This window comes from Octopus sinensis, linkage group LG8 (assembly GCF_006345805.1).
Source record: "Octopus sinensis linkage group LG8, ASM634580v1, whole genome shotgun sequence".
Lineage (NCBI taxonomy): Eukaryota > Metazoa > Mollusca > Cephalopoda > Octopoda > Octopodidae > Octopus > Octopus sinensis.
The window spans coordinates 29,534,951-29,607,039 of record NC_043004.1 but is presented as its reverse complement, the minus strand read 5'-3'; the positions used below and the strand labels follow the sequence as shown (position 1 = coordinate 29,607,039).

Here is a 72,089-nt window from a genome sequence, read left to right as displayed (position 1 = left end):
TTTTTGTTATCAGAGCTGAAATCCTAAAGCAGTTAGTTATCAGGCCAAATAACATCCACAGGAACTCAGTTGTTTTACAGAAAGGTGAAAAAAACAGCAAAACTTTTTATATATGGATGCACTGATATGTTTTCTTCAAATGTACAATGATTAAGAAATATTAAATAAATTTTTAAAAAATATATTGTAGATTATTACATTTATACATATTCTATCTATCATTTTCCCCATGCTAGCATGTCTTGTGATTCTTCGAATTCAGTTATTTGTATTGTTTGCTAAAGCAAATGTTCTTTTCCACTGAATATTATTGCCAACAAATATCACCTAGTTATCTATTGAGATAAGTTTTCTTGTGCGTTTGTTAATATACACTAATATAATGTATACATGAGTATAGAAGGAATGGTTCTATGGTTAACATTTTGCAACCATTTAGATAAGTGCTTGATGTTGTCTTCCAAGCTGACCAATATCTTAGGAGTGAAATTTCAACAATGGAAACTGGAAATGTGTTAACACTGACCTAGGGCTAAACAACAGCACTAATTATGTACTCAATCCACTTGTTTCAGTAGGTGAGCAGAGGGTTTGTCATGGTTTTAAGCAGCATAAATGTAAATTCAAACGCTTTCCGTCTGTCTGTCTCTCTCACATACACACACACATGCATGCATAAAACACATACATGCGATGGGCTTCTATAGTGTTTCTTTCTACCAAAGTTCATTCCAAATATTAATAGACTTGAGGCTATAGTAGAAGTCACTTAACTAAGGTGCTATGCATTGGGACCAAATCCAGAACCACATGGTTGTGAAGCAACTTTTTAGTCATCCAGCCATGACTACACCTATATTACTGATGTGTTTATTTTAAAATCCGCAGCTCAGTGGAGCAACAACTATAAATCAATCATTGGAACTATGAGTTCAAGTGTAGCCATATGAGCTTGTATTTGATTAGAAAATAAGGACATTATAGAATAAATTAAGCTTTGTTAAAGCTTTACCAATGTAGCCATACAGTAGAATAATATTATAGATAGACTATGCCTTCAATTTTGATCCATATTAAGATTGCTTACATCTTAACTCAGAGTGAAAAGTAATAGATATCAACTTTCAAGGTAGAAGAGACAAGTGTATAACCAGCCCTGTAGCTTTCAGATATGTTGTCTCCTAAAACTGTGTATTCAATACTACTTACTTGAACTTTTACACAATCTAAAGAGTCAAATGTTCCAAACAAAATATCTCTTCAAAAGAAATTATTATCTTCATGTTTCTCTTTAAACTTTCAACCTTCTTTGAGTTTTCAAAATAACTGTGGAATTTTCACAGGTACTATTTGTTTTAATAGAACTAATATGCAAGAAGAAAAAAATATAATTGTTAGCACACCAGACAAAATGTTTAGCAGCATTTCATTTGTTGCTATGTCCAGAGTTCAAATTCTGCTGAGGTCGACTTTGCCTTTCATCCTTTCAGGTCGATAAAATAAGTACCAGTTGAGTACTGGGGTTAATGTAATTGATTTGCTCCCCCCTCTGAGCTTCCTGGCCTTATGCCAAAATATGAAACCCATATTATTTCAGAAAAACAATAGCAGACATGCTTTGGTCATATTAGATCTTCTCAGAACAGGATTAGAACATATTAGGTCTCCTCAGAATGGTATGAAGTAATTATAAGTGAATTATCAATCAATGTACAGTAAGTGTGAAAATTAGCATATCTAAGAAGAATGAATCACTGAAGATATTGAAAAATAACAGTCAAGTTAGGGTTTACATCTATTGTAGTGAACATAAAAAAAGCAAATTAGGTATGGTTGTATGGTAAGAAGTTTGCTTTCCAACATCATTCTGGGTTCTGTCTCACTGTATGGCACCTTGAGCAAGTATCTTCTTCCATAGCTTCAGGCTAACCAAAAATTGTTTTTACTTGTACATGATGAAGTCTGTTTCACCAACAAGGTCTAATGAGTTTAGAACTTATCCAAAGTTGTCTTCCTTCATGAAATGGACAGCATCTACCCACCACCACAACTCTTGTAAGACCAATAGCTGAACTATAATGGACACTTATGTGCATTATACAGCTCTCAAGTACCTCTACCAACTAATCAGTTTGGTTCTTTGTCAAAAGGTTCCCTACCAACTTTGAGGTATCTTCCTCTTCTCAATTTCTTAAACCATGATGGTTCTGACAGTAGTACTTCCACAGAGACAGACCCCACCTTTACTACCTACCCACTTACCATCCAACTCCATACTGCAAAACTAACCAAATCTATCATATTCTACTCATCTGACTCACCATCATCCATACATGCCAAGTACAAACGTACCTCTGGTTTTCTCAAACCATCAAAGTCAACTGGCCCCTACAATGATTCTTCTACTACAATCAAAGAATATTCATTGTGACTAACCCCTTTGCTCACCAAACTCTTTAATCCCTCCTCACACACACTCTCTCTCTCTCTCTCTCTCTCTCTCTCTCTACAGGATTATACCCTGATCTGACTCTGCTAACCATCATCCTATGAACTAATTTCCAGAATCTGAAGGGAACGGAAAGGAAACAGCAACTAATGACACTCTCCAACACCGAATTTCTCTCTCTCTTTATCTATCTCTTATTGATGAACACCAATATGGCTTTCATAAAGCTGGATTCTACTGGGAATCTAGTCTACAATACCCATCAGTAAACAATGTAAATGGTTATAGGAAATTTTGCTGTAAACATTTATGGTCGCAGGAAAATTTGTAGTAAGAAATTTCATTTTAAATGACCTCATCAAGTTTTTTTAATGTTTGATGGTGAATAAAGACTTGCCTATTCAACACTTTTACAAAACCTTTTATCATTTTTTTTTACATCATCATCATTGTTTAACGTCTGCTTTTCATGCTGGCATGGGTTGGACGGTTTGACTGAATACTGGCGAATCAGAAGGCTACACCAGGCTCCAATCTGATCTGGCAATGTTTCTACAGCTGGATGCCCTTCCTAATGCCAACCACTCTGAGAGTGTAGTTAGTGCTTTTATGTGCCACCAGCACGAGGGCCAGTTAGGCGATTCTGGCAATGACCACACTCAAAATGTATGTTTTACGGGCTACCTGCATGTCTGGTGGCACTGGCAACGACCACACTCGAATGCTGTTCTTCACGTGCCACCGGCACATATACCAGTAAGGTGACGCTGGCAATGATCACACTTGAATGGTGCTTTTTACATGCCACCAGCACAGGAGCCAAACAGTGGCTCTGGCAATGATCATGCTTGGATGGTGCTTTTAACGTTCCACTGGCACAAGTGCCAATCAGATGGTACCGTCATCAGCCACGTCAGCGATTTTGATTTCACTTGCCTCAACAGGTTTTCATGCTTTATCATTGTCCATATGGCATAGTGTCTGGACATGATTGTAGATGGCTTTAGAGTTAACTAAGTATAGTAACCATGTAATGTAACATATAATAAGATAGGTGCACCATAATTTCTTAGGCTCAAACTGATACCATAGGTGCTTGAATGAAAAATTTGTCAATTATCTAATTTTCTTTATGTGCTATCTGTATCTTTTTTTCTCCAATAAGATTTTAAACTTCAAACAAACAGAGCAAGCATAGGTAGGAAAACCATATATAATCATAGAAATAAGTCATTTTTAATCCTGGAATCTAGGAATAAGTCAAATGTCTTTTAACTACAATACCTATCAATTTGTGACTTGTGAGTGCTATTACAACATAACTAAATCACACACATGCTGGGCCTCTGATAAAAACATAGTGTTGGATTTAGACTAAACTAAGAAATGAATAAGTTCGTTACTTTGCATTTCAGTTGTGCATAGCAGGAGTTAGGACTCTCCTTGTCTATTTTGACATTTTTACTTTTTCCTTCTTATAATTTAAGTCTGAGATGTTTTAGTAAACAGAACAAATTTGCCAACCAGACAGGACACCAGAGCAGATAGATCCTTCAAACTGAGATGTATAGTATGCTACCAAGATACATCATGCAGAAACTTCAATACAGTTTCAAGAGCAGACTAAAGCCATTTCAGTTAAACTTTAATGGCTTGGTCTGGAGGAAGAGGTGCTGTACTTATGATCTCTGTAGTAACTTCTGAGATGGATGAGATCAACAAGACAGATGTTCTTGAATATTATGACACTTAATTGTTCTTTTATTTGGCAAACGAAAACAAAATTCATGGAAAATGAAAGTCACAGATGGTTTGGGAAAAAAAGTAGCATTTCATTTAAATTACTACAAACAATATCTTTTACCCTTTACTTGTTTTAGTCACTGGACTGCAGTCATGCTAGGACTCCACTTTGAGGGGTATAATAGAACAAATTGACCCCAATACTTGTAAGTCAGTCCTGCTGAACGGCTAAGTTACGAGGATGTAAACAAACCAACACTGGTTTCACGCGGTAGTGGAGGGCAAACAAAAGCCAAAGACACATAGGTATATCCACATACAAGGCTTTGGTTGCATCTCTCCAAGGTGTCACGCAGTGAGACTGACCCCAAGACTACATGGCTGGAGAGCCAGATTCATAACCACGAACCCACGCCTGCATATAGTTCAAAAGTGATTAAGTATTTTAAATCATTCGTTAAATGATAATACATGAAACTCGAGCAAATATGTAGCAGGGGAGAAATAAAAATCCTGTTATATATTTTTTTCTTTATTACCCACAAAGGGCTAAACATAGAGGGGACAAATAAGGACAGACAATGGGATTAAGTCGATTACATCGAACCCAGTGCGTAATTGGTACCCATTTAATCGACCCTGAAAGGATGAAAGCAAAGTCGACCTCGGCGGAATTTGAACTCAGAACGTAACGGCAGACGAAATACTGCTAAGCACTTCGCTCGGCGTACCAACGATTCTGCCAGCTGGTCGCCCTAATAAAATCCTGTTATATTCAAAATACAACAATGAAGCAAGAAGTTATTTATTGAAGTTTTCTTGTGATATTTTTCAGTGACTCGTTTTACCGAGTCCAGAACCATCACGGAAGAAACCATTTAAAGTATTACCAAAAATACATTTGTTATTAATATTTTTTAAAATCTGAAACAGAGGGTCGATCAGTGACTGGTAGTATTTAGATCTATATCCCAAGAGTTTTAAATTCAATCTCATTTCAACGCGGTCGATTTTCCTTTTATCTCTACCGAACGTTAGTGTTTCAAGTTAAATGAGCATTTGGATCTATATAATGTGTAAATTGTAACACAAACAAATGATTTTATTTTTTGTGATGAGCGCCGGAATGTGAGGGTAACATTTGTGAGAAAGTGCACGATATCGTTTCGACCGCCACTACAAAACAGATGCGGAGATGTATGAAACAGCCGGAATTCCACCACACTAAAAATGAGGCTATACGCTAATAAATAACTACATGATATATTCTGACAAAAGAATACATATGAAATAAATAATCTAACACTATATTCTGTTTTGTACCTTTTGTTGTGTGTGTGTGTATACAAGCACACACACACACATATATATCACGTAATGTGTGTGTGTGTGTATCACGTAATGTTAAGATTTGTTTAAAATTAAATTATACAAGACATCAACAAGTGTCACCTATCGAAGACAAAAAGGAAAAAAGAAACGAAGGAAGAAAGAAAGAGCAGGACAGATCCCCGTGAAGAGAACAAACACGCAGTAAGAAGTAGAGCAGAATACAGAATAATTAAATGTATCAGACACAACATTCCGAAGTTATGTAGGAGTATCTACGTTATTCTCACCAGGTTCTCACATTCAAACACGCACACATACGTATACATGTGTGTGTATATGTATATTAGACGTTATAAAACATACAGATACGTATGTGTATAACGTGAATTCTAGCGATTTCGTCTTACATTATCGTTTCCATTACGCTTCTGATTTTATTTTCCAGTAACATAAACCTAATATTTGTATATGTTAATATAATTAAACAAAACAAAGTTACCTATATAGAAATAAATACAAGAACAAAAATATAATTATATAAAATAGAATCCATTGAAAGAAGCACATGAGAGCTGAAGTGATGGAGAGGTGCATCGTTTCGAACCCTCACTCGTTGTCAAGGTAACCATGTCAAGGACGGTAAACTACCAAAAAAGATGGAAACCTCTCAGAGGGAAATTACGCTGTTGTTAAAGTATCAGATATTTTATAAATTCCAGAAAAATACATAAGTACTTACTGTCTATATCAGGTAGTTATATATATTGTTTACATCTATCTAAAATGACCTCCAATGGTTATCTATCAAAGTTCGAGGACATAAGAGAGAAAACCGGAAGTAGAAAATGATCAACTATTCTGAACTACAGAATGCTTTATAGGTTATAATTTTACTTGCTTGTGAATCCTGAAATGTTTCTGACCAACGAAATATCCAACTAAACACCCGTTTTCATTGGTTTAAAACACTTATTTTAATATAGAGTACTTTGGATTTCCTTTACGACTCGATCTCAACAGGTTGTGAATTTCATATTTCCATATCCGATGTTCTTGGGTAAAATGTAGACAAAACATTTATAATTGGAATATTTTATCTAAGTCATTGCGATTCATTTCCAAAAATGGGTTCACGCCATAAAATAAAGACCTTTGTTCTGTGAGATTTTCTTTTCATCCGAACAAGTTAACCTATTTTTTTCTTTAATTCTTGAAATAAGCCATAATGCTGACGTCATTTCTATAGAACAATTGCAACTGAAATTCGCTAACACAATCACGAAGCGTCTCTTATCAGTGCAAGTGTCTTTTCAGGCGTATGTAGGACTACATCAAATAACGAAAGGTGTGACCTTTCATTATTTAGAAGTATAGCGTATGATTGGTTGCCATTTCTAACAGATCGAGTAACTACCTAAATTCACGAGTAGACTCGGTCTTTTCAAATCAGATAAGTTTTCTTGTTTAGCTTCAATAATGACATATTCTGCCGCCCTCCAGAAAACACAGTGGGCGATCTAAGTTGAAATCTATTTATTTATCGGCTAAATTTTGCATTTGAGATACTTTTAATATTTTGGCCATTAATTAGCAATCTTAGTGTTAATAATATTTAGTTAGAAACAATAGAAAGTAATATTATTCAATGAAACACAGAATGTTCCCAAATAAATTACGCTTTATTACATATTTTTCCTATACTATTATCCCTTTTGTAATTAATTGGAGGACAGCAGCTGTAACCTTTGCATGGTTTTTGGAAACTGGGAGGAAGGTAACTTCACACTGGAGATCTGGCCTGACTTCTTACAACAGAATAAACTCTGCTAAAGGTACCCAAAGCCCAATGTGGTGATGTTAAATCACACAGCCGTTAACAAATTTTCTTCTCAACGACATGGTTTTCGGGTTCAGCCCCATTGCATGGCCACCTTGGCAAGGCAACTGTCATCTACTCTAGATGTGGATTAAGCAAAGCGTTGTGAGACGGTTTAGTGGAAGATAACAGATAGAACCACATCGTACATACATACATACATACATACACACTTGTACGTAATAAGAAAATAGGAATTCGCGAGACGTTTGTAATAAATCATAGCCTATTTATTATAGGAGGTAATGCGTTAACATATAAGGTTAATTGAAGGAAAGCTTGTAACATTACATGAACATATTCTTTTATGCAATCACGTTCCGAAGTTAGGTGAACGTATGCGCGTGCGTGTGTGTATGCGAGTGGACCGACTCAGTGCATGTCGAAGAATCAACAGGCAATGAATGATTTCTTTATTTGCCTATAATGACATATATAGATATAACAAGGAGGGGTCGAGGACAAACAATGGACAGTCTTACAGGGGAGAGGAGGCCATGTTGTTGTGATCACAATATGACGATCAGGATGATAAAAACGTTATGGTCTGAAAATTTTAATAAATGTATAATTAAAACAATTAAATTTTATAGGATCTTGTCTGTATCCAACAAAGTTTCCTAGCAAGGCTTTATTCTTAAATTAATCTGTCAGCCCATATTTGTTTGTGGTGAGCCACCAATTAGCACTACCAGTGATTGAACAATGATGGAAATACCATAAAAGAAAAAAATCTCTCTCATCAGCTTGCAGTCCCACAGTCTGGTTAAGTGATACTAAAAGTTAAATTGATGTATTAATACCCATTTATCTACAGTGAGAAGTTTTCTCCATGACAAAACACAGTGAATAGCCTTCTTATGAGTTCATGTATGCCTCAAGCATATTTGAACTGGTAATAACTTTGTATTTATTAATATCATTATATGCTAAACTATATATATAATACTACACATTGAGATAGGGGTTGTGAGTGCAACCCACCATGGGATAACATATATCCAATATACTGCCAGTAAAGCACCCAACAAAGTTAATACATAAATGTTAAGAATTGTGATGCAATAATTCATTTATTGTATTATATGGGCGAAGGTAAAATGTTTTACCACAAATTCATAATACAAAATAAGAAAATGGAGAAATACACCTTAATCAATAAATCAACTACCAGATAATACCCATTCACATAATTTATTAACCAACTACATATGAACATCAAGGTCAAACATAATAGTACAGAACAAAACTGCACATCAATGAGTAATATGATACAATATGTATAAATAAATATAAATATAAATTATATCTTACAGCTGTTTCCGCCATGTAAATATGAGTATCTCATTATGCTCATATTAGCCAGGTGTGATAAGTATATATAGATGCATGGGTATATACACTTATATGTATGTGTATATATTATGTATATGTACCCATTCTTGTATGGGTGTACCTTCTTTAGATTGTACTTTATAATCTCTGAAGAGGCCTTGGGATATATTTGTAAGTGTCTCATTTATAACAACATATTAACTTATCATACCTGGCTAATATGAGCATAATGAGATACCCATATCTACATGGCTGAAACAGCTGTAAGATATAGTTTATATTTATGTTTATTTATACATATTGTACTTATTGTATCATATTACTCATTGATGTGCACTGTTTTGTTCTGTACTATTATGTTCGACCTTGATGTTCATATGTAGTTGGTTAATAAATTATGTGAATGGGTATTATCTAGTAGTTGATTATTGATTAAGGTGTATTTCTCCATTTTCTTATTTTGTATTATATAATACTACACTATATTTTGATCAGCTTGACCTCTAGATATCATTTTTACATATATCTCCAATAAATCATGCCAGCATGGAAAACAGACATTAAAGGATGATGATGATGATGATGATGATGATGATGATGATATATACACTATGTTTTTTTATCAGTTTCATCTAGAGGGATCTTTATTTACCATATTTATATCTAAATTTAATTGTAACATCCATCACATTCTCCTACATGTAAACATGTAGCTGCTGTTAGTGTGTGTGTTTCTCTCTCTCTCTCCTTACCATGCAATTACATTACTTCACCTAACAGTGTCATTCCCATCTCTCCCTCTTCCACACAGTCCCATTAATTATCAACACAGATTAATGTGAACTCTTATTTTACTGCATACAAGACTACCTCCTTTGTGCTGGTGCCATGATGAAATGCAACTATTGCACTCTGTAAAGTGATTAGCATCTCAGTAGAAAGAAAAAACCCATAAGAAGATCTTTACCCTTCTCAAGGGCTTGACAACCTCTCTTGTGCTAGTGCAACTCCAAAATGCTTTCAGTATACTCTGTAAAGTGGTTTATGATAAGAAGGGCATTAAGCCAAAAATGAATTGAGTGAGACGTGATCCTCTGAATTGTGTAGGAAGGCAGTGATAATCCATCTAGCCACTGCAGGATGAAAAACAAATGTAAAATGATGATGATGATACTATATTTTGATAAGTTTAATGTCTAGAGATCTTGACAGAAAATGCATTATCTATGAATAACACACTTGGTGATGATCAAGAATCAAACTGATTGAAATAAAGTATAAATGCCTAAGAACTAACTCAATGAAGAACCCTTCTTCGCCTTGCTACCACTACCCAAATCCTCCTCCTTTTCCTCTAGCAGCAGCAGCATCATTTAATATCCCTTTTTTCATGCTATCATGGGTTGGACTTGCTATATTGTTATATATATATTTTTTATCACATAATCTAATGATATTTTCACTATACAATCATAAAAATTTCTCATTACTCTTTACAGTAGAATATTCAAATGCAGATATTTCATTGATTTCTAAACTGTAAAACTAGAGCCATACAAATAAAAGTCATTTGAGGTGATATGTTGAAATCCATTGAATTCCTCCAGCTAATAAAAGTGAGTTCTTTCTCTAAACAACTCTCCATGGTGATAGTAATTGACTTCTGCAGAAGTAAGCAGATGGGTGACAGAGGTCTTGTAGATTCAATGCTTGTCAAATTAAAGTGGGTTTTGTTAAAATGTTGTTAACAAAAACGGTAACTGTTGTCAGAGTGTATGGAGCTATTTTTCACCCCAGTAAATACAATTAAGTATGGTATTGTTTAGCTCCAAGTCCAGAACTGTCTTAACTTCATTATAAGCTCCATGACAAAGCAATACACTGGGGTCTCCCTCTCTCTCTTGCTGTATCTCCCCTACAGCAAGTCACCTGTTTCTATCACTCTGTCACACTCTAACCTCTCATCACCTGGCATAAGACCACCTCCTCCAATGCCCTCCTCTCAAATGATCTTTGCCTTGCAAGTTACTTGGTGACCCTCACCAGAGTTGGTGCATCCAGTCCACTCAATGAAGCGGTTGCTGTTTGGAAGGGCATCAAGTTGTAAAATCCATGCCAAAATAGGTGTTGCTGTTGTTGGTGCCACGTAAAAAACACTCAGTCCACTCTGCAGGGTGGTTGGTGTTAGGAAAGGCATCCAGCTGTAAAAACCCTGCCAAAACAGGAACAGAAGTCTTAGCCAGAGATATGCTAAGATGTGAACTCATGATTTAGAAACTAGTAATCTAATACCAGCACCTATTTGCTTGTATTTCATGAATTTATATAAGTACTTCTTAGTCATTCTTTCCTCATGCTTAAGTGAATATTAAGTAAATGTAGCATAACTGACTAAAACGTCAACATTGCATTTTGTCACCAGTGTTGAAGAAACACCATAATTTGAAGTGAAGAGTTCATTGTTGTTTAATGAATTATGATTAAGTTGCGTTTTCATGAAAGTGACATCAAAAAGAACGAGAGACCTACTTTTTTGAGGACAGTAGGGTCATAGTAAAAAACATTTTTCTTCTCAATTCTTATTACTTTTGGCCTGCTCCAAATTTTCACTTTGTTGCCCTATTTTTCACAATATGCACAATATAACTTGACAAAAGACTACTAGTACTACTACTGCTACTGCTGATACAACTGCTGCTGACACCACCACACAATTTTTCACTGCATAAACATTGTCACATATCTAATGTCTCTTATCTGTATTCATCAAGAATTATTTTATATGTTTTTATTCTCTTTCTTACGGGGATTTTTAGTCATTGGGCCATGCCAGAGCACTGCTCCAGGGGTCTTCTGTCAGTCATATTGTCTCAAGTTCTTATTTCACTCTGGTACTTAGATAATTTATCTCTGTTCAATCACTGATGAGAAATAAAGGGACATGTTACATACAACAACATCAGTTTTTAGACAATCATTGACATAACTACAAGGACACACACATGCATGCATGCCTGTGCACCTGCACACATGCGTGCACACACCATTCCATTTCACCTATTTAAAGAAAGTTTTACTACATGACTCTCTTTAGAGCTAACTTTTTTGATATGTCCTTTAAGAGCTTCCATAGTAAAAGTCTACCTGAAGTGGTAAATTTTCTTTCATATCAAATTTCTTGCCTTCACTGCCTCATGGCAGACATCTCTACATTATCGTTTCTCACATTCCTTATAACTTTCAATATGTTTATTTATTTGTTTATTCATTCCTCCATCACTGAATGTGTAAAAATGATTTCACTGTTATAATAACATTGGAGCTTTAGCTTTAATTTGTTTCATCTGACTGGCTCAGTTGATAGTTGCTGGCCAACCAGGTAAAAGGTTGCTGGGTCATATCCTTGCATTGGTGGTACAATGCAGGTCTGTAATAAATACACAACTACCTACTGCTCAGTTCATTTAGTTATCAACAGGTAATAAGCAATACTTGGGGGGCAAAGTGAAGATACTTTTGACATCCTACACCTTTATTAAAAAGCATTATAGTGCAGAAGAATTTTGCACCCTTTTATATCTGTGCAAGGGTTGACTACTCCCTTAGTTTAGCTCTTTCCCTGAACAAAGATATTCTAGTCATGACCATCCAGTCATTTGCAGACAATGCATCTGAGGTTACATTATCAAATGCATCTTCCTTTTTAAGTTGGATATTATAATGTCCATTTAGACAATTAGCTGCCATAAACATCAGAAAAACTGTAGTCCTCAGTGCTAAGTTCACCCCTTTAGTGGTTATTTGGAGAGGGACATGTTTTAACAGGCTGCTTTGTTCCAGGAAACACTGAAGAAAAATGCCTTAAAAAGAGTTGATTCCACCAAATTATGACTGCTAAATCTTTACATTCAATAGAAACTAACAAAATATATTTGAAGTGTAAATGTAACTACTCATCATCATTATTTAATGTCTCTTTTCCATGCTGGAATGGGTTGGATGGTTTGATAAGAGCTGCCCAGGCTCCATGTCTGTTTTGGCATGGTTTCTATAACTGGATACCCTTCTTAATGCCAATAAATTTACAGAGCGTACTGGGTACTTTAATGCAACACCAGCATGAGTGCATTTACGTGACACTAGTTTGGGTGCCTTTTTATGTGGCACCAGCAGCCATGAGCCCACAAGATTAAGGACACTCAGCTGGAGAGGGATGCAGGTGTCATGCCTGTATTCAAGAATATCCACAATTTTATTTAGCTTCACATGTCTTTTCAAGCACAGCAAACTACCAGGAGTCTCAGTCCCCTGTCATGCCCTCTGTGAGGCCCAACATCTGAAGATCTTTTCTCAGCACTTCGTCCCATGTCTTCCTGGATCTGCCCCTTCCACATGTTGCCTCCAAAATTAGAGATCAGCACCTCTTGATGCAACTGTCTTCATTCATACACATTACATGACTGTTCTTATGCAGTCTTCTCTCTTGCACACTACAACTGATGCCTTGTATACCCAGTTTTTCTCTCAAATCACTTACACTCTGTTGTATATGCACACTGACATTACCCATCCAGTGGAGCATTCTAGTTTCATTTCTTTCAAGCCTTCGCACATCCTCAGTAGTCACCATCCATGTTTCACTGCTATGTAGCATAGCTGTTCGTATACAAGACTCATACAAACTGCTTTTCTCTTTGAAGGAGAGGCCCTTGAAAATGAAATTACTCTTATAATGCTGCAAAGTATTTTTATTTATTTTTGCGTGTACAGTGAGAGGAAGTGTTACAGTAAATACCAAACTATATTTAGTCATCATTTTCTATTTCTTGAGTTCAAATCCAATGTAGAATTAACTTTTCTTGTCAATGCTAAATACACCAACATTTCAAAAGAAGAGTCATCATTTTAATTTTTATCAATTCCTAAGTCAACAATAATTAAGCTGGCTTATACCAAAGGCATTATAGCAATGACCAGCTCATCTTTTATTCATACAGTCACTCTAGGAATACATTATCTAACGTGTCTTACATTTCAAAAGACAGTAGGGTCCAATTTAAAAGAGATCTAGCAAGGTAAACAACTATAAAGAAGTTCTCATTTTTAAGAGGTGTTAGAAATTTCATGTGGATTTATATTCTATAGTTGTTGTGAGTCTCTTCCTCATATAATGAAGAGTATTACAGGGTACGAGACATGAGAGAGGAAATGTAGTAAACTTCTCCTTTCTTCCTTATATGGTTACCCAATAAATTGGAGTTTTAAACCAAGATATCTTGTTTTTGTTGTTTGTGGCTTAAATAGGTAGAACCCATAATCCTGTGCAGACTAGTGTCGGGAAAGAGGAAGAGAAACCAGAACTCTTGGGTTGTTGCTGCAGTAGAAGGATTCAGTGGTGGAAGATATTGAGTTATCCTCAAACTCAAGACTTGGTCTGAATGTCTGCAACAGAAATCAACTTTGGTTTTATCCCTCTAAGATCAATAAAATAAGTACTAGGATCAATTTAATCAGCTAGTTCCCTCTTCCTTCCAAATTTCTAGCATTGTGCCTAGTTAGTAACAAGCACTTTGTCAATATAATTAATTCCCTTCTGCTACAATTGATGGTCTTATTATTATCATAATGATGATGAAGGTAGTGAGCTGGAAGAATTGTAAAAGCACTGAATAAAATATAAAATAGTACTTTTTATGACTCTTTATGCCTTGAGTTCAAATTCTGCCATGGTTGACTTTGCCTTTCATCTTTTGGGCTTAATAAATTGAGTATCAGTTGAACAGTAAGGTTGATATAATCAACTTACTTACTCTCCCTAAAATTGATGGCCTTGAGCTGAGCCAAAATTTGAAACCATTTAAGATGGCAAGCTAGCAGAATTATTAGCACATTTGGATAAAATGCTTAGTGGTATTTCTTCTACCTGTTTACATTCTGAGCTCAAATCCCACCAATGCCAACTTTGGAATCAATAAAATTACACTGAGCCAGAAAAGTACTGTGGTCAGTGAAACTGACTTGCCTCTTTCTTTCAAAATTGCCAGCCTTATACCAATATTAGATAGAATTATTATTATGATGATGAATTGGCAGAATGGTTAGAGCATTGGACAAAAAGCATTGTGGCATTCGTTTCAGTTCTTTACATATTGAGATTAAATTTTGTTGAAGTTAACTTTGCCTTTTATCCTTTTAAGTTCAATAAATAAGGTACCAGTCAAATACTGGGGGTAATTTAATTAACTAACATCCCACCACAAATTTCTGGTCACAAGACCGGAAATTATATTCATTTTTTCATGCTTTATACTTGCTAACACTTCAAAACAAGCATTAAATAAAATTTCTTTCACTTCTACCTGTCATCAAGGTTTTCACAAATGGCAGTTGATAATTTTGGTAATTTTAAAATTTCGCTATTTCTTCTGCAGTCTTAAATCTAATTAGTTTTTTTGTAATTTTTTAAATGTTAGATCCTCCCATAATCTCCAGTGGAAACACATTTTCTTAAATGTTGGGACATTTGCTTTTAGGAATACCATAGTTTAGAATTATCTTTAATGTTACTGTGGACATTTATCACTGACAGTTGTTGTGTTTCATGTTTGATTGTTATACTGGCATGGGTTGGACAAGTTTATGCTGCTTTCATAGATGAGTTGTGGTTCACATTTCACTGGTCGGCTTGATTTGTATGGCTGGCTATCCTTCCTATCACCAATCATTTTAAAAAGTGCATTTTACCATGGTAAAAACAGTAGAGGTATGAGAGCATGATGGCTAGCTAGTGATCACCCTAGACATACTTTCACAGAGGATTAAAAACAAATGACACCATTTGAATGATCAATGACCTTTGCTCATAATCAGCATGCACATGTTAAGACAAGGAGAATAGACACTTAGTCACACAAATGTATTTGTGTGGCTAAGTGTCTATTCACACAGCTTGCTCCTTGTTCAGTTTCTTCCTCAAACCTTCACCACCCATCTCCCTTTCACTGACCTCTCAATTATCCTCATAACTGTCATATTCTTTTTCTGTGACACCAGTTATTTTTTCTAACTTCTTGGCACTACTTCACTTGTCACCCATCTTTAATTCTTAATATTATCTTTCTCCACTCACATTTTACACTGATCATACTTCTGTGCTATCATTCCCCTTCTCAACTTCCATACACGTCACTCTCCTCACATATTACATCTGCCTCTCCCTTCACAACCCCATACAGCTTGCCCACCCACACATCATGTCCCACTCTCTCATCTTTGCCAGTCTACTGTATTATCATTTCTATTCTGCTGCTCTTCACACACTTCTGTACTGACAGTCATCAACTCTTGCCTTCCCCCAATTCATATGCATCATTGATCACTCCTCCACCCTTGTCTACCATTCATTACATCAATCCCTCAACCTTACTCAATCACAAGTCATTACCTACTTTTCTTTACCTTCAATCGCTCTATCTATCATCAACCATCCTTCTGTCATTGTTCTTTATATTTGCCCCTTCACTCATTCCCCATCTCTCACTTTTTTTCACATACTTTTGCAACCCTACTCACTTCTTGTTCTGATCCTCAATCACATTTATTTACGTTGAAGGTCTACTTTGACACTGCATCTCTATTTAATTTCTCATTCTAGTTCCACCCTGTTTACTCAAACCAACACTTCTATATTATGAGCAGTTATGCAATTTTTCCATAGCAAGAAACCTATTCTGTTCTGGCCCTTTCTTCCATACTTTACCCTCTCACTTCCTGGCATAAAAATGCTTTCCTCTCAACTGCAGCCTCACTCAGTTGAAAGGTACCTTAGTCTTACAAGCAGTATAACGATCTCACTAGTGCTGGTGCCAGAAGGAAAGCACCTGGTACACACTGTAAAATGGTTGGTGTTAAGAAAGGTATCTAACCATAGGAACTATGTCAAAGCAAGCACTGGAGCATGATGCAGTTCTCAGACCTGTCAGATCCTGCCAAATCATTTAATCCACACCAACATGGAAGAAGATGGATGTTTAAAGATGATGATAATTCATCATCATCAGCAGCAGCAGCATTTAACGTCTGTTTTCCATGCTGTCATGGATTGGATTGTTTGACTCCAATTGTTTTGGCCTGGTTTTGGCTGCCGACCTTCTTAATGCCAACCACGTTACTGGCACAGGTGCTTTTATGTGACACTGGCATGAGTGGATTTAATGTGGCACCAGTACAAGTGCATATCATGTAGCACTGGTACTCGCAAAACAAAGACCTCTCAGCTGGGGGAAGTGAGGTCATGGCCATAAAGGACACACCTGTATGTATGGATGGCCACAGACCCATGCTAGCTTGGAAAGCGGACGTTAAACGATGATGATATATATATATATATATTTATATATGTATATAGTTAATCCAAACAAGAAAACACAGAAAAAAAACACAGCAACGCGAGGACGTGGAACAATTAAAGTATTATTTGACGCTCAGGAAAGAAGGGAAGGAGGGTTTAACGTTTCGAGCGGAGCTCTTCGTCGGAAACAAAGGAGAAGGAAAGATCCCGAGAAGGGAAGACAGAGGAAAAAAATTTTTTTGCTGGTGGTGCTCAAGAGATCACACACGCATATATATATATATATATATATATATATAATGTATGTATATACATATATATATTGTGGCCATCCATACGTCCATATATAAGTTAAAAAACATGTAATAAATGCACAAATAAACAGAAAATAGACACAGAAAGTCATCAAATTCTCATCAGTTATCAGCCAGCGGGTCAAATGTAAGTTCACACCTTTAGCGATATATATATATACACACATATACATATATAGTTCATAGATGAGAATCAGATATTCTCAGTATAGAATACACATAGTAGTGCTCAAGAAAATTAAACTTGAGCGTGTATAGAAATAAATGTTAGACAGATCAATATTTAAAGTTTTACTATATTAATACATGAAATGTGTTTACATACAAAAAGGTTTGACTTACACAGAATACTTGTATAGTAAATATATATATATTGGTCTCACTTGCTTATCCCTACATTTCTCTGTGTGTGTGTATGTATATATATATATATATATATATATACATACATACATACATACTCCTGTATATTATCTACTTTGCCATAATTTATAATCTCTTTGGATTAGTTTTAAACATTAAAGACTACGATGCTGCCTCCCCTCCAAAATTGTTTCAAAATTTGAATTTTTTGCCTACATTCTATGTATGTAAAAAATCCAGATGAAACTGTAAATCGAATCTCTGAAAATTCTATTTCAGCATAACTTAATTTTCGATGATTAAAAAAATTGAGGAATAGTCAAAATTGAAAAAAGGTACAGAAAGGAGCGTAATGGGGCAAAATTGGGGAAAGAAGAATTTGAAACTTCTTCGTTTTTTTTTTGTTTTTTTTTTCTGCAGGAAAAGATCCTGAAAAATTTCGGAGAGGCGATGGGAGTGAAAATTAGAAAAAATTAAAAATTCTAAATTTTAAAAATTTTTTGCAGAGTCGTAATCCCCGATGTTTAAAACATGCAAATCCAAAGAAATAGCAATTTTTAGCAAACTAGATAATTTCAATTCTGTTCAATAGGATAACTACGGGCGCTGGTGTAATGTGCGTATGTATGTGATTGTGTGCGTGCGCAAGCGTGTACGTGATGTAAGTATATTTATACACACACACACACACACACATACATACAATATGAAGTTAGCCTAGGCTGTTCCTACAGATTTCTCCAAGAGCTAAAAATAGACAAAACATATCTTTTGTACCAAACTTTCTGTCTCTCTATACATACATACATACAAATATGTACATGATATATACTATACATAAATACATACACATCTATCTATCTATAGGTATTCATACATACTCTAAAACTGAATGTAAGCATTCATTTCAAGTTTCCAGTTATTCGGAAAAAGGTCAGTGAAGCCCCGTTCATCAGAGAGAAAAAAAAACGGTGATGTTTCACGAGGTTGTGAAGATAATAACAAGCCAGACCGAACGCCTACGTGCCGCATTCCCACTAATAACAGCAGCAGTAGATACTGACTGGATAGGCATTGGTATACCACAGAACAATTGCAATATATCTGCTAGATTCTCATTTCACTTTCTATCTTGTGTTATTCACTCTTTTTGGTTCTCGTTCTTTGTGGAATTTGTTAAGTATCAGCCAAAGTTTTAAAGTCTGCAACAGAGAATATTTTCCATTTGAAATGGTCTTTTCATTTCAAATGTGAAAATTTTTATCCATAATTTTTAAATCAAATTATATTATCTTGCTTCTGGAATTCAAAGACCTCACCAATAGAAATTGTTGCCCCGTCGTTTAACTTTGGGTTGTCTTTACCATCAGGGTGTCACAGTTTCAAGTAGGTTCATGTAGAAAAATAATTGGAATATTATTGAGAAATGGAGTAAAATATCTTTTTTATTTGGAGAATGAAAGGACAAAAGACCAGATAAAAGTTTACTTTGTCATCAGCCATCATGATGGATCCGATGGATTAGCAGAATCGTTAGAGCATCACACAAAATGCCCTGCAGTATTCTTTCCAGCTCTTTACGATCTGAGATCAAATTCAGCCAGGGTCTACTTTACTTTTTATCCTTTCAAGGTCGACAAAATAAAGTACCCGTCAAGTACTGGAAATGTTTTAACCGAAAACATCATCTCACGAAATCCTTGGTCTATATTAGAAACATGTAAGTTAGTAAATAAGGCTGTACAAGCGTTTGTAGCTATCACCCACTGTTTTCCCTTTACTGTCATCAATTGGCTCTGATTTCCAACCATGACCACTCTATTGATATTGGACCTGGAAACTTATGCTCCTGATGTGCAGCAAATCCCAGACGAGTGTAGGTGGGTAACAATATGGTTGTTCAGTTTGCTAGATATAGCAGCCATATCCAGCCCCACTTTTTTTTTCTATAATGGAGCCCTGGACACACTATTAAAAAATGCGATCCTTCAGTATTGGTATACAGAATGCCGGTATGAGGAGGACTCGACGTCATTCGCGTCCTTTTTCAGTCTTGCCTCTTTATGTCATGAGAGAAGGTTGTGTGGCTGAATGATGTCATCTATAAATACCGAGGGCTTGCCAAAAAATATTAAAAAAAAAGATGAGATGGTCAGGTCTGGAATATATTTGATCAGCGTTGACCTGGTGCTAACCAACAAGTCGTTCAGGAATGTCACTTAAGAATTGTATGATGTTATCTTTTAATATTTTTCTCAATACTATGTTTTTTTTTTTAGATATTGAAGTTTGAATGAGCTGTAAATAAAGAAATAATTATTTGTAAATAAACAGAAGTCATACATAGTTCCGATTATGCCAGGAATTAACCATTTTCCAACCACTTCCATTATCGGAATCCATTCCAATGTCCATCAGTTGGAGTTTTTCTTGTGTTCCTCCTCTACGTCACCATTGACAAGCGTTTTACTGAACCACTTGGAGCGGCGCAGTTGTTGAACTGGTTTGAAATAGTTGGATATATAGAAAGATGGAACCACCACGGCGGGAATAGCTATAATTAGAAATCGATTTGATAACAGCTGACCCAGGGATAACCTATAACTATACGGAGATCATGCACACACGTATGTTTGCGTTTTTTTCTTCACAATGCTCAAATATATACCTACTTTTATATTTTAAGTAATTCCACTTTTAAACTTCATTCATTTCTGTTGCTCTTGCTATCTTTTTGATATTCTTATTTTCATTAATTTCATAATATAGAATCATCTTTTAGTCAAACGGTAGGTAAATCCTTTACGTTATGGTTCTAAACTCAAAAGAATAAGAGAATATACAATTTAAATCAGAACTAGTAAAAGAATAAAAGAATACTTAGCACAAATACGAACATCATTAAATTAAAAAAAAAACCAAACAAACAAACAAACAAAAAACAGCAAAGCAATTGATAATACTTCAACAATTAATTGTTTTTATACTATGAAATATATAATTGTATAAAATATTGTGTAACCCTATGTAAAAACTGTTCTTGCATCGGAATGAAACGAGAAATCGTACATGCGTGTATTCTTTTAATCGTTTAAGTTCGAACACGTTGCTCCAGTTCACTCAGCTGTAGAAATGAGTTGCGACGTCACTGGTGCCAAGCTGTATCGACCTTTGTCTTTCCCTTGGATAACACTGGTGGCGTGGAGAAGGGAGGCTGGTATGCATGGGCTACTGCTGGTCTTCCATAAACAACCTTGCCCGGACTTGTGTCTAGGAGGGTAACTTTCTAGGTGCAATCCCATGGTCATTCATGACCGAAGGGGGTCTTTACCCTTACTCATTAGTTAATATCGCCAGAAGAGTATCTTCTTTCCATTCTCATTTATATTAAAGACAAAGACAGTCGGGGAAATTAATTTGGTAAATATTCAGTCGGAACCTTTAAATGTTTGTGGTTGAAAGGGAATGTTGGCTGAAAAAGAATCTCAGTAAAATGTAGTTCCGAGAAACAAACATTGAGCAACAAGTCTTATTACGTGATTTAGCTGATGGTGATTACTCTGTCAACTCGAATAACCAAATTCTTTTATAAACCCTCCTCTCTACTAATCATAAGCGTCATCCACTTTCGGTCTTAATCACCCTTGGCCATTCTAGACATAACAGGTATTTAGACTAGTCAGAAAGAACTAGTGTTTGGACGACCATTATTATCAACATACAATAATCGTACCTCAGAAAATCTCACATAATGGTCCCGCCATTACATAGGAAGTATAAAGCAAAATATAGTTGATCTCCATGAAACAACTTACCGAAACAATAGAATTTTAAAAGAGAAAAGAAAACGATCAATGTAAGGAATTTAATAAAGGAATCGAAATCGAGTCATGGACTCTGGACACACTGGACAGAAGCCCTACGGTTCTAGGGGGCCTAACACTAATCCTTGTAATGTTGTGGTTGTCATGTGGGGGCCCCCAGTGCAATGATTTGTCCGATGACCTCAGACGGCTCAAATAAAAGCTAAATTTACATTTGAAAAGTCCAGCTTCTTTTGCGAAATCACACTACAGACTGCTTGAAAACAAGCATTCCGTTGTCTACTTTCTGAATTACACCTGGCTTTTGATATCATCGTTTAACGTCCGTTCTCCATGCTAGCATGGGTTGGACGGTTCGACCGGGGATCTGGGAAGCCAGAAGGCTGCACCAGGCTCCGGCCTTATCTGGCAATGTTTCTACAGCTGGATGCCCTTCCTAACGCCAACCACTCCGTGAGTGTAGTGGGTGCTTTTTACGTGCCACCTGCACTGGTGCCAGGCGAGGCTGGCATCGGCCACGGTCGGATTGGTGCATTTTACGTGCCATCTGCACGGAAGCCAGTCTAGGTTGCACTGGCTTCGACCACGATTCGGATGGTGCTTTTTACGTGCCACCGACACGGAAGCCAGTCGAGGCGGCGCTGGCATCGGCCACAATTCGGATAGTGCTTTTTACGTATGAAAAAAAAAAAAAATTTAGCAAGCTTTCATTGCAAACAGTAATTGGATTAATGATACTTCATCATGTTATGCCTCCAAGAAGATCTTATATGACAAGGGATCTATCCTTCATATGATTAACAAATAAAGATGTAGATAATATGACCTCAAATTCATAACAGATAGAAAAACGATGAACGGGCAGAACCCACGGTCTCTGTAGGTACTCCGAGACGGTTGAGCTCGATACCGTTTGCAGGTCAACACCTGTAAGTATGACATCGGCTGGAGATTTCAGACTGTTGATGTTCTCGTAAACCAGGACAAGGTACAGTGCTTAGCGCGATGCTAGTGGAGTGGATGCAAACAGAGTGACGAGAGGTGGCGAAATGAGTGGGCCAGAGGGGGGTACAAGCCCAACCAGTTCCATGGAAAAGATGCCATTATATTAGCAATAGAAAACAGAAACAGCACTTCTGTAGGCTTGGGAGCTGTAGAGTGTCTATTTGATTTAATGCCAATCAGTTGAGTGGCTTTTTCCTGGGTGCAGTCTCGGATCTCTGTGTGTGGATATGTTAGACACACGTTTCTTAAGAGCATTCGTGATATAAGCGGAAAAGTTCCGTTTGATAATCGAGGCTGGAAAGAAATTGTCAATGGAGTGAATGGATTAAAACAAATAACACACCAAAAGTCCTATTTTATTCAGATGTTATCAATAATATTGAGGGGAGTGGGAGAAGTCGTTACAACAATCCAGTACTTCACACATGCTGAAGTTTATCGATCCTAGAGGGATAACACAAGAGGTTGGTTCCGCCAGAACAAAGCTACAGTTTTCTGACTCCATCCACGAATACTTCACTATCAACAAACAACAGCTGGCAAAATCGATAGCACGCCGGGCAAAATGCTTATAGCGGCATTTCGTTCAGAGTTCAAATTCCGCCCAGGTCGACCTTGCCTTTCATCCTTTTAGGGTCGATAAAATAAATACCTGTTGAATGCTGGGTCGATGTAATTGACTTATTCTCTCCCGCGAAATTGCTAGCCTTTGACCGAAATTTGAAATCAGTATTGGTTAATTTTAGATATAAACCCACTTGGATAACAATAAAATAAAAGTAAAATATAATTTATTATATATTCTAAAGAAAAAGAAATTTATTTTAAAACGTTTTTTCTTTATGGTATTAGGCTTTCATAATTTAATGAATCATAGATTATAAGATCTAATCCCACCCCCCGAAAATCTATTTTTAAAGAATATCTGAATGTTTGCCAGCGACGTGGGTTTTAAAAATTGTATCTCTTTTTGTCTTCCGTAGTTTTCTCTTCGAACCGGTTTGTTACTTGTCTCATCACATGATCGGAAGTTACGTATTTCTACGTTCTTTGCCCTTCTGGTCAAGGTCGGGTGTTTACTGCTGCTGTTGTTGCCTTGTAGACTGAGCTGAACATGGCAGAAGAAGGTAGGTCTTTCTCAGCTCTCTCAATATTTCATTTCAAACAGCTTTACAACTTAAAACAAAATATCTTTCTCAATAATACAACTATACTCTTTCATTATACCATTTACTGAAATAAGTGATTCCATATTTCTTCTTGTCAGTCCCAACAACTTCTCCGGATCACCATTTTTCGCTGCTGTTGAACTTCTTCGTTTCATGTTTATTGATCAGACTTCTCACCACTCATTCGTAATTGTGTTTTCTCTTATTCTAAGCCCTCTCAATTACAAACCCTCTCAGTATGCTGTATTATAAGTGATGCTTCCATTGTTGTTACACGTCGTTAAATGAACTTCAAAAATTTAATCGATTCTAATGTTAAAAAATACATGTAAGGCGCAGACATGGCTGTGTGGTTAAGAATTTCACTTCCCAACCATAAAGTTCTGGGTTCGATCCTACTGCCTGGCATCTTGGGCACAGGTCTTTTCCTATAGCCTTGGGTTTACTAATACTTTGTGAATAGAATTTGTACAGAGAGTGCACAGAAGCCCACTGCGTGCACGCTCGTGCGCAGCTCTCTCTACTCATATCTGTTTATGTTTACACTGATTTAAAATTCGGTGTTACGTTCCTCTTCGTATCCCGTAAACTAGTGGTTCTCTATATATATATATATAGAGATCGATGAAATAAGTACTATGCTCTGTTAAACATATAAAGGTGGTGCCCCAGCATGGTTGCAGTCCAATGCTTGAAACCAATAAAAGAAAATAATGTATACCCATATATTCTTTACTGTAGATACTGTGTATTTTCTTCCAAAAGTGGGGTAGAAAGGTCCACCTTTCTGTTTTCACATCAATAAATCTACTGAGAACATGAAAAAAAAAACTGCAGCTCTTTGAAACTCGTATTTCTACTGAGTTAATAATGACTCCTAATTACTTTTTTGGAATAATTATTTTTCATTTGACAAATGTACGTCAAAGATCAAGTTTGTTCTCAAGTGACAGTGCGCCAGACATACCCTCGTCAGTTCACAATCACCTTTTTATAAAACCTTAATTTACAAGCTTATATTTTTAATTAAAGGTTCTAGTTCTACTCCAATTTTAATGCGCCAAAATACTTAATTCTTTAATTTAAATTTAACCAAGTCCGTGAATGTTTCTCCGTTCATTGCGTGGGATGTAGTAATGTCTGGTTTCTAAATGTGAAATCAATGTCATTTTGTGTATTTCGATTGCTTGCATAAATCGTTACGTGGTGTTTTTGGGTATTAATTGCGTTAGTTTTCTTTTTTTTTTTTTTGTAAGTTTTAATGGTAATTTCAAACCCGGGGGGTGGGGGTGGTTGGCACTTCACTCAGTAACAAAACTTTATTTCGCCTTTCGTGCCTCGAAGGTTGTTGATTCAGTTGACACTATTTCACCCCTTCGTAAATTTTTAGCTTTGTACATGAGAAACCTTTTATTTTTTAATCGGAGGATAAAACATGACTCTTTCTAAGCACATACAAATCTGAAAATAATTATTCGCTGGGTACTAAATTTTGATTCTAGCCATAAGTTTATAATATATAAATTCCTTGTTATATGGGTTATAATATCAAACTAGTATGACCTGGCAGGTACTACTGATAAACGGGAAAACTGTGTAACGTATATATGCGAACATGTATTTGCTATTTTAAGCAGCTGAGGTAGAAAATTATTGTTGGAAATGTTTCGTTCTCTTGCTAGCTGATATGTGTCTAGAATTTTTATATTTGTTAAAATGCATGGTTTTTGCTCTTGGTAAAATCTGAATATTTCAGTATTTCTATGCACGCAGTTCATAGAATAATGCTAAACCCATCCTCCATATGTAAGATTAATTAATCGAAATATTTGTAGTTAATGAATGAAACTGATGTTTTAAGTATATCTGTGAAACTTCCCGTTACTAACTGAAAATATCCTAACTTGCTGGCAACTTGTACAATTTTTAGAAACTGCCAGCAACTTTTTTTCTTTTTGCTGTTTCAATAATGGTTAGAATTTGGCATATTGTTTTCAACATGCTATTTCAATTACTTTGGAATGGTTAAAGGTGAATGGCTGAGATAGGACTCTACTGTGTTAGAATAATTTCATCACATAATTTCAAATCACATGGGGCTGTTTTCACCATTTTTCATTATCCAGGTATCTGTTGGAATCAATTCTGTTACAATATCCTTTCTTACAAAGTTGTGGCCAGATAGATACTAGTGTGAATTATAATTAATATGGCAGAAAACAAGGGTGCTTACATCCCATTATAACCTGACTTCAATTGCTACCTGGGTTAACATTGCTGCACATCTTTCTTGTGTATTGAAATACCAATAAGATGTTAGGCATCAGTTATTTACTGGCCAGTGTGAGAAAATAACTATGGTGTATTGTTACTGTAACTTACAAAGCTGTTATATGTTAAATATATTGTACTGTTTGATTTGTTGCACCGAAGATCCCTTAGACTTCGTCCCAAGTATTTTTTTCAGTCCTTTGTCCTGGAATATACTTATTGCACCTTTACCTTTTTAAAAAATTTTCATGTAAAATGCATCAAAATTTTGAGGCCTATATTGTCTCAAAAACTTTATAGTACTTTGTATTTTATGAATATACTGAGTGAAACTATCACATGCAGTGGAAGATAGAGGTGGGTGCAGTCATGCAAATCCAAGCAACCCACATTTGATGGTAAAGGCATGAATAACATGTGTTATATGTCACCTTAACTTTGAAAAATAACTTTTTTCTACTTAGAGTTTTATGGTACAACAGTTAACTTTGAACATTTCACTGTTATCCTAAAAATAAAGTATAATTGGTCTCCTTCCCTAATGGAAGAAAGTTGTACTCTACTCACATTGATCCTTAATTGTGTCTGCTTAACTGGAAAATAGTTTTTACTTCTTACATGGTTAGAGCATGTTATACCTTGTTATGCCATTATTCCTAGCACTAATGTAAAAAAATCTACATTTTCAGGAAAGCCCTACTGAAATAGAACATAGTAAATTGTAATATGCTAAATTGTAATAGTTGTGAAATAAAAGGCTTAAATCTACAATTGTTAACAGTTTGTTCATTTTTGAAGTTTAATACTTTAAAAGTGTGTTTGAATTTTAACTCAATGAAGACAATGAGCTTTAATCTTTACTGTCCTGACTTTTGGACTTATAACTATCTTATCAATTAGTCTAAAACATTTGTATTTTTGTTTGATTATACTCCTGATTATCTGTCAAAACTAGTCACATTGGTAAATTTAAGACAAGAAAAAAAATTGTATCATTTCTATTGAATTTACACATCCTCCCATTTTTGTTCTTTCTTTTTATTAGAACCTTTCAAAAAGAACAGGCCAGCATATTAATAAGGATATAAATTGGATATTTTAGAAAGTTCAGGTTTTTCTGTGATGATAGCCTTCCTGTTAGGTTGGCATAGTTAGTAGATTGCCTTTGACGCTTACGTTTTCCTGTTAACAGAATAGAATGCATGTTTCAATTGAGACAGCCACAACATTGTGTTTTAGTGATGCAACAATATCTTGTTTTTGTCGCTATTCATCATTATCATTTAACGTCCACTGTCATGGGTTGGACAGTTTGACCAGGGCTTGATGAGCTGAGGGACTGCACCAGACTCTAGTCTGAATTGGCATGGCTTCTATGGCTAGATGCCCTTCCTAATGCCAACCACTCTGAGTGTAATGGGTGTTTTTACATGCCATTGGCACAACACTAATATCTGCCATGACTATGATTTCACTTGGCTTGATGGGTCTTCTCAAGCATGGTAGGTTTTCAATTCTGTTTTGTCAATCAGTGAGGGACTTAAAACTTGAAGTTGGCTTTTTAAAAGTTGGATTTATTCTGCTTGTATTTGGAAATCTATCACCACTGTTTTTACTTTTCATTCTATCTTTATCTTTTTACATGGTTGACATTGCCATCTCTTGCCTACTTACTAATTATCTATAAGGTTACTTAACTGATACCATATTATGAATGGATGGTATCTTGTTACAGTGCAAGAAACTGATCATTTAGGTCTTATTCTCTTTTTTGCAATGACCAAATATTTACTTTTGCTTGTACATCATCCTCTGTCACTACAATCTCCTGTCACTCAGTCTGAGTTACTCTTGTGCAAATTCTTAACTCTCCTTTACTCCTTCTGTTCCCTTTCCTGTGCTATATTTTACCTTATTTTTCTCCATATTTTTTATCAGTGTCTATTTCTGCTTAGGTTTCTTTACTTGCATACTCCTTTGTAAAGTTGATGTAACTCTTCTAAGCTACAATAAAGGTAATCTATTGTGAAAAGTAGCATATTTTAAAGTATACTACAGATTGGAAACATGTCAGTTCATGGTGTGATTGATATATATTAAGCCAATATTGTTAAAAGATAAAGCCCTCTGCTGAATAAAATGTTCAAACTATGCCAACATAGAACTTACAGTTTGGGCAATAAAAGCATGTGATAAGAACTAAATGAAATAGCATTAGAAGTTGGTATGAAATGATTGTATTTCAAGAAAGAAAAGGTTGATGTCTGGGATAAGAAAATACACCCTTTATTTTCCATAAATTTTATTTAACTTCATTTTTTTTGTTCACATCTACTGTACACAATTCCTATAGTGAATTCCTGAGGTTGGGTTTCCCCTCATCTTTTAACATTTTCTTACCTCTACAAGTTGCTTGTATATTAGGGGTGTAGTTGTTGCACACATTTTGCACTGATTTTACCCTTTTGCAACCTACCTGCCTGGTTTTATGATACAAACTACCTGCTTTAAAATGATCTAAATTAAAATCTTCCTTCAAAATTTCATATTGATTTATATGTCAAACTAAATTCTTCATTATTAAAATTAATTGAAATGAAGGCAGTGTATTTCATCAGAAATACAGTAAGGAACAATGTTAAACAAAATGGTCATCTAGTCAGTAGTCAATACAGTAATCACTCTTTCTTTCTGTTAATTTGTTTTTGTTTTTATTAATATACTTTTCCTCTACTACATCTAGCAAATCTGTCTGCTTTTCTCTTTATTGTATCCTTAATGTCCCCTACTCACATTATAAACAATATTTTGCAATCCTTTAGAACCACTTTCTTCTCATTTTACATGAAACATTGACCTTTGGTGTTTAAGTTGACCATAGCTACATCAGCTCACTAGTTTTGGAATAGTGTATCAGTGCTTAGTGAATTGTTCTTTGTACATTAAAATGTTGTTTGAAAACCAAACTCAGCTAATATTTGTAATTTATTTTCCCAGTTTCTGGTGATAGAACTCTTCTACAGTATAACCTATCATCTAAAATTCAGTGTTAAATCTCTGGTTTACATTTTCTTTCTTTTAAGAAAGAAAATGTTAACATGCTTTTAACCATAGCATGTTAAGGAAATTGAAGTTTGTGACAAAATATATGATCAGTTGTGAAATATGTTCACAATAAATCCCTAGAGAATTGTAATGCTGAAGTGATATGTTGCCTTGTACTGACCAGTTGTGGAGGAGGGCCTGCCAAGTTGCATAGTAAGCATTGTGATAGGGGATAAGGTGACAAGAAGATGGGTTTAGGATTGCAAACAAGCAGCTGAGGTTATTAGGTGATAGGTTAGTTAATATTGTGTCAAGAAGCATTGTTGTAAGACTGTTCAAATTATGCAGAGGTAGGGTGATATTGTTAGTAGCATTGTAGTATCAACATTTAAGAAATGAGACGGATAGTCTGGCTCTATTTGAATCAAGAAGAGCTGTCTTTAGAGATGAGTGAGCATAGCTAAATGATTAAGGATGTAAAAACCCCTTCACTCTTTTCTTACAAGGCTGTCCAGTTTTTTGATACAAAGATTGTTTTAAAGATCACTTGTTTAATATCTACCTTTCCATGCTACCTTGAAGCAGGATTTTTAACTGGACGCACTTCCTTTTGCCAGTCCTCAATTGTTTTTGTGTAAAGGAATTTTTTTTAATTTTAGAGATCTTGAATGCATAATATCAACAAGGAATGCCAGCGTCACCATCATTTTATTCTATGAGTGATAAGCATGAAATATTAATATTCCTGCACATTCACTAGGTTATTAAATGTAGCTACTTTATTCACTCCTCCTCCTCTAGCCCTTACCAACTTCACGTTAAAGCTAGTATCTCAGATCTGTTCTAATGATCCTTCTGTAGTAATACAAGAAGTGTTCATATATTATAACCCCCCCATAATTTAATGCAAGAACTTTCCACTGTGTCCCAAACACCAGTTTCATATACCAATTAATACAGTTTGCTAAATTGCTCTAGATACTTCAATATTTTAAAATTTACTTGAAATGTAAACTGATTTGTTTTTTTAGAAATATATGGTTGCGAAAAGGTATGTTATATTCACTAATTACCAACATGGTTAACACCACATGTTCAACTATAGCCAAGCCTTACAATATCTGCTCTTTTTTGGTGTAAGCACTTATCACACATGGCTAACACATTGCAAAAGCTTGGTCTTGTTCTGTAAAGTGAGAAAACTTTTTTAACCACGAATAGTTGTTGATGCTTCTATCCATATTTAGTGTTATTGTTCAAGTATCGATGGTGGTTGTGTATATGCACTTGTCTAGGTAAATCTAGAATGCTAAGGCCTTTATTTAATAATTCTACTTGTTTTTCTTTCCAATAGTGTCTTTTCTCTTCTACAGTTATTGTGTTTACTACTCTAGTTTATTGAATGTGCCAACATCTGGCCCACAGATATGCTGTCTTCTCTCTACTTTTTCAACAACTACTATAGAGACACATGCTGCTTAGAGATGGCTGGTCTTGTGCAACTTCTATTCAGACACTCCTGAGGACAAACCATTATACCCAGTCCTTCCTGTCTAGAATGTCAGCTCTCTGGAATTCCTTTCCTGCATCTTTTTCCTACAGCCATTGTCTTGCAACTGTTCAAAAGGAAAAATGTTAGAGAGAGCCTACAAAGGCTGTAGCCACAACCCTTTCCTGTACGTCAAACCAAAAATGCAACATTTATGTCATATTCCTTCAGAATTTAATGTTAAACTTTTTACTCAATCCTTTCTTCCGACAGCCATATCCATTTGAAGTCCCATCCTGCTCAGTTTCCTCTTAATCATTAACTTACACAAACAGTCTGATTTAATGTTTTAACATGTGCAGTTGCCTCTGTCTCTTGTTTAGAAGGACTTAGAAGAATAATGGATTCTACTTTTCAGATCTGACTTTGTAAAACAATCGGGTGTAATGTAGCTATTTTGCAAACTATTTAGAAAGTGATTTATTGAGTTCTAGTTTAACATTTCTTTAAATTCCGACTATTCAATTTCTTTTTCATGAAGGTCCTTGTTTATTTTGAAAATAATTAGTATTTAAATTTCTTGGGTTTTAAGTGTATTTGATATTTGAATGTTTGTATATTGTACTTACAACTTCAAATATAAAGTTGTACTGGTGAAATATATATGTCTGTTTTATTTCTATTTTGAGTTGTCAACATTACAGTAAGATGAGTCTCTTATTTTAGAACAAATATTCTGCAAAGTCTTAGGTAATGGAACTGTTGGAAGCGGTTGTCAGCTATTCTATTAGAACATGCCTATTATTACCCTGAGTTACTATTTGCAGTTGGGAACTTGGCTGGACAAGTAAACTGTTACAATGTAATTAAATGTTTTGTGTCTAAAAGGAATTTAACTAAGTTCAACAGACACCTATTTGTGAATAGTCTTCTTTCTATGCCATTAGACTCTCGTGTAATTCTGAATATTTGAAATGATTGTAAAATCTGTTGGTTTTGTATTTCATTTCCCTTGCTAACATGGCTGCTACTAGACAATTTTTTTTCATTGCTACAGCAGCTTATATTAGAATTCTGTTTGAACATTATTTTTGTGCATATTGTTTCTGTATTGTTATTCTTCTAATTGGTTTGATTTAGTTGATTGTAATTATCTTCAAGGGCCTGCTCAGTTGTATTGACTCCTATTTGATACTTATTGTCATAGTGTTAAATTTTGGGAGAGTAAAGGACTTAGAATAAACTAGAGTAGGTTTTAGACCATAAACACTTGCATGATGCACTCACAAATGTATATATGTATTTTTTCTTTTTATATATTCATGTCTATTGTGCATATTATGTGTATGTCTGTATCAATATGGTAGTTTTTAGATCAACTTTTTCTATACTAGCAAGGGTTGGATGAGACTTATTGAGTCAGTATTCTATGGCCTGATGCCCTTCATGTTGTGTTATTTTTAATTAAAGTAGTTTAAGAGGTTGGCTGAAAAATTCATAGGGTGACCATAATACTCATGGAATGTGACCAAATGAGGTTTATTTTGCAACATTGGGCCCCTTGCACTCCACGTATTTCTTCCATCAGTGTTGCAGTGATTGGATCCCATTTGTGAAGAAGGTCTCATCCTGTTGGCCTAAAAAGTTAATAGATACGATATTATCATTACTGCAATACTGGTTCCCAGCTAAGTGTTTTTTCATGTTGAGGAACAAATGATAGTCAGATGGAGCCTAATCAAGGGAATAGGGAGGGTGATCAACCAGTTCAAAACCACAGTCATACACAGCAGTCATTGAAACCAAGGACTTGTGTGTGCTGGAGTATTGTCCTGATGAAACAAGACCCTTTTCGTCAGTTTTCCTGGGTGTTTGGTCTTGATAGCTTTTTGGAACTGCCTCAGCAATTTGGCATAGTACACTCTATTGATTGTGTGGCCCTTTTGAAGATAGTCAATAAACATAATGCCTTTTGAATCCCCAAAATACTAAGTCATCATGCACCCTGCAAATGAAACAAATTTGGCTGGTGAGGAGAGGTGTTTCCACTGCATGGCTGTCCCTTTTTCTCTGGCTCAAAGTGATGAACCCAACACTCATTTTGAGTTAGAAATCATTCAAAGAAACCAGATGGATCTGCCTGAAACAATGTCAGATTTTCCCATGATGTGATCAGCCTGGTGCACTTCTGAATGTGTGTCAGATGTGTCACCCACCAAGCAGAAACCTTCTTTCTGACAAGTTCATTGTGCAGAATATTCCCAACTCTCTTGTATGTAATAGCATTGGCTGTTTGATTTATCGTCAATCACCTGTCATGCATCACCAAGTGATGATCACAGTTAATGTTTTCTTTAGTGGTTGCAGTTGCAGGAGGTCCAGTCCTTGGCTGATCTTCAAGACTCCTTTTCTAAAGTCAGCTGCCCACTTTTAGACTGCTGATATAGCTAGTGTCTTCCTCAACTGTAGCAAGTATGTCAGCATGAAATGTCCTTGGGGGCTAAAGCCTTTTTCTGAAGGTACTTCATGACACCACAGTGCCAAATTTTGTCAGATTTTCAAGAGCAGTTACTACTTGTTACTTTTAAAGTCTTCTATGAACAGTTAGAGGTCAGTTTAGTTGGAAAGAAACAGTGCACTCTTATTATTCTGTTGGTTTTCTCGTATTGGAATAGACAAAATTGCTGAGCTATTCATGGGAGACAGAGTTAAATGTTACTACTTAAACAGTGTGAATGTAAAAATGTTGGGACACACACACTTGTGTGTATACATATTTTAACTATTTTACAAGATATATGATGGGCTTCTGTAGTGTTTCTATCTACCAAATCAATTCAGAGCTATAGTAGAAGACACTTGTCTAAGTTACCACAGTGTGTGATGGGACCTGATGACCTATTGTGAGGTGAACTTTGTAACCACACATCTATGCTTGTACATAAGTATATTATTAATGTGTATAGTATGTGTACATGTGTGTACATATTTGGTATGTATATTTGCTTGAGCAAAAGTGACGTGCATACATGTGTATACCATTTAAGTTCAGTGGTGGTGTCTGGTCTGATGATTAGGCTGTTGGACTAATCAATCATAAGGTTATTGGTCTGATTCCTGAACTGGGAGACATGTCCCCTTGAGCAAACCACTTATTGCTTCAGTACACTAAACTGAAATGAGTATCAGCAGAGTTTTAATGCTACCCTCTCTTCTCTCTACTGTCACATCTTTGTTTTTTCTGCTGGGTTAAAGGTAAAATGATTGAAAGGATGTCTGTTTGTGACTATATAAGCACCTAAAACAATTAGTGAAAGCATGATACATGTTATCATGTCATACTTGCTTTCAAATAACAGTTATCATTTATGTATCTTGTTTCTCCATGTTTGCATGGGTTACACATATTATCGAGGCATTGTTTTACAGCTGGATGCCCTTCCTATCATTAATCCATGCCTGCTTTTCATGTAAAAGACTTCTTATTGAACACAAGTCTTCAAGGGTCCAAAATGTGCAGTTGATTTGTTGACAGAAGTACACCGTTTGTAGCAAGTGACTTTTGTAGATCACTAATGTTAACAAACACTGACACACATACTCACACACACACATACACACACACATGATAGCCTTCTTTCAGTCTCTCTCTACCATATTGTATGGTTTCAGTTGACCTAGGGCTGTAGTAGAAGACATATGCCCAATGAACTGAACCTGAAACCAGGTGGTTGCAAAATGAACTTTTTAACCATAAAGCCATATATCTACAGCTATATAGTTTTAGCTTAGACATGTATACTTAATGATCTTTAGTGGTGTTAAAAGTTAAAAGTTCAGTTATTGTAATGCTTGTAAATGTTTGTAGGTCCAATATAAAGAATAAAAATTTAGAAACAAACAAAAGAAAGCAAAACTTTAAACAAAAACATTCAGGACAACCATTGAAGATGTAGTATTAAAATTTTCTCTGAGTCATCAACCAAGATCTTTGGGTTAATGCATAAAGAAAAATATTTGAATGAAATTAAAAGTGCAATTTTAATTTCATTATTAAAGTCCTTGCATTCATCAACATGGAGTGGCTGTGTGGTAAGTAGCTTGCTAATCAACCACATGGTTCCGGGTTCAGTCCCACTGCGTGGCATCTTGGGCAAGTGTCTTCTGCTATAGCCCCGGGCCGACCAATGCCTTGTGAGTGGATTTGGTAGACGGAAACTGAAAGAAGCCTGTCGTATATATGTATATATATATATATATATATGTGTGTTTGTGTGTCTGTGTTTGTCCCCCTAGCATTGCTTGACAACCGATGCTGGTGTGTTTACGTCCCCGTCACTTAGCGGTTTGGCAAAAGAGACTGATAGAATAAGTACTGGGCTTACAAAGAATGTCTCGGGGTCGATTTGCTCGACTAAAGGCGGTGCTCCAGCTTGGCCCCAGTTAAATGACTGAAACAAGTAAAAGAGTAAAAAAGTAATGGATAAATAATAAAATGTAATTAAGCATGCCTATTAATCTCGGTGTTATTTGTAATAAATATTTATCTGTTCTTAAAAGAAACAGAAGAAAAAACAAAAAGACAACTGTTAAAAAGCATTTACTGTATGTAATGTCTGGTTTTAGAGATGTGAAAAATGAGCTTGTTGGTAAGTAGAAGCTGTGAGTGCAGGCACTGGAATAACAAATTTAAACAAGAACAATTAAAAGAAATAGAAGAATATAGCTGCATGGGCTCACAAACTTAATTCAGACGAAATGTGCATATTTTAAAAGCACATTCCATCAAGAAGCAACATTGCAAAAGAAATTATTGATGCTAAATTTTAAAGTTGTTAAAAATTGGTTCACATTTTTCTTGTTTGGAGGTTATGCAGATGAAGACAAAAGTTCAGTCATGCTTCTGCATTATGTTAAATCAAACAGCAACTAAAGGCTTTGTAAAAACTACACTTATGGAAGTCATATAGAAAGCAAATAGGCTTGGGTTACAACTTCATTATTTGGTGATGGGTTTTTGCATTCATTTTGTAACTCAAGTAAAAAAAAACAAAGCAAAATATATTTTGAAGGCAAAAATATTCTATTTCATCTGCTACTGACTGTAGATAATGCACCTTGTCATCTACTGTCTCTATATCATCATCTAAACTTCAAATTGTTTATGCCACCAACTTTTGGAAACAACAGACCAAGGTATTATTGCAACTTTTGAAGTATATTTTCTTTGTCATACATTTGCTAAATTAATGAATGCCATTGACGCAGAAGGTAACTAAATGATGGAAATGATACAATATTCTAATTGCATATAAAAGGAGTAGAATGAAGAGAAGGGAAAAATATTAGGGATGTTTTGGGAAGAATATTTTTAAGTTATTAATAATTTTGAGGTATTTGTAGAATCAGTAAAGATGACTGAAAATGAGATGATTGTAGATATTAGCAATTAGTTACACCTTGATGTTTCAGTGAATAATTTACAAGATTTCAGTTATATGATGAAAATGTCTTTGAAATGGAAGATCATGATGAAAAATCTGGAAAAGATCAAGCAACATGAATTCCTCTTTATCTTCATCCTTTAACCCTTTAGTGTTCAGAATACTCTGTTAAATCTAATACTTTTTCACTCAAATTGTTTTGAATTAATCATGCATTATCTTATAGCTTTGACGTTTCAATGATGTGATTGTTTATTTTTAGAATGGCATTGTAGGTTAGGAGTGAGAGGCTAGATATCGCCAGTTTGGATATAAAACATGTAGAATATATTGGGCCGGATTTGGCCAGTTTAAACACTAAAGGGTTAAGGATTAGATGAAGCCATTTCACATATTTGAAAGTTTTAAGATATAAAGGTTTTGTGTGAAGTAGGCAAATTGTTGCAGACTAAAATGTCATGCCTGGTGTCAAGAAATTTATGAACTAAAAAGACTGCCATAGAAATAAACTCTTTCATTGAACCAAATATGAGGAGCTAGGCTTCATTGAATGATAAATAGAAAAAAAAAGTACTTGTGATTATTTTTTGTTTATAAATGATCTATGAATGATTTTAAAGTATTGGTTATACCTAAATTATTTTATTGTTCCTTACATTTAACACTTCAAAAATTATGTCAGATCTCAGCAAGAACGCAGTCACTATTTATAGCATTATTTGAATGTAAATTAGCCTCTCACAAACTGGATATTTGGAATCAATCAAATCATTAAACTTAGGTATTCTCATATAATGCTATGTACGAAGGGGTACCAAGAGAAACCAGAATTTTGCAATATTATTTTATTCATTTAGTCTTATGTTCTGTTGTGTCTGGGGAGAGTCCTTTTCTTTTTGTGCCTTATAATGTAACACACTCACTAGTAAAATTTCCACTTATTTCTTTTAGGAAAATAAAAATAAGAAATAATTGGAAATTTTACCGGTGAGTGTGTTACATTATAAGGCACAAAAAGAAAATGACTCTCCCCAGACACAACAGAATATGCTTCAACACACGAACTCATATAAAGAATCTTGAAAACCAAATTCCAAAATGAAATATTAGTCTTGTGTTTACTTTTATTGCCTTCAAAGTAATCTCCCTTTGAAGCAATGCATTGGTCCAGGCGTGTTTTCCACTGTTCAAGGCAGTGTTGAAACTCTTGCAAAGTGATGCCTTTTTTAATGCATTCCATTTTTTTCTGCACCTCTTCCACATCTGCAAATTCCATAGCACCAGCTTTTGTCATCAGTGATGAGCTTCGAAAAAAGGTCTGGATCAATTTCCAACTGTTCTTTCAGTTTGTGACGTGTATTCAGCTGTGACTGCTTTTGATCTTCCATGATCAAGCAAGGCACAAATTTTTTTGCAACTCTTTTCATTTGCAATTCCTCGCTCAAAATTTGTTGGCAGGAGCTCCAGGACTCACCAGTCATATCAACAAGTTTGTCAATTGACCATTCTTAAAGTGTGAAAACTGCTTGTAAACTTGTTTTGCTCATGGCAGCCTCTTTGTAAGCTGTTAGAAGTATGATAACTGTTTTGGCTGCTATTTTCCCCAGTAGAAAACAGAATTTCATGGAAGCATGCTGTTCTTTCATTTGAGCCATTGCAAAAATTGATGAACTGGAGAGAAGCACTGCAAAGCAAAGATGCACCACATGGCAGTAGGGCTTACACTTGACACCAGTTGGCATACTGATGCCTGAGGATCGCATCAAGTGGCTTCTAGTGGCGAAAGCCTGAACAACAACGGACTTGTCCCACAGAGAACCTTTCCTGTTACTTTTCGGTACCCCATCAAAGACATGTTTATTATGTGATGTGTACAAGTGCAGGCATAATATGCACATGCACGTTCATATATGTCATGTATACATATATTTAACATTTGTAAGTGCAGGTATTGCTGTATAGTTAAAAACACACACATCATTTAATGCATGTTTTTCATGCTGGCATAAGTTGGACTGTTTGATAGGAGCCAACCACTTTACTGAGAGTACTGGGTGCTTTGATGTGGCACTGGTACAGATGCTTTTTACATGGTACTGACATCCACAAGCCTGCAAGATTAGGAACGTTCAGCTGAAGATAAATGCAGCAGACATGCCTGTATGCAAACAACCATGTACTTACTTAGCTTGACATATCTTCTCAAGTACAGCAAGCCACCAAAAGTCTCAGTCGCCTGTCATCTCTGTGAGGCCTAACATCTGAAGATCTTTTATCACCACTTTGTCCCACACCTTCCTGGGTCTACCCCTTCCACATGTTCCCTCCACAATCAGAGCTCAACACTTCTTGAAGCAAGTGTCTTCATACACATTACATGACCATACCACTGCAGTCTTCTCTCTTTTACACTGTCTGATGCCTTGTAGACCCAGTTTGCCTCTCAAATCACTTACACTGAGATATATATATATATATATATATATATGAAATGTGTGTGGTGTGTGATTCATGTACAAGTATTTGTTTCCTTATGTTCACATTGACTCCTTTTAAGCAATGGTGCATGTATTTCCTGCATACAATGTGTTCTGTGAGTCAGCAGCTTTGTATGAAGACCAGTGGAATTAAATAAATACATTATTTCAAAAATAAAAACTGAAGTTGGTGACAGAAAGGCATCCAGTTGTAAAATACTGCCTCAATGTCTTTGTCCAGCCCATTCCAACATGGAAAAAAAAAGCATGTTTATAAATATATACAAGTGATGTATAGTGTGTGTATGTGCATATAATAAATGTTCATTAATCTCGTGTCCAATAGTCTCAGATCCAATTATCTTTTTCATCATTCACCAATTTTATTTTCCTTAATCCTGTCACTGGCTATTGATATCACTCCATAACTGTTTATACATTCAAGTTGAAAAAAACAATTGTCATTGCTTAAGTATTTTACTTTTATCTTCATTGTTCAATGTTCACTTTTTGATGCTTGCATGGATTAAATGGAATTTGTTGAGGCAGATTTTCTGCAGCTGGATCTCCTTCCTGTCACCAACCTTCAATTTCCAAGTAAGGTAATATAAGGTAATATATCCCATGACTAAAGATTTTCATTGACATTTGGAAATGAAGAACACTGCTTGTATAACAATGACATTTGTTTACAACTAATACATGAAGTCAAGACAATAACATGCACACAGTCACGCATGCACATGCAAATGGGCTTCTTTCTGTTTCTGTGTGCCAAATCCACTCTCAAGACTTTGGTTGGCTTAGCGCTACAGTAGGTACTTGCCCAAGATGTCATGCCTTGGAGCTCAGCCTGAGAGCATGCAATTTAGAAGTAAACTTCATACCACTCAACCACACCTAGTAATATATTGGTCAAACATTAATGGCTATTCCTACCAGTTTGGGAAAGCTGTGAAAAGAAAGCTTATAAGCTGCAATTTGTACCCAGAAACTGACATAATACAGCATTTGAAAAGAGGTAGAAACTGGAACAGTATTGCATGGGAAATGCAGTGGAATCTCACTGCTTACAACATTAAAATCAAAAGTTAACACTTCGGAGATGAGTAAAAGTATTGATGGCTAGTGGGTATTAAAGAAAATAAAGTTTTAGAAAACTAGATGCAGTGTAATTTAAGTGGCTTAGTGCAAAGTATAAAGTCATTAAATCAATTATAAGGATATTGTGGAGACCTGCATGCATGTTTATAGTTGGTTGTTTAGCAAATTTTGTATGGCATTTTTTTTTCTTTGTAAACTTAATTTGTCTGGTGAAAAGAAATTAGCAGATAATGTGGTATCAAACTGATGGTTATAGAAAGAGCTTTAGGAGCAGAATCTGCTTTGATGATATACCATTGCCATCTTCCTAGTAAGACTATTGAAAGGAGAAGAACTTAGCTAAATGTAATCCATTCTACTTAGTGTTCAATATACAAATCTGGAACAGCTGTCTCAGAGAAACTTTACAGACTTGTGTATAGAAAAAAAGCAGCTGAGAATGCTGGTAGATAATCAGAAATGACATTTCAACTTGATTTGGTTTTCTTTGCTCAGGATGTCTGGAGGTAGTCACAAAATGATTGTTTCAATATAGGCATTGGCAGCCAAAATGTTTCACTGATTTGTGTGAAAGCTAGCCAGGCTAGAACTAAATATAAGCTTAAAATAGCATCTCTCTAATCCTGCATCATTTTTATTTTTATATTTTGAGAAGTGAGTAAAAAAATTAGTGTGGTGTATTGAACTAGAATTGTGAAAAATGTTTAAAAAATCAGATTGTTTAAAATGGTAATCTTTCATTTTGTAATATGAGACACATGGCTATTTCTAACATATTTAGCTACTATGTAGAGGTTTTGCTCATTGGCTAACACGTACATGGATACCTGCAATTTAGAGGATTGGTTGATATTCATAACATGTCCAGCTATCATGTAGATGTTTCACTTGTTGGCTTATACAATACATAAGACAGAGTATTGTTTAAAGAAAATATGAGTGCTTGTTTGATAAATATACTAAAAGCAGCTCAGAATTGATTAAAACCTATTAGTGTGATGTGATATTCTTTTTTAAACATCTTTGTAATGTGAGCATACACATTGGTTATTGTTGTGTTTATATAGCTTCATATTTAAAGGGTTCAATATGTGTAAACAGTTTGCAATTCAGGTTTTTAATTTTGTATTCAGATTCTTCAAGTTTTATAATTGTTTTGTTGTTGTTGTTAGACTCCCCCTCAGAAAATACAAGTTTTATTAAACAGTTTTGAGTACACACACACTGACATGCATATACATTTTACACACACACATCATTTCCATGGCCAAAACTGGTGAAATTCAAAGGTCACTTTCAAGTTTTTTTTTTTGCTTTGTTTACTATAGATGAACTTTTTTGATGCGTTTTATACAGTAATTATGATAAATTTTAATTCTTCCATACATCACAATATTTAAGAAAATGCAATTTGTATTTTACATTGGTGCTTGTATAGCTGTCTAGTGAAGAAGTTTGCTTCCCAATAAGTTTAGTCCCACTACATGGCACCTTGGACAAATGCCTTCTATTGCAGCCTTGTGAGTGGATTTGATACATGAAAATTAAAAGAAGCCCATTGTGTGTGGAGAATGTGTGTTAGCGTCCCTTTGTCACAATAGTTGTAAACGATGAGTATCATTGTCATACAAGTAGCATCTTTCATTTCCAGTCACATGTGAAAACATTTATATACATGGGAATATTCGTTGTCTTGCATGAAAACAGGTGATGGTTAGTGACAGGATGGACATCAAGCCATAAAAAAAATCTGCCTCAGAGAATTGTGTTCAATCCAATGATGAGAGTGATATTTTTTTCTGACATTCCATTGCCTACCTACAATTAGACCTGTGTATCAAGTACAAATTTGTAATGGATATATATCTTTTTAGTATGTAATTTTTTAGGTGTCATTTTGAAGTAACTAACTGAAATACAAAGTATTGGTCCCTTTAATTTTAAATCTCCAAATTATTCGGCTAATTTTGATTGCCTGTTTGGAGAAGACTTCTCATGATTCTTTACTTAGATGCAAACATTTGTGCATGTACGCAGACGTATTAAAGGCTTATTTTGATACCTTGGCTTATATCTTTGTTGAACAACAGGAAATGTTTTGTTTGTCTCAGTGCAAGGTACATAACTCTTCATGATCCAGTTTGCTGGCAAGATTCCTGCTGAACCCCCCCCCCCTAAATAGCAAAGTGGGTGTGATAAGAAGGTGAAATGCAGAGAGAATACAATTAAAATTTTTATTAAGATGAAAAGTTTGCTACTTTATAATATTGATGAAAATTAGCTAATAGCTTAAAGTATCATAAAAAATGCACAGGTATAGTGTATGCAACCCAGTTTCAGTTGCTCATATTCAGTAAAAAATGATTGTTAGTTCTTAAAAGCTTATGGGAGGCCCGACTTTGCAGATAGGACTTGGAGTAAATTTTTGAGACTTGTTGGAAAAAAAAAGTGCATCTTATTTTTATCAAATGCAGTATTATTTCAAATTTATCTTGAATTGGAAGTTACATTTAATAATTGGTGTATTTTTAAATAACATAAAAAAAAAAGTGCAAGTTATTTTTGGTAACAGTAGTGCTACTCTGTTAGTTGGATGTTGATTTATTTGTGTATGATCAATAGACACAGTCAGTAGGTTAGTTTTAATTGTGATCAACAGTGTGTTACATTTATGATCTACACACGTAGCCAATAGATTAGTTTTACTTATGATCGACATGGCCAGTATGTTAGTTATATTTTTGACCAGTACACAGCCAAGGCTTATAGTTTCATTTATGATCAATACATCCAGTGAATTAGTTGATAAAATTAATCACCACTCTATTGTATTCCTATTTCTTTATATTGGCGAATGCAATAGATAAATTAAATCTTGTGAACATTATGTTGTCTAGCTAGCCTCTATTGTTTGCATAGTCTTCTCAAATACTAAAAGTTTTAAGGATCATCTTTTTAGCAGCTTTGCCAAGGAAGCAAAATCACAATTCTCAAATTGCTTGCTTTATTTGCATATAATGTTTTTTCTATAAAGTTTGATAATACGAAAGACAGAAGTTGTCTACATGTCATAATATTGGAGTTTACTAATATATTATAGGTAAGGAGGCTTTTGTGACCTTAGCAACAAATGATACCTATGTATTGGGATGTTTGGTCCTTGGAGAATCCTTACGGAGAACCAAAACTCAAAGAAAATTAGTTGTGCTCATTACAAAAGGTGTATCCGAGTGTCTCAGGTAATTTCTGTTTTTTTACTTAATTACATTTGCCATTTTGTATATTTCCAATGTTTTCTTCCACTCATTTTTGATAATATCAATGTTGATCATGAATATGAGTCACACTTGCTGCAGAATGTTTATATAAAGTAAATTGATAACAATTTGGAATATAGATTCTTCAAAAGCTGCCAGTAATTAAAACATGGACACATATACTCTACTAATTAGTAATAAGGGTCCAAAAGGTTGATGTGAACTTCATTGTCAAGTAGGTGACACATTTCTGGCTAGCAGCCTTATGTGGTACAAGAAGTTCTCTCACAAATAGTGATGAAGTGGCAGAAAGACTAGAATATTAGATAAACTGAATGCCAGATATATAAAAACTGTAGAATCTGAGCAAATTAGTGATGTTCTGTATCTATTAAATAGTGGGTGAAGTTTCATGCTATGAGGAAGGGAAGTCTCTTGTCTCAAGCAGGACTTTTTGTGGCTGAGAAAGAAATATCAACTTATGTAAAAGATTTGTGAGAGATGGTAGCAAGTGTTATTAGGAGATGGCTGCAATGAGAGAAAAGAGTAAAGGAATACCAGTAGATTAGGGGCTCATAATTTTTATTTTCTGTTGTAGACTAAAAGATTTTTTCTAAATTTAATGGAAACTAATTAATATTATTGATTTATATCAGTTATTTGTTTAGTGTTTCTGTTGTGATTCTTTTTTTTCCCCTTGTTTAATATTTTTGTTTTTCATTTTTAATTTTAGAAAAAATCTTAAAGATGTTTTTGATGAAGTTTGTGAAGTTGACTTAATTTCTAGTCATGACTACAAAAATCTTCAACTCCTTGGTAGGCCTGATCTCAATGTAACGTTCACAAAACTTTACTGTTGGAAATTAACACAGTACTCGAAATGTGTGTTTTTAGATGCTGACACATTGGTAAGTAAATTGTTAGCAAATTTTTAATAGTTTATTTGTAATAATTATCTGCATAAATAGGGTGGGGAACTGGCACAATTGTTACTGCACCATTAAAAAAAAATCTGAGTTCAAATGCTGTTGGGGTTGACTTTGCCTTTAATCCTTTCAGAATCAATAAAATAAGTACCAGTTGAGCACTAGGGTTGATGTAATTGATTTACTACCTCCCTAGAATGAGCCCTTGTGCCAAAGATTGAAACCATTATCTGCATAAGTGTAAATAACACTTTTATATAATAATAATAATGAAATTATTGTATACAGTGCTCAGGTGCACCACAACTTGTCAGAAAGTGCGTATAAAGCACATGCAATAATGTACAAATGTCTGGAAAGCGAACAATGCATGAATCGGATACATGCTTGTGTGTGTATGGAGGGGAGAAAATCAGGTGTAGTGTTGGCGAATCTCAGAAAGCATGGAAGTTTTGAAGGATGCAGTGCTCCGACAACTAACAACTGATGCCGGCAGTTTGTTCCATGCTTCAGCAACTCTCAGCGTGAAAAAATGTTTCCAACAGTCATGGGAGCTGTGCTGTTTCCTGACTTTGTAAGCATGTCCATGGGTGTTAGACAGGTGGAGTTCGAAAAGGTGCTCAGAGTTATTGTTTGTAAGATGGTTGATAATTTTATGGGTGTCTGCCAAGTCAGCTGCTAGACATCGGAGTTTCAATGTGTCCATGCCCAGGGAAGTAAGGCGTTCAGTATATGGCAAATGCCTGATGGAGGATATTCTTTTGGTTGCACGTCACTGAACGGCTTCCAGACGATTGATATCCTTTATGATATCTTTTATGGTGCTGCAGATTTAAATATGAATTGTTGGAATGCATTTAATGACTAGATATTTCCCTTTTTTTATATATATATCCTCTCTGTTTTGGTAGTTTTGTTTCCTTCTAACTGGTGTATCAAACTCAAATTTCTCTTACAGGTTCTTGATTGTGTGGATGAGCTTTTTGAAAAGGAGGAACTTTCTGCTGCTCCTGATCCAGGATGGCCTGATTGCTTCAATTCGGGTGTTTTTGTAATGCAACCAAATGAAGAAACATATAAGTCATTGATCCAGTTTGCTAAGACCGAAGGCTCGTTTGATGGTAAATAAACCTTTTCTCTGGGATTATCTCTGTTGCATTTGATTTTTTTCTCTAAATAGCTGCTGGAAATATTGCTTCATGTTTGTTTGAGGAAATCTTTTTACTATGGTATATCACTAACAAGGGCTCACTTTTCTTGGCTGTGGGCACTATATCTAATGGTTTATTTTTACATTGGTTTGGTCTGGACAAAGGGACTGTGCTCATAGTTTTTGTAGGCCCTCAGAATTTGGTGATATTAATGTGACTCAATTTTCTGTTGAGCAGTTGTAAGTTGGCAGCTGCAAGAAAAACATGGGCCGGGAGGAGGGAATCCTGTGGACTGACTTAACAGGGAAGGGTTGGGAAAAGTGGTTTGGGTGGAGGTTGACACTATAAGCGAGATGAGATGCAGGACTAACATGCCTTGCAGTCCTACTCTGTGAATCATGTTGGCTAATGTTTTATGATGTAGCTATCACTTCACCAATACCTGGCGAAACTGGTTGGTAGAAGCTGTGTGTCTCAGTGCAATCGTGTTTATGTGGTTGAAAAGCTTGTTTCCCGACCATGTGGTTTTTGTTTTAGTCCCACTGCGCAACACCTTGGGCAAATGTCTTCTAATGTAACACTGGATCAACCAAAGCTTTGTGAGAGGATTTGGTAAATGGAAACTGTGTGTATATGTCTTCGTGTATGAGTACCTTTTTATTAACTTCAAATGATGGATGTAAATGTGCAAGTGATGTTTGCTTCCATCATCAGTGAAAAACATCGGGCCATGGGGAAATATTACTTTACTTTGAAACAGTTGAAAGTTGGCAGCAGGGAGGCTATCTGGCTCTAGAAAATCTTCAATGAATTCCAATGCAAGCATGGAAAAGTGGACATTTAAAGTGATAAGTTGAGGTCGTGTGAAAGCAGTCGGGACTGAAAGGTTTTCTGTAGTAAGCAGTAGAAAAGGCAGTGACGAGATGGGTTTCAATATAGTGTGAGGCTCAACTTTTTCCATAGATTTGGTGAAAGCAATGGTTTACATAATTTGCAGGCTCTGTGTGTTGACATCCTCAGACTGGTATGTCATATCATCATCATCATCGTTTAACGTCCGCTTTCCATGCTAGCATGGGTTGGACGGTTCAACTGGGGTCTGGGAAGCCAGAAGGCTGCGCCAGGCCCAGTCTGATCTGGCAGTATTTCTACAGCTGGATGCCCTTCCTAACGCCAACCACTCCGAGAGTGTAGTGGGTGCTTTTTATGTGCCACCTGCACAGGTGCCAGGCGAGGCTGGCAAACGACCACGATCGGATGGTGCTTTTTACGTGCCACCGGCACGGAGGCCAGTTGGGGCGGTGCTGGCAACGGCCACGTTCGGACAGTTCTCTTACGTGCCATCGGCACTGGTATCTCAGCTACAATTTCCATTGATGTTGAAAGATTTCGATTTTGATTTTCACTTGCCTCAACAGGTCTTCACAAGTAGGGTTTGTCACAAGAAGGAACGGTATGCATAAGTGGGCTGGTTACGTCCCAGGTAGAGGCCACGGGTTATGGTCTCACTTGTCCTGCCGGGTCTTCCCACGCACAGCATACTTCCAAAGGTCTTGGTCTCTGGTCATTTCCTCAGTGAGGCCTAAAGTTCGAAGGTCGTTCTTCACCACCTCGTCCCAGGTCTTCCTGGGTCTACCTCTTCCACAGGTTCCCTCAACCGCGAGGGTGTGGCACTTTTTCACACAACTATCTTCATTCATTCTCGCTACATGACCATACCAGCGCAAACGTCTCTCTTGCACACCACAACTGATGCTTCTTAGGTCTAACTTTTCCCTCAAGGTACTTACACTCTGTCAGTGTGCATACACAACAGAGTATGAACACTGACATTACACATCCATCGGAGCATACTGGCTTCATTTCTTGCGAGCTTACGCATATCCTCAGCAGTCACGGCCCATGTTTCACTGCCATGTAGCATGGCTGTTCGTACACATGCGTCATACAGTCTGCCTTTTGTTCTGAGCGAGAGGCTTTTGTTACCAGCAGAGGTAAGAGCACTCTGAACTTTTCCCAGGCTATTCTTACTCTAGCAGTTACACTTTCAGCACACCCACCCCCGCTACTGACTTGGTCGCCTAGGTAACGGAAGCTATCAAAACTCAAAATAAATAATTTATGAAATTCTTGAGTCAGTGTCTATTTTTCTTTTCTATTTTGATATTTAGAAGTAGTAAAACTTGATTTTAGTTAGGATATTTGTTTTTAGGGAAAAAAAACCTATTAAATCTTTTCAAAATACATTTTACATGAGTGCATTGAATCAATACTGTTTAATTCAACCATTTATTAGCATTACTAGAATTGCTTTTCCCACCATTTCTTTTTAGAGAATCTAAATTGTAAAAAGATTGGTATGTAAAAAGGTAACTTCATATACTCATTTGGAATAAATGAGTTGATAAAAGTATATCTTTTGTCAGTTAATGTTTTGAAATCTGAAGTGAGTTTTTATTTTATTTTAATTTTGCTTAAAATCAAATACTTTGCTGATATTTCTTTTCATCCCATTTAATATTTTATAATTTTCTCTTTAGGTGGTGACCAAGGATTATTGAATTTATACTTTAAGGATTGGGCTACAAAAGATATTAAGAAGCATCTGCCATTTGTTTATAATGTTGTTTCTCAAGCATTTTACAGTTACTTACCAGCATTTAAGCAGTAAGTTATATTTCTTCAACATTAATAATTTAGTTAGCTTATGTATTTCTTTATGAAATTCTCTCATTTTCTTCATGAAATATAATTGGTTTACATTCAAGTCTCCAATAAATTTAATTTAGATGTTAAGAGTTTTGAAAGCATGAATTTTCAAAACTGTTGCAATACTGCATAACTTTTGAATTTGTTTTATGCGTGAAATGAGTTATTCATCAAACACTGAATGGTTTTAGATGAAATAACTTACTTGGTACATTTTGGGAGGGTAAAAAACAAGCTGCTTTATGCATTTAAACTGGTCCAGTCTGGCTGCTGTTTACAGAAATGTATTATAATTTTGCTTGCCATTGCGTTACTTAGCCTGTTGGTAATGCTTTCATGTGAATAGAGAAAAAGGGGGAGAGCGAAAAAGAGGGAGAGAAACGTCCTTGATGCGAGATAGAGGGAATGTAATTGTAATGCTTTCGCATGATTAGATGAAGGGAAAGAAAGGAGAAAAAGGATGTGAAGAATGTGACAGAAAAAGGGGGAGAAGGAAGCATCCATGATGTGAGGTAGGGGGGACGTAATATTTATTATGTGGTTAAAAAAGTTAGTTTAAAGTAGAGGAGGAGAGTTAAAAATATAATTGTAGCAGAGGGGTGATGTTCTGATGGTGAGGTTAAAGAAAGGCAAAGAGGGAGGAGAGAGATGATGATGGTGGTGGTAGTGATTGGATATTGAAAATTGTATTTTTTAATTGAACAGTTTTTTTATATCACCTGTCACTTAACACATGCATATGAGTGCAATTCCGTGAAATATTCATTCTTATTTAAGTGGCAGATATATGCAATTTAACTAACGGTTGTATCATATTACTCTTTTACTTGTTTCAGTCATTTGACTGTGGCCATGCTCGAGCACCACCTTTAGTCAAGCAAATCGACCCCAGGACTTATTCTTTGTAAGCTTAGTACTCACTCTATCGGTCTCTTTTGTGGAACCGATAAGTTACGGGGACGTAAACATACCAGCATTGGTTGTCAAGCAATGTTGGGACACACACACACACACACATAAATATATATACGACGGGATTCCACTCACGAGGCTTTGGTCAGCCCGAGGCTATAGAAGACACTTGCCCAAGGTGCTATGCAGTGGGACTGAACCCGGAACCATGTGGTTGGTAAGCAATCTACTTACCACTCACCCACTCCTACGCCTATTGTATGAAATATTTCTTTTTTTTTTTTACTTATGGGGAAAATGGAAAAATAAGAGTATTTATTTTATGAGTGCTGTGTATTAAGTCTATAAAATTGTGTATAAAATATATAAAGTGTATGTGTGTGTGTGTGTGTGTGTGTGTGTATATATATATATTAGTGCAATAAGTAATCATCGTATTCCGATTTCTTTAACTTTTCAATGATTAGCAGATGAGTGACTAATTTTTGATACTGACACAATACAGGCTACACTTTCAGGTTTTTTGGATAAAGTTTTCAAAAATAACCCAAAAGTTTATCATTAATTCTGTGAAATGCTAGTATAATATTACTTAGTTACGTCTATAATAACCAGAATCAACTGATTTGTTAAAATTTTATCCTATTCAAATGTGTAGAATATATGTAACTGAATTTTGGGCTTTGGTAGCGATGTTTTGAATTTGATGTAAAAGATTTTTGTGTGTGGTTTTAAATTTATTTCCTATGTATGCTTTTATTTTGTGACTGCAAATCTTTTTTTTTCTTCTCATGAAGCTCTCTATGAATTCTGGCCATTTTTATTCATGTTTCACTTTTGGAAAAATTACCAATAAATATACTTTTCATACACAGGTTCAAGCAAAACGTAAAGATTGTACATTTTCTTGGTGCTATCAAACCTTGGCAACACTGTTACAATGCTAAAACAAAGAAAGTAACCCCACTGCCTAATTCTGGTCATGATCCAGATTTCCTCCAGCGATGGTGGAACATTTACATGGAGTCTGTTTATCCTGTAATCGATCACGGGGTATGTAGACTTTTTATTATGTTTAAGCTTCTTTATGGGATTTAACTAAAACCAGTTACCTTGCATGAAAACAGTTTATTGCACTTCAACATGTTTTGTATTTTATAAGTAACTTTATAACTTGGCATTGAAAATATAACTATAACTTGTTGAGTTTTATCATCTAATTTTTTAAAATGAAAGTTTGAAGATATTGCAGTCACAGTCATTACTAGTATCTGTTGTAAGGTCTTCCCTTAGATTTATAGTTGTATGGGGAGGGATTTAGAAAGTAGATCAACTGGTTTGAGTCTTAAAACAATCACTTTGTTGCAGTGATAGCTGTTAATATACACATAAGCAGTCCCAGCTTATTTCAATAGTTAGGTTTAAGCAAGGAATAAGAAAACTGGTTTAAATTTGTTATTAATTAAAAGACAATTTAGTTGTTGATGAACATTTTATTTGAAAAAAATGTAACAGATCAACAATTGTATCATTCACAAAAGATTTTTTTGTTTGATTAAAAAAAAATCTTTCTTCAAAAATACTGGAGAAATATTTCCATCATAACCATCATCATTTTAACAACCACTTTTCCAAGCTGCATGGCTTAGATGGAGTTTATTGAAGCTGATTTTCTTTGGCGGATGCCTTTCCTGTCATCAACCCTCAACTGTTTCCAAGCAAAATAATATTTCCCAGGTATTTTTGGCAGACTACTGGAAATGATGACACTGGTTGTATGATGGTAACACTCAATTTATAACTATCATCCAATGTCAGTTTTGAAGTTTAAAGATCTAGAGGTTCTGAAATTAGTTACAGATTAATTAGTATTTTTAATGGAAAAACTGTTAGAATTTAGATGAAAAAATATCTTGTTCTTCATGTTTAGTTTGATTATGGCAGGAAAACTGATTCTGCTAGTTTGGATACAATTTATTACTAGAGTTAGTGGAAGGAATTAAGGTAGTTTTTAATTAATTTTTATTGATTAGTTTAAAATGGAATATTTTTGTAAATGTTTTAATCTCACCCAGTTCATCATCATACAACCATTTTCCATGCAGTTATGGGTTAGATGGTTTTACTGGAACTGGTAAGCCAGAGCGCTACACCAGGCTCCAGTTGTCTGTTTTGCTTGGTCTCTACTGCTGGATGTCCTTCCTAATGCCAACCACTTCACAGAGTGCTCTGGGTGTTTTTCATGTGTCACCAGCATTGACAATGACTATGATTCATTTAGCTTGATGTGTCTTCTCAGGCACCGCAAATTGCCAGAAGTCTCGATCACTTTTTATTGCCACTGTGAGGCTCAACCAAAGATCATATTTCACCACCTTGTCCCATGTTGTCTACCCTTTCCAAAGTTTCCCTCCACAATTAGAGATTGGTACTATTTATGCAGCTGTTCTCATTCATATGCATCACATGACCATACCAGCACAATATTCTCTCTTGCACACTACATCCTGATGCTTCTTATACCCAATCTTTCTCTTAAAACTCTTTCACTCTGTTGCACATACTCACTGGCATAGCACATCCAGCAGAGCATGGTGGTTTCATTTCGTTCAAGCCTTTGCTTGTCCTCTGCAGTCACAGCCCGTGTTTCATTGTCATTTAGCATGGCTGTTCATCACAGGCATCATACAATCTGTCTTTCACTCTGAGAGAGAAGCCTTTTGTTATCAACAAAGGTAGAAACTCTGAATTTTTCCCAGTCTGTTTCTATTCTATCAGCTCTCAGGCATCCACTGAAGTAACAGAAGCTATTTATTACTTCTAAGAAACCCCCCAGAGCATTTGATGGCTTATTTTCTGAACATTCTCAGTGTTTATTGTACCTGTGTATCTGCCATACACAAAGGCTATGTTCTCTGTTAACCTTATTGCTGCACCTCTTGTGTGTTCACAGCTTGCACTGGGTAAACCTTATGGAGTTTCTACTTACACCTTTTATACATATCGAGCAGGGCCATCTCCCTGAAGGGATTTGTGGTTTGTCTGTTTTCCTACTTACAAGGACTTTGGTCTTTGTTAAATTAACTATAAAGCCTTTTGCTTCCAGACCTTGCTTCCACACCTGAAATTTCATCTAGTTCTGGTTGTGAATCAGCTATAAGAACAGTCATCAGCATAGAAGAGCTCCCAAGGGCCACCAAGTCTTAAATTCCTCTGTTATGGCCTTGAGGATTGATGAACGAGAGGGGGCAGAGAGCCAATCCTTGGTGAACTACCTGTAGACTAAACTTTCCCCTTACTAACAACATCCCTGAATATAGCTTGTACAACTTCCACCAGCAGCTCATTTATCACTGGCTTCTATATTGCCCTCCAGATAAAGGTGCGGGGGACCCTGTCAATGGCTTTGTCTGCATTCTCATGTTTTTTTGAAATGTTTTATGCTAATATGTCTGAATTTTGTTTGACAAAACTAACATTGTCTTTAATAATGGAATGATTTATTTACATGTTAAATTTGGCTGATTATTTTTGCTTTAACCCTTTCGTTACTATATTTCTGACCAAAATACACCCCTCATGAGTTTCAATTAAATTCTAAAATAATCATGAATTTAGGCTTGTTTCATTAAATAACTGTAACTTTTTTACTTATCAACATATTAATGTGATATTTGGAACATAATTAAAGAAAGGGTTCTTAATCAATTCTATTGCATAACTTTTGCCTCAAAGTGACTTTAATTACAGGTAAATTCAGGTAAATTGAGCAAAAGGTAAAAATATTAAAATTTTGTTTAAACATCATCATAGAAAATGAATCATCAGCTAATATTCAAATGGGTATGCAACAAAATTTTGATAAAGAATTGTGCACATCACTAGATCATCAGTTGAATTTAATGCACAACAGGTGTACCATAAAGGTGGAATAAAGTGAAATACTGGAATCCACCGCAAGTTTGACTGAACTAAAGAAATCGGTCAAAAAATAATATACGGCCCTGGTTATGGTATGGAAGTGATAAATTCCAGACCACATCGTTCCCTAGGCCATGCTGACTAACATTATTTTCCCTGTATAAAAACTAAATCCACGCAGTACCCAGTATTTACTTCACAAATTTTCCGAAATTCGATCCCCCATTTTGTGTTTGTTTACAATCTGCGTAAATTTGTTTCTGCATTGATCGCTTCAAACAATAGCTTCCAGACCACATCGTACCCTAAGCCATGCTGACTAACATTAGTTTCCCTGTATAAAAACTAAATCCACAACAGTACCCAGTATTTGCTTCACAAATTTTCCGAACTTTGATCCCTCATTTTGTGTTTGTTTACATTCTGCGAAACAGTTTGCTTCCACAGTGATCGCTCCAAACAAGCATACTGAAAAACATAGTCTAATGGTTTCGCTTCCTAAGAAAGAATATAGATAAACTATCTCCTCAGAAAAATTGCTAATAAAAACATTTTAAAGTTTTTTACTTCATTCCGATGTAAAATCGTCTTTGCTGTCACCATCGCCGATTTGTTTCTTCGGAATCGCTGCTTTCGGTTTCGGATAAAAAAAATATCCTATTCATTATTTTGTACACCACGTGCTTTCTGTTGAAAAAGCTTTAAATTCGGAATCAATGCTTGATAACATGAAACTCCTATCCATTTTCAAAGTTGAAGAAAAATCGATGCCGAAAAAATGTGGAAAAAAATCTCCCAAAATTCAGGGAATTAAAATTACACGTCGATCGTTGTACAAAACTGTAGATGAACTGTTTACGAAGTATAATCACGTGTTTTCACGAATGTACTAACGAGATTTGCTCTGATATTCTCATTTAAATATGAATAGGTAATTACGGGCGGTTTTGGGTGGCTTGGTCACATGAACCAAAACTTTTTTTGGGTGGCTTTGGGCGGTTTGGTAACGAAAGGGTTAAAAATAGCAACTAAAAACTCATCTCATTTGAATTTCTTTTTTTATTTTATTTTTGTAATTGTTACATTTTAAAGAAATCAGAAGAATTAAAGGTATGTAATTATTTTGAGGACAAATTAATCCCTATATTATCTAATTAGTTACCTATTTTCTTTCTATAATTGGTAGTCAATAGTCCTTTTCTTTATTAGTGTATTTGTATATATATAATTGTATTATTGCTGCTACATTCACTTTCGCTTAAAGCTTTTAAAAAAAAAATTATTATTCATTGTATTAGTGCTAATTTGGTATGGTTTCATACAATCATAGTTTGTTACAAATGTTTCTTGTGCTTTTAACACTTGAGCAATTTTAGATATCTTGTCTTGACAAAAATTTGTATTAAATGGTTTGTAGGAAGTGGTTAGATTAATCTGGATACATATTAATTTTCTGGTAAATTTGGAAAATAATTAACACAAGTCTTAATTGGTACATGAGATACAACTGGCTGACTTTTAGAGTATAGTCACCAACATTGGTCATAGTACTTTTATTAACTAGTACTTATTTTATAAATAGCAAAGTGGTCAGGATAGTATAATCTCAGAATGTGAAGGATTGTAAATCAACTACCATAAAGTAGTTTGTACCACATCCTACCTATTCTGTCATCCCTCTGTTACTAGATAAGTACTGAAAATAGTAAAAACAGCTAGTGTACTGCTAATTAATATTAACTTTTCTGAACTAGGTGGAACCTTCCATTTAATTCTAAAGCAAATTTTGAATTTAGTTAACATGGTTGTTGTTTCAATCAAATTACTTTGCTTAGTGTGTGATACAGTTGTTACAAACTTTCGATTCTGGGCTGAGTTGTTGATTATTGATTGCAGAACAATTTGGATATTCTTTGAACTTGTGTGAAATCTACATAAAAATTAACTAAGCTTATTAAGGCAAGAATTTAGTATAGCATTGTTAGTTATCCACCTAGTTATCTCCCTGTTCTGTTTCTAAACATGCAACCCCAGAAAGTTATGTGAATTTACTATTATCAAATTTATAAGAAGGCTGCTTTCAAATGATTCTTTTACTGAGTCATTAACATTTTCTTGATATAAAATAAACTGGACCCCTCTTTAAAAAAAAAAAACAAAAAAAAAAACAAGAAACATTTGTAACTAAACAAAATTAGGTGCCAACTATTTTTTTATCTTTCTCTATTTACCCTTTTTAGTGTTTATTTTTCATATATAAACGAGTTTTAGTTTTTGAAATTTTGAAATATCAGTGTAAAGAAAAATGAATTTGATACAAAAGTTGCTTTAATATTTCTTAAAATAAAATGTTTTAAAAACCAGTTCTACTCTTTTTTATAAGCAAAGTCAAAATGCGATATAGTTTGGTTTACCATTTACAAATAAAAAAAAAAATGTTTAATTGTATTTTTGTAACTTTTATTTTACCACAAATTCAGTGTAAAATTATCATTTTGGAATTTATAAACTAAAATTCAATCTATTTCCATAAATTTCATTTTGCATTTTATTCAATTTTTTTTCTTCTTTGCTAAGATTTTATTTCTCAATTGTTTATTTGAATGTTTCCGCTTTTTTGATCACTTGAAGAATATGATGATACTGTAAAATGAAACTCTAATCCTGTAACTATATATATAGATGATGAAAAGTCAAATTTGATCTTTGATAAGTGAGCTCTCCCTTCAGTTATGTAGTATGGGCAATCATTTAATCAACTATTACACTTTTCCTTATGAACATTCTATCTAAATTCTGTTTTCATTGATGAAAAGGAATGCTAAGTTTTAATAATTCACAACTTTTATTGTAGTTTTAAAATATAGTGGAATGTTATTAAATATATTTAGGCTCAATGAAGTCTTTTGTTTACTAAAAAAAAAAAAGAAATCAATGCTGTAATTGATATAAGCTACATAATCTGTACCTCCGTAAGTGAACCTGTTTTATGGGTTTAAATACATTGCAAATACTAACATGAAAAAGGTGGAATTTAGTGATATTAGAGAATTAATGAAATGGTTTTTGATTATTTTCTATATATATATATATATATATGATTTGTAACATATTAATATATTTTCTGTATTTCATTGGATATACCGAATCATTAATCGTTTCTTGTTTCACTAATCTGCACTAGTTAACTGAGTGTTCAATATAATCAAAGTGAATAATTTGTATGAAATAAAGTTGTGAATTGTTGTGAATATCTTTACATTTTGTTATAGTTTTATACCTTTCTGTATACTTCAATGCATTGATTACTCTGGGGCAGGATTCTCTTATGCACAAGTTCTATTCTTTTAATTTACATTTGCATTTTTTCCTTTTTTGAAATGCTTTCAAGGAGTTTAATTTGTCAACTGCCTCTCCCTCTTTTCTTCCTACTTCTCCTTCTCCTCCCCCACTTTCTAGGGTAAGTTTCAATGTTGGATTTTTGTTTAGTAATATTAGAATCCTTAAATATTTGACATACTATATAAATTTAATTTAATAGAACATGTTAATTTGAAATTATTCATATATTGAAATTTGGTTTTACTATTCAAAGATAATTGTAGAAAAAAAAAAAAAAAATTTTGCTTGTAGAATATAATTCAAATTCTAAAGAGTTTTCTGTTTTTGTTTTTCTATTTTTCTCTGTAAAGCTTACTTTTCATAAATTTTTCTATATGCTTACATTATTGTTTAATATTTTCTTTTGTTAATTTGAATAAATTTTTCCATTTGCAGATTGCTCTTACTGGTCCAATCATTGGTGGAGATTTAAGCGGTCACGGACAGAGAGCAGTAATGGATGAATTTGAAAAACGTATGGCATGGGAGCATGGTGAGATTGACTATATGGGGCAAGATAGCTTTGATAACATCCAACGGAAACTTGATTTGAATTTAAATCAAAATCAGTCGGGCAGCATGTGAATGATTTATACTCAAGTCAAGTGAAAAAAGAAAAGAAAAAAACGTTCAAAACTTGTTTTGAATAAGCTACATATATTGAAACTGCTCCAAAGCTATTAAATCAACTAACAAACTACTTGAACTGCTATGCACTTCATTACATATTTTTTTCTTACTTCTATGTAATGACCCAATCTATTAATTTGACTGCTCCATATTGTGACTGACACAATTTTACTTTGGCTTTTACATTATTTCCTTAAAAATTTTGAGCAATTTCCCTGCTTTGTCATAAGATATATTTAAAAAGTTTGTTATTAAATCACTTTGTAAGTATCCTAGACTTGAGATATTAGTTTCTAAACTTTTACATTATTTTCCTTCTGGTTCTAAAGTCTTTTATCTTTAAGTGATATAGATTAATTTTCAAGAATCTGTTATTAGAATAGCGTTCTCTGTCCCCTTAGGTGCCTAATTTTTTTGCAAGATTTTAGTGCATCATACACATTATTCATCAATTGAGTTCTGTACTTTTTACTCTGCCATCTGATGAAAATTATTTGCTAATTTATCTAAAGTTGCTTTCCATTTTTGAAGAGAACAATAGAATTCTTTCCTCTTATTGGCTGTCTCTTGGTGCTGATCATTAAGAACAATAATTCTGTATAATACAGCCACTTCACTATATAGGTTGCATTAAATATATTAAACTCCAGTTTTATCATAAATGGGAGTTTATAAATTTAAGTGTTCAACTCAATAGTCTGGTTGTATCTAACTTCAAGCAGTTTCATGGTACCTCAGAGGTTGGCAGTATTTTTTCTCCTTTAGAAAATCATTAACTTAGAAAAATTGTTTTTGTTTGTGACTTTTGCATTTGAGTTTTAACTCCTTATTTTTAATAAGGAAGATCAGACATTGATAATTTTGACAATTTCTTGTTCTGTCATAAAATCTGTACAATATTCTGTGCTTCTGAATTCCACTTAGAAGCTGGGGATTAGTTTAGAGAATTGGTATAAGCTTTGTTGGTAAATTGCTCGGTCTTGCCATGTTCTGCTGTCAGTAACTGCAGCTCATTAGCTGAGATAATAATCACGGCAATTTCATTGCTGTTTCATCAAGAAATGACAATGTAACTGATGGGAAGTGGCTGTCACAATTATTAGTGTCTCTCCAATTATGATATCCTGGATAAAATGGAATGTGTCTGTAATTTCATTTGCAGTCCACGGTTGAGGTTATAAGAAGCCAAATTATTTATTGCATGCTGTCGATTGTAATGACAAGATTGATACTACAATACTGTAAAGATTTTAAGAAATAAAATCTATAACTGTTTTCTCTTCTTGACATCTGTACCAAAATGGGTAATTTTCAAGATTGTGCTGAATTCATGGTATGATCACCTGAACAAAGCATTAAAAGTTTGATGTTTGAATTAGCATTTTAAGTGATATATGTATATAATATGACTCTTTGATAATTTTGTGATTGAAATAGTCTTAATTAAATAAAATATATTTGGCAGCAGTTTGTTTTAGCTTTTTTTAAAAATTTTTTTTTTTTTTACCCAAGATAGCGTAGGCTTAACTTGACATTTTCGTTTTCCTATTGAATTTGAATTCAGCCATCAATTTACTAGATGCTGGTTTCTATTTGTGGATCTTGAACACAACCAAACACTTAATAGACTGTTTTAAACAAATTTAGGTAATTGTTGAAGGAAGTTATCTCTTACAGTGTCTCCACGTGGATTAAAGGTTTGTTTATTGAAATATCTGAAATATTTATGGTATATAAGAAAATCTAAATTCTAGTGAATATATGTGCCTTGTGTGTGTGTGTGTGTGTGTATATATATATATATATAAAAGTATGCATATATATAGATTCACACACACACAATTATACAGTACCTTAATTTCACACAATGCCAGTAATGTATACACATACATATATCTATGTGTACATATTACCGGTGTTGTGTGAAATGAAGGTATTGTATACCTTTTTGAGGTTTCCTTGAGAATATTTAGCATTTAAAATTTTTCTTTATTTTTTCCATGATAATATAGGTTGGACACTTTATTAAATGAAATGAAATCTCTGAAAGCTAATCATGTATAATAATAGCTAATACAATCGACAAGAAATGAGAAAATTTTACAAGTAAACTGATATACAGAAATGTAAAGTAAATAAAAATATTCAGAATGAATACTGCTTCATTTTAGTCTTCTATTTATTGCAGAAATTTTAATTTTAATGATGCCTCCAAATTGTACAGTACATTTTTGTTAATATAGAAATATTTCCTAGTTTGATACTTTGTCACATACGTGCGTAATGAATTCATATCCAATTTGCAGAGACTGTTGTGTTGCAACTGTCTTGAAGGAAATTTATTTATCCAGTATAATGTCTTCCAATGCCAATAAAGGCTTCTGAAATATGCAATACCATTTTAAGACTCCCTTCAGTTGTACCTAACCAACAGAAATTTTCCAGATATTCATGGTGACAGCCAAATTATTGTCTGATATCTTTCGTCACTTTCAAGAAGAGAAACCAAAAGTGTAGCACCATACTTAACTAGCAGAAACATTTCTGATATTTTCATTCTTTCTCGCTTGTTGTTTAGTCTCTTGCTGCTTAGAACATTTTGGTCATTTCACACTTTACCCGTACAGAAGACCTATGAAACATCTGCACATGATAACATTTTATACTTTGCCTTGAAGTTTATGGTATTCTACTTAAGTATTCTACACAGAGCTTTATTTACATACAATGCTGGCAATATCATTGTCAGTGGCATCATCATCATCATCATTTTGTTTGCTTTTTTTGCTGGCATAATGGGATGTGTTGCTACTGCCCAAGTATTCAGTTACTCCCCTCCTATATGGGTCAGAGGACCACATCTCATATATTCAAGTTTTGGTTCAGTTTCTATTCCTGGATACCCTTTCCTTTCCTCACCTCTATGTTGTACTGGGTGTATTTTGTGGTGCTAACACTAGTTACATAAACTCTGTAGAGTTTCTAATAATTCAAGGCAATGAGTAGAAGAGTGAGGACAGTGGGGCCTGGGTAGGAAGATGGAAAAGTTAGTGCTGGGGAAGTAATGAAAAGGAGACAGTAATATCAGCCCTGTTGCAGGTGTGAGAGAGAGAGAGATAGAGAGAATGGGAATCAGAGATGGGTGATGGTGGGAGAGAGTAATGGATGTCAATAGAGAGAGGAAATGATGGCTGACATTACACAAAATGGTGATAACATCAAACAGGTCTAAGGTTGCCCCTCTTCATATGTCTTGAGAGTGAATAAGATTGTGGTAGAATAGGCACAGGTTTAGTAGAATCTCTTGCTACATAGGCAACATGGTTCTATGAGTAGGAGTTAGTGGGATAAGTGTGAGTGAAATGAGAAAATTTGTAGCAACAGAGCAGCAGAATCCAATGAATAAGACAACATGTAAAAGGGAGAAGAATGCTTGAAATAGCTTGATGCCTCTTCTCAATGTCATTCACTTGTCACTCAGAGGTAGTGAAGCTGGGTAGCAGATGCAGGCTTAAGGTTATATTAAGAAACCCACCTAGAGGATTATATACATCATCATTATTTAGTGCTTTCCTGGTCAGATAAAATTTTATAAGGCAGATTTTACATGGACAGATGTTCTTCCTTTTGTTAACCTTCATCTGTTTCCAAGTAAGTTGATATTTGTCCAGAAATGTTTTCACAGAAGACTGCAAATGAATGTATCACTTGCATGATGTTAATGCAAGAAGACATATTGTCATTATCAACATCAATAAATGTCTATCTTTTATATTGGCATGGCTTGGATGTTTTGACAGTATTCAGCGTCTCAGGAAGGTCATACTCTAATGTCTGCTTTTGACATAGTTTTTATGGATGGATGTCCTCTCTAATGTCAATCACTTTACAGTGTGCAGGGTACTTTTCTGTGGTACCAACACTAGTGAGGTTGCCAAGTACCTCACATGACAGAAAAAGGCCTCCTCAACTGAGTGGGTGAGGGTGTAGTAGAGGGAGGTGGCTTTATGCCAAATGTTTGCTGTAGATGTGATACATGGCTACCTTGGATTAATAAAATGTTTTGTTGGAGTAACTGGAAAGGAGATAAAGATGCTGATGGCAATGTGTCAAAGTCCAAGTAGGTGAGTATAAGGGAGATAGAGGCAGAAGATTGGGAAGTGAGAGTGGATAGGTTCATAAGAGAGTACAAGGTAAGTGACAGATGGGTGAATGTAGTGAGTGGTAAATTAAATGTAGTCCAAGATATAGCTGTTGGGTATGGTGAGATGAAATAGGAATGGCTCAGGAAGGAGGTGTTAGTACAGGAAGGGTGGAGAGTAGCAGTATAACCTGTACATAGATTAGAAAATATTTTTCCAGCCTTCACACATCATCTGCTTTCAGTGTCTGTTTTATTGCCATGCAATATCACAGTACATAAGCATCATAGTTTTTTCTATATTCATTGAAAATACTTTGTTAGCAGCAGAGCTAATAGCTCCCTGAACTTCACTATCCACATTGTCACTAAGGTTCTTATATTCTTGGAACATCTAATTCTATTGCTGATTAAGTCAGTTTGCAAACAAAAGCTGACAACTAATTCTTGGAGTCTATAATTCTATATTTGTATAGGTTTTACTTAAAAACAATCTTATGTGATGTGTGCTTTAGTATTATTTGTTTTGCTGTCATATGGTGTCATCTTATATACTCTGTCCTTTAAAGTAGTAGGATCTCATTTGAGGAGATTTGGCTGTTCATTCTAACTGGTTGAATGACTATGTAAACTGTTCTGTCATTGGTTTGATATTTTAGATGTTATTTTCCCTGGTTATGTAAAATCTATGGGACAAGATGTAAGCTGTTGGTTACTCGAAACTAATGTTCTACTGACAGTGTATTTCAATTTATGAGACATGAGTATCATAACTCACATTTACCCATCAGAACCTATTCTAAGATATAAGGTTGCTGTGCTTTGTCAGAAACACAATAATATAGTTTTAGCGAAATGTAAATGAAATATCTCTGAGGTGCAGTGAGTGTTGAAAGCTGCTGATTGATTTGGGTTTCATATTGATAGAACACTTTTCTTCTTACAGGTGATATTGCTAGATATGGTAGCTATTGTTGACAGTTAGGATTACTGTGCTAATAGAGAGTACAATGATAGGAAAATACCCAGGGACACTTGCTATATGTAAAGTTGGCTGTAATTAATGTGTAATGAGGTAGGAATTTCACTAGTTCTCTTAATGACTAACTATATGGAATATGCTGTTCTGTTCCTTATAGGAAGAAAGGGTGAAAGTTAAATATAGAAGCTCGTCTATCTTAGATAACAGTCCCAGATATTCTTTGGGTCGGGCTTCTTTGGATTTAATAACTTGGTCCCACAATCCATAGTGATCCCTTATGGGAGTCTGAAGCAATTACTGTATGAATGTTGACCAGTTAAATTTAGCCTAGATTTTCTATTTACCAGAATATATTAAAAGCAAAATTGTTTATTTACTGCTGTGTACGCAATCAAATCAATCCTCATTGCTGTAGCAAATTGGTTATAAAATTAATGGCAGGAAGATAAATTCACTGATGTACTGAAAAAGAACAAAAGCTGTAAGGCAGGTGGCTCTTGATAAGATACTACACGTTGTGTGGAAGAAGAGGCATTCAATGCCATCCTTCAATTTTGTAATGCAATATGTGGACTGAGGTTAATTATGGTGTGGCTGTTAAGAAGGGCATCCAGCTGTAGAAACCAGGCCAAAGCTGACATTGGGGCCTAATGCAGCTCTGCAGCTTGTTGGGCCCTGTCAAATCATCTGACCCATTCCAGCATAGAAAACGTGTTAAATGATGACTAACCAATTACAACAATAACACAAATTATGCTGATATTACTTTCTTTACAAATACTAGTTTGTATCCTTAACATGACTTTGAAAAAGCAGAAGATATTCGTCATGATGTCAATATCTCAATCAGAAGGGATCAATAAACACAATGAAACAAAACCATGTAAAATCCATCAACTCCTTGGCATATGAGGGGATGCTGAAAAGTTCCTGGCTTTAAGGGTATCACGAAAAGCCTGATTGGAGGCCCAACCTTCCGAGTTCTTTTACAGGGTTTAGAAAAACTGAAGGACTACTGCAATGAGTGTGTGAATCTGAGAGGGGGATATATTGAATAAAACTGTAATTAACTGATCCTCCTGTGTTTTCTTTTCCCTCAAAGCTAAGACCTTTTCAGTACCCACTCATATATGTAGAAAGTAAATCACATATAGAAAACAGATGTAGAAATTCATATGATAGCCTCAGTATCTTCTGGAAAGTCATTGCTACATCATCATAACCTTTTTGCATCTACTTGCCTTGCTGTCAAGGGTTGGACAGCTTGCCATATTCAAAGCCAGCTTATGGTCAAAAGATCACGTGTATTGCTTGTGTATTTCAATTTTGGTATGATGTCTACACAGCTGGATGCCCTTCTAGCATGAACTACTTTACAGACTACAGCATGTTATTATTTTTGTGGAACCAGCATGACAGAGGCAGCTATATTTTCAGTAAGGCAAAAAAGTACTCTCACCTTACATTCTGTTGAGAGTACTGGGTACATTTATAGAGATCAGTACATTGGCTCATATACTCTTTATTTGGGTGTGTCGTATGAAGTTTGTTTCCTAACCACTTAGTTCTATGTTCAGTTCCACTGTATGGCACCTTGGGCAGGTGTCATCTACTGTAGCCTTAGGCCAGCCAAAACCTTGTGAGTGGGTTTGGTTGATGGAAACTGAAAGAAGCACCGAGAGAACCTGAAATAAGGCGGTGAGCTGGCAGAAACGTTAGCACGCTGGGCGAAATGTTTAGCGGTATTTCGTTTGCCGTTATCTTCTGAGTTCAAATTCTGCCGAGGTCGACTTTGCTTTCATCCTTTCGGGGTCGATAAATTAAGTACCAGTTACGCACTGGGGTCGATGTAATCGACTTAATCCCTTTGTCTGTCCTTGTTTGTCCTCTCTATTTTTAGCCCCTTGTGACCAATAAAGAAATAGGAAACTGAAAGAAGCATGTCGTATATGTGTGCGTGCGCGCGCATCTTTCTGTCTGCTGTGTTTGTCCCCCATCACTGTTTGATAACCAATGTTTATGTTTTTACGTCCCCGTAACTTAGCGATTCGGCAAAAGACGACCGATAGATTAAGTAACAGGATAGATAAAGTACTAAAATTTCTCATGCTGGTATCCCAGCATGGCCGCAATCTTATGACTGAAAAATAATAACTGTGTGTGTGTTTAAAATTGAAAATGTTTAAAAAATCCCGATAGATCAGCAAAAAAAATGAACTCAAAAAAACCTACAAGTTTGGCCTTTAGGCCTATCAGAGTTATGTCCCTTAGATTGATAGTTTTTTTTTTCAGTGTTTTAGTCCTTATACTATGTGCCAATTCCGAGAGGTAATTTGGAAGATGAGAGTGAGAGAAGTTGGAGAGGAACTCTTAAAACTTGCTTGAGCATATACAGGTGTGTGTGTGTGTGTTCACGTGCGCATACTGGGTGTGGAGGAAATTTTGTTCTAGAAAGAATTATTTTTAAAAGCCATTTGGTAATCCATACTGGCTATTCTGTGTGTGACTTCTCTCTCAGTCCCTTCCTCTCTCTCAGTCCCTTCCTTTTCTCTCTCCATCCATCCATCCATTATTAATTAACCAAACTCAAAATACTTATCTTTTACTCAAGGGAAATAACTCTTGCTTTTTTGATAGTTATGTCCCGTTGATAATTAAATCTAACGTTAGTCATTGCCTATAACGTCAACTTCAGAAAGTTCGTATAAAAGGGGTTTTATACAAACCCAAGAATGATATTTGATTTCTTCTCTGCAGTGCCTTTGTGTGTATGGCAGTTGAAATAGTTAACAATGATCCCATCAAAATATTTCTTTCTTCAATTTGAAGAATGTGATTTTTCATTTTACGATAAGAAAATTCGGTGCTACTTTAGCGTGGTGCGGTCTTTCGCAATCGTTACTAGTGAGCTTTCCCAGTCACACCTTAATCAATTTTGCTGCAAAGTTTTGAGAAAAGATGCAGCAGATTTGTTTGTGGTAATGATGTACGAAGTGTGAATCGTTAATTAAGATTTAAGTGTAAGTTATTAATAAATCATTATTCAACATTAATCAATTTGTTTTTATCATCCTGTAGTATAAAGTTCTTATAGTGGAGGTAGATCGCAAGCTAAAGCTGCATTGTTGTCCTGAGAGGGTTTTAGATATATTTCAGTCGTGAAAATGAACGCTCAGCTGAACAATTTGTGATCATTAGTGTTAGAAATATACGAAAGGCGATATCTACTACATTTGGAAAGACACACTCAATATTGTCTTCTAATATAATTTTATAAAGTTCAACACGACTGAATCTAGTTTTTCTATTTTCTCTTACACTGAAATTATGGCGCACATATAAACGAAACAGCTCAAGCTCAGCTGAGAAATTACTATTGAAGTCCTCGGGGTAAGTATCAATCGGGTTTTGACAATATTAAGAATAGTTCTCAGCGTTAGTAGATGTTGAAGAGGCATTACGTGGTACACCACATAGAAAAGAAAAACTTTTCTGCCCTTTTTTTTGGATATGTCCCCTCTTTTCATCTCAGTTGCAAGTTTGTCAACAAATTCTGGGAAAGGTGGTAACACGAAAATTATCTCTAGCATTTAGATATACTCCTGGTGCAACTCCGTCATGGGGTAGCTTCTTTCTAATACGTTTACGAGTTGCAGTTGCCTTGTAATCAACATCTGGTTACATTTTCTTGGCATCTTTTTCATATTTTTCAAATTCATCTCGTGAGGTGCACGTTTGCTCTGCTAATGATACATACAGATCTGCATATATTTTAAAGTTCACATCCTCATTTTGTAGACCTTTATTTACTCTGTAAAATTTCTGCAAAATCTCTTTCCAAAAATTCAACATGATAACGAATTCTAGCTCTTGCATCTTGTCTGCAGTATTATTTGCCTCTCTCCTAGCATCTCCCTTTTGTGACTGATCTTCAGCTATATATTCTAAAGTATCCAAAATCTCAAGGAAAGATTTCAAAATCGCTTCTGTGGCCATAGCATGTGCGTCCCATCTTGTATCGGAGAGGGATTTTTAGACACTTTCATTATTAATACTATCTGTAAGAATTTTCCACCAGTCGGCTGAAAACAAAAATGTAGAGTAACTGTACTGTAGTGAAGTCAACAGCACTTTGGTCAACCAGATTTAATGGATGAGCTGCACAGGGAACATTTATAGCAAACTTGTTTGTTTCTAAAATTTTTGCTGCATCCATTTATAACATTCAAACAGGTTAGTAGACCACAACCCTGGATCTTCTGCCAAATTGCGATTTTCTTCATGTTTTACAGAATTAATTAATTCATTTGCAGTAGAGGTATCAGTATCATGAGAATTTACGGGCAAAATGAGATCACTCAGATTAGTTATGAGACTTGTGCTAGATGAACGTGCTTGTGATATCTCGGTGATTCGAATGTCTTCATAATTTGATTCTGGAGTGATCAAAGAGGTATTTGCCATATTTGTGTTGATTTCTGAAGATGGAAATTGACTTTGACCCAAAATCTGTGCTTCATCATGTTGATGTTGTGGATCTTTTGTGAATCCGTTTCATCTTAGTTCTTGGGTGTCATATCATAGCTCAAGCTTGCTGTGGACAAATGTACCACCATGCATTTTGGGAGGAAAAACCCAGCGCCTACCTACACTAATCTCAAAAAGTCTTCTTGTGAACGTGACCTGGGCATTATTGTCGACAGCGATTTGCATTGGACAAAACACATTGCTAAAATTGCCAAGAAGGCTGAGGGTGTCTTGGCATCACTTACCAAGTCCTTTGTGAGCCGCTCTCTGGCTATCTATCTGAGGCTTTATATAGCTATGGTGCGGCCTCATCTGGAATTTGCACCACCGGTCTGGAACCCCTATCTTGTCCAGGGTATTAATCGTCTGGAAACCGTTCAGCGATGTGCAACCAAAAGAATACCCTCCATCAAGTATTTGCCATATTCTGAACGTCTTACTTCCCTGGGCATGGATACATTGAAACTCCGACGTCTGGCAGCTGACTTGGCAGACACCCATGAAATTATTAACCATCTTACTAATAATAACACTTAGCACCTTTTCAAACTCCACCTGTCTAACACCCGTGAACATGTTTACAAAGTCAGAAAACAGCACAGCTCCCATGACTTTCGGAAACATTTTTTCACGCTAAGAGTTGCTGAAGTATGGAATAAACTGCCGGCATCAGTTGTCAGTTGTCAGAGCTCTGCATCCTTCAAAACGTCCATGCTTCCTGAGATTCGCCAACACTACACTTGATTTTCTTCCCTCCATACACCCGCAAGCATGTATCTGACTCATACACTGTTCACTTTCAAGACATTTGTATATTACTGCATATGCCTTATACGCACTTTTGACAAGATGTGGTGCACCTGAGCACTGTATACAATAATTTCATTATTATTATTATTATTATTATTATTATTATTATATATCATAATACTGAAAAAATATTTTTAGAACGTCATACGAAGGTAAAAAAAAACATAGTTTTTTTTTTTTTTTCCAAAGTTTACTTTTTTCTACATACAAAAATTGATGTATCTATGTGAAACGCTGGTCATATGTAAGGTACAAAAAAGCAAAATTTTATTTGACAATACGGAACAAAACCAAATAAATGAAATCAAAGCAATAAACAATCGAAACAGTAAAACTAAGACTGCATAACATATCTTTGTTTATGTGAGTTTAGTTTATATTGTATGGAAATCAGTTAAACATTTAACATGGACACCGTCTTTACATTTAGTACTCGTGGGAGTCATGTTGTGGCAGTGACGATATCTCAGTATTTTTTTTTATCTGGTATGAATGCAGCAATTTTTATCTTGTAATTTTAATCACAAATCATAACAAATAATTGTTTCCTTATATATATAAGAGACACCCATTTATGTATTCAATATATTTATACTATATATATATATATATATATATATATATATATATATATAGTAGTAGTAACAGAAAAGAAGAATTTCGATTATCCCCACGTGGTGAGTTGTAATCTATATAAGAAATTAAAAAAGGAAAATACGCACACTTACATGGTTTTAATATATATATATATATATCAAAATAAGCAACAAGAATGACTCCGGTAATTTGGTACGATCGTTTCGTACTACATCATTTTATTAAATGTTGTAAGTATTACAACAGATTTAAGATGCTGAGTACTCATCAGCCAATTATAGAGGTTTTCCATTAATACAAAAATTTTCAAATCAAGTGGCAACATTATAGAGAAGGTAGATATATAGACCGTAGTGGTAAGTAATCCATCTAATCTTTCGGATAAATTCATTGGTTCTGTGGATCAACAGCCATATGTATTCGTCCTTACTGTATAAGGGGATATCCTTTGGGGAAAACTCTATATTTACCTTTTTCATCCTTAAGGACGAATACATATGGCTGTTGATCCACAGAACCAATGAATTTATCCGAAGGATTATGGATTACTTACCACTACGGTCTATATGTCTACCTTCTCTATAATGTTGTCACTTGATTTGAAAATTTTTGTATTAATGGAAAACCTCTATAATTGGCTGATGAGTACTCAGCATCTTAAATCTGTTGTAATACTTACAACATTTAATAAAATGATGTAGTACGAAACGATCGTACCAAATTACCGGAGTCATTCTTGTTGCTTATTTTGATTATAATCACCCTACGGATTTTTATGGATAACACCATACAGAATTCTGGTGCATCTAAATTAAGTACCATATTTATTTGAATCTAAATATTTGCTGAGCTTATTATCATCATCATCATCATCATCGTTTAGCGTCCGCTTTCCATGCTGGCATGGGTTGGACGTTGCAACTGGGGTCTGGGAAGCCAGAAGGCTGCACCAGGCCCAGTCTGATCTGGCAATGTTTCTACGGCTGGATGCCCTTCCTAACGCCAACCACTCCATGAGTGTAGTGGGTGCCTTTTACGTGCCACCTGCACAGGTGATATATATATATATATATATATATATATATAGTAGTAACAGAAAAGAAGAATTTCGATTATCCCCACGTGGTGAGTTGTAATGTATATGAGAAATTAAAAAAGGAAAATACGCACACTTACAAAGTTTTAATATTATATATATATATATATATATATCTACCTAAAGGGAACAAGAGATACCCGTTTATATATATAATATATGTAATATATATGTAACATATATTATGAGCAAAGAAAATGGTAAAAAAACAAAATTAGTATGACAAGTAGCGAAATTAGTTTGCTACTGACAAATTTAATAAAGAAATAATTGGAAATTTTTAAGGGTCATTAAAGGTTCAACCCAGCAGAAAAAAAAAGTGGAAAACATCAATTTTTTAATTTAGCATGTAATTTTTTAATATTTTGTATAGCGATACATTTAAATATACAAAATGAAAATTTTTGAATAAAAAACTTACCGTACTTTTAAAAAGTGTAAAAAATTCAAATATAATGATAAAAAAGCGAAGTGAAGCAGATAAATTGTAAACTCAATGAAGAAGGTGAAGTAAACAAGTATGAAATTATTATGTGACTGAGGAATTTTTGTTTAGTATTCACTAATGACCAACGCATCAATCATCATATTTGATACATTGTTTTGTTCCTTCTCGAGCCATGCCTGGCTCATAAGGGCCGGTTTCCCGGTTTCCTTGGCGGTCCGTCGCAGGTGAGCTGCAAGATGCAGGAGGAAAGAGTGAGAGAAAGTTGTGGCGAAAGAGTCAGCAGAAGTTCGCGATTACCTTCTGCGGGAGCCGCGTGGGGCTTAGGTGTTTCGCTCATAAACACACACATCGCCCGCTCTGAGATTCGAACCCGCGATGCGTCGACCGCGAGTTCGCTGCTCTAAACACTAGGCCAATATTTGATACGTTGACAAAAATGATATATTTATACACATGTGAAATGATTTTATTAGATTACAAGTTTAAAATCATAAATTACAATATATATGAAGAATGTTAGAGACAAAAATTTTGGTTAGTTTTGGAAAATCAACAAGTTTCGCAAAATGAAAATCTCTACTAAAAAAATGGTTTTTTCGTTTACAAAAATAAAATTTTTATGTGAAATAAGATTAATATTTTTACCAAAACCATAATTTAAATTTATTATAGGTTTTTTCAAGCACTTATGTTGTTTCATATTTATTTTTATACATTTTATGTCTCAAATCAGAGATAAATTGATTGATAATGATTCTTATATGAATTGGTGGCATAAATGATATATGAAGCAAACGATTCATTATAATTTCAATAGACGAAACACTAAATATAATGGACAAACAAAGCTGAGTGTGCTATATATTGACATGCGTGACGCGTCATGAAATGAAGATCATCCTGAACCAGCAACAGTTTTCAACTAATCTAAGAACTTACAAGCTACCTGACACTTGCACTGATTCGAACGCATACTATACGTGTTCAAAACTTGTATAACTTCCAGCCTGTTGCACAGCGTATTTCATTTATTTATAAACAGAAATTTTTGCATTAAAATTTGAAGATGGCTATAAATTCATTTCTTCATTTCAGTAGTAAAACCAGCTATGCGGCAACCCCGCATCCATAGAAGAGGGTGAAGAGATGGCGCTCCTCTTTCCTTGATGCCTTAAGCACGTGCTTATTTTGCTTATAGGTTAATCCAGCACTGGGTGTCCTTCAGCAAGTCCCTTTACGTGATGTTGCTCCAATCAACTTAGCTGAAGGTAAATAGCACTAGAAGTAGCTGCAGTTAATCTTCCGATGTATGTATGTATGTATGTATGTATGTATGTATGTATGTATGTATGTATGTATGTATGTATGTATGTATGTATGTATGTATGTATGTATGTATGTATGTATGTATGTATGTATGTATGTATGTATGTATGTATGTATGTATGTATGTATGTATGTATGTACAGGGGTTATCCAAAATAATGGAAACACCTAGCATCACAGCATCAATTTTGAAATATCTGTAAAACCGCCTAAAGCTTGTTTATTTTTATGTTTTTTGATTTTTATGTTTTTTGCATAATGTGTTTTGCTAAAATTGCTGTTTCTCTTCAGATATCATCAGAAAAAGGTAATTAAAATTCATTAAAATGACAGATCGGACTTTCAAAGAGGTCAAATTGTTGGTCCTCGTATGGCAGGCGCCAACGTAACGAAAACAGCCGAAATGTTTGGTGTATCAAGAAGTACTGTCTCGAAAGTAATGACAGCCTTTGAGAAAGAGGGAAACATCTCCTCGTCGAAACAAAACTCCGGAAAAAACCCCAAAACTTTCAGATAGGGATCACAAAAGTACCGGTCCCAAAATTACTGCAGAGCTTAATGACCACCTCTTTGATAGGAAAATTTCTGTCAGTACCATCATTGCATGTGCAGACAAGGGCCTCTCTGAACCTCACTTCACCAGCTCTGCTGTGGCCCGAGACTCGCTTATTTATCCCACACTCTTCTACCTGTAAATTAACGAACTTATTACAGTTACCTTCAACAAAACTCATTCCTCTCAACCGTAATCTTCCTCAAATATATGTAACCTAGACATCTCATATTAAACATACACCATCAACAGAGACTTAGAAGGCACTCCATAATGGGAACTCGAAAATTTTGTTTCATTCATCAATACAACGATACAGTATTTGTGCATATATTTGAAAACCTGTGATTAAAATTATATCCCACATCCCTCTCTCTTGTCTTGGACAACATGTAATTAACACTCATCAAAGTCCAGCCTTTGACCGTATCTTGGTGGGAAGGTTAAACGAGTGAGTGTCAGAACTATGCAGTTAGAGACTTCGAGTCCCTGGTAGGACCACCCAAAGCGGACAGGTCTGACGCCGGCAGTGCTAGGGCTGCAACCCGGCTAACTGGATCGCGTCTGCAGGCATCCTGCAGCAATAAGGCGTAACACGAGGACGAACTGCTACCGATCGTGTACGGTGGCTTACGAATACAGATGGGAACAGTTTTCGCGAACTTTGATAATCTTTTGAAACTCCTATGAACTCAAAAAGAGCTGCTTTAACCCCTGCCGGGTGAATACCTTTACAAGACTTGATGAGTTACAAGACTCATCAAGACTTAATATTTCTTACTTGTCCTACACCACATAACACAACAAAATTTCATCCCAGAGATTAAGTTTCCTCTTCAGGACCATGAGATACTTCAGCTCGCATTAGCTCCTGACTCTTCAAATCTCAAGCATTAGCCATAATGGAATATTTCTTCCGTATCTAGGACGGTGCCACTGCTGATGCTGCTATACATACAAATCTTTTAGATTACACCCAAAAGATGTAATAAGTTGGCAACGATGATCTCTATTCTTCATATTACTTCCAGTCAAACTCACCCGTCATATTTATTGCTTCTCATCCTGTTTCTCCCCTTTTAAACCCGGCACTAATTTCCATACCCAGTCCTTTCTTCGGAGGATGTCAACT

The 72,089-nt window shown here is 35.1% G+C and overlaps 2 protein-coding genes across 4 annotated transcripts in view; one reads left to right on the top strand and one right to left on the bottom strand.

Annotated features, from left to right (window-relative positions):
• Positions 1-6,840, bottom strand: part of LOC115214988 — a 102,559-nt gene extending 95,719 nt beyond the window's left edge. Inside the window, exon 1 of the mRNA XM_029784091.2 lies at positions 6,264-6,840. The gene's annotated coding sequence lies outside the window, so the exon portion shown is untranslated. The remainder of the gene's footprint in view (positions 1-6,263) is intronic.
• Positions 6,841-23,574: 16,734 nt separating this feature from the next.
• LOC115215187 (glycogenin-1) lies at positions 23,575-56,547 on the top strand. Of its 3 annotated transcripts, XM_036505302.1 has the most exons (9): positions 23,575-23,718; positions 42,691-42,829; positions 43,581-43,755; positions 44,732-44,894; positions 47,465-47,591; positions 49,421-49,598; positions 53,559-53,576; positions 55,858-55,926; positions 56,244-56,547. In XM_036505302.1, exons 1-9 carry the CDS (start codon positions 23,706-23,708, stop codon positions 56,430-56,432), a joined length of 1,071 nt encoding a protein of 356 aa, XP_036361195.1. In that variant the 5' UTR covers positions 23,575-23,705; the 3' UTR covers positions 56,433-56,547. The 3 variants fall into 3 exon arrangements, with proteins under 3 accessions (XP_036361195.1, XP_029640234.1, XP_029640235.1); XM_029784374.2 differs by lacking the exon at positions 55,858-55,926; XM_029784375.2 differs by lacking the exons at positions 53,559-53,576; positions 55,858-55,926.
• The last annotated feature ends 15,542 nt before the right edge of the window (positions 56,548-72,089 follow it).

Coding starts and splice junctions, on each gene's coding strand:
- LOC115215187 (XM_036505302.1), top strand. Junction 43,756..44,731: donor TTTTAGATGCTGACACATTG/GTAAGTAAATTG, acceptor TTTCTCTTACAG/GTTCTTGATTGTGTGGATGA. Junction 44,895..47,464: donor GACCGAAGGCTCGTTTGATG/GTAAATAAACCT, acceptor TTTTCTCTTTAG/GTGGTGACCAAGGATTATTG.